This window comes from Cucumis melo, chromosome 8 (assembly GCF_025177605.1).
Source record: "Cucumis melo cultivar AY chromosome 8, USDA_Cmelo_AY_1.0, whole genome shotgun sequence".
Taxonomy (NCBI): domain Eukaryota; kingdom Viridiplantae; phylum Streptophyta; class Magnoliopsida; order Cucurbitales; family Cucurbitaceae; genus Cucumis; species Cucumis melo.
Window position 1 is genome coordinate 31,670,544 of NC_066864.1, and position 72,089 is coordinate 31,742,632.

General features: G+C 30.4%; 3 protein-coding genes, 1 long non-coding RNA gene and 5 other non-coding genes across 11 annotated transcripts; 8 read left to right on the forward strand and 1 right to left on the reverse strand.

Moving 5' to 3' along the window:
- Positions 1-8,815: 8,815 nt before the first annotated feature.
- Positions 8,816-8,888, forward strand: TRNAA-AGC (transfer RNA alanine (anticodon AGC)). The gene has a single exon. It is a non-coding gene; the product is annotated as a tRNA-Ala (tRNA).
- A 2,516-nt stretch (positions 8,889-11,404) lies between these two features.
- LOC103490685 (probable proteasome inhibitor) lies at positions 11,405-14,671 on the forward strand. 2 transcript variants are annotated; one of them, XM_008450317.3, is made up of 9 exons: positions 11,405-11,764; positions 11,847-12,024; positions 12,114-12,257; positions 12,687-12,821; positions 13,576-13,653; positions 13,764-13,798; positions 13,881-13,941; positions 14,014-14,091; positions 14,421-14,671. In XM_008450317.3, exons 1-9 carry the CDS (start codon positions 11,590-11,592, stop codon positions 14,491-14,493), a joined length of 957 nt encoding a protein of 318 aa, XP_008448539.2. In that variant the 5' UTR covers positions 11,405-11,589; the 3' UTR covers positions 14,494-14,671. The 2 variants fall into 2 exon arrangements, with proteins under 2 accessions (XP_008448539.2, XP_050945260.1); XM_051089303.1 differs by having other exon boundaries at positions 11,411-11,764; positions 12,687-12,845.
- Positions 14,672-15,441: 770 nt separating this feature from the next.
- Positions 15,442-15,514, forward strand: TRNAA-AGC (transfer RNA alanine (anticodon AGC)). The gene has a single exon. It is a non-coding gene; the product is annotated as a tRNA-Ala (tRNA).
- Positions 15,515-15,594: 80 nt separating this feature from the next.
- On the forward strand, positions 15,595-15,676 carry TRNAS-AGA (transfer RNA serine (anticodon AGA)). Its single transcript has one exon. It is a non-coding gene; the product is annotated as a tRNA-Ser (tRNA).
- Positions 15,677-23,522: 7,846 nt separating this feature from the next.
- Positions 23,523-23,595, forward strand: TRNAA-AGC (transfer RNA alanine (anticodon AGC)). The gene has a single exon. It is a non-coding gene; the product is annotated as a tRNA-Ala (tRNA).
- Positions 23,596-23,675: 80 nt separating this feature from the next.
- Positions 23,676-23,757, forward strand: TRNAS-AGA (transfer RNA serine (anticodon AGA)). Its single transcript has one exon. It is a non-coding gene; the product is annotated as a tRNA-Ser (tRNA).
- Positions 23,758-25,541: 1,784 nt separating this feature from the next.
- Positions 25,542-41,222, forward strand: LOC103490696 (uncharacterized). The gene is made up of 12 exons (XR_007823290.1): positions 25,542-25,875; positions 25,968-34,338; positions 34,545-34,655; positions 34,719-35,138; positions 35,223-35,279; positions 35,360-35,589; positions 35,661-35,899; positions 35,984-36,971; positions 37,123-37,190; positions 39,546-39,665; positions 39,940-40,052; positions 40,892-41,222. It is a non-coding gene; the product is annotated as an uncharacterized LOC103490696 (long non-coding RNA).
- Positions 41,223-57,214: 15,992 nt separating this feature from the next.
- LOC103490707 (uncharacterized) lies at positions 57,215-60,061 on the forward strand. Of its 2 annotated transcripts, XM_008450350.3 has the most exons (6): positions 57,215-57,773; positions 58,149-58,239; positions 58,842-59,017; positions 59,291-59,351; positions 59,443-59,501; positions 59,715-60,061. In XM_008450350.3, the coding sequence occupies exons 1-5, from the start codon at positions 57,642-57,644 to the stop codon at positions 59,457-59,459; spliced, it is 477 nt and encodes a 158-aa protein (XP_008448572.1). In that variant the 5' UTR covers positions 57,215-57,641; the 3' UTR covers positions 59,460-59,501; positions 59,715-60,061. The 2 variants fall into 2 exon arrangements, with proteins under 2 accessions (XP_008448572.1, XP_008448581.1); XM_008450359.3 differs by lacking the exon at positions 59,443-59,501.
- Positions 60,062-61,288: 1,227 nt separating this feature from the next.
- Positions 61,289-64,769, reverse strand: LOC103490720 (rop guanine nucleotide exchange factor 7-like). The gene is made up of 7 exons (XM_008450372.3): positions 63,831-64,769; positions 63,630-63,746; positions 63,370-63,524; positions 62,896-62,970; positions 62,516-62,806; positions 62,078-62,434; positions 61,289-61,987 (listed from the first exon to the last, which is right to left on the reverse strand). The coding sequence occupies exons 1-7, from the start codon at positions 64,138-64,140 to the stop codon at positions 61,496-61,498; spliced, it is 1,797 nt and encodes a 598-aa protein (XP_008448594.2). The 5' UTR covers positions 64,141-64,769; the 3' UTR covers positions 61,289-61,495.
- Positions 64,770-72,089: the final 7,320 nt, after the last annotated feature.

Below are 72,089 nucleotides of genomic sequence, written 5' to 3' on the forward strand. Positions count from 1 at the left end.
ATAATAATAATAACAAACTGTTCAAAACTTCATAGAAAGGAAAATCCATTTGATGGTAAATATTTTTTCCAATTAGTGGGATTTGAATGATAATTTACAAAAAAAATTACAGCAAGCACAATCTCGAAAATAAACTTTAAAATATAGATAATGACAAAGACTTTTTTAAAAAGATAAAAAATAAAATATCATAATAGCTATTGCTGATAACAATTTATTGAATTAAAAACTATCACCGATAAGTGATGACAACTATATCAACGGACCGATATAATCTATCACAGATAGCATATTTTTTAAATAATGACAACTAAAACAATTGATATCACTGATATCTTTTAATTTTGAGAGACCATAGAACTTTTAAAAGTGTAGCTAAGCGTTTAAAAGTGTAGCTAAGCATGAACTTTTTAGTCTTTTTATGTATATAATTATTTGCTTTGTGTTATATGTATATTTTTTTTAGCCATTTACAACTTTTGTATGTTAAGAAAATTACTATTCATAATTTTCAGTTTAAATCATGAATTCATAAATAAAACACAAAATCATGAATTCATAAATAAATGAATCTATAATTTATTAGATATATAATTAAAATGAACCTTCTCAAAAATAACAAATATTGAAATTATTTATAAAATATAGTAAAATTCGTTAAACTCTCTCTAATTTATTTAATTTTTGTTATATTTTATAAATAGTTTTATTTTTTACGTTATCCATACCAATTTTTCTAATTAAAAATTAAAAATTTATTAGAGGTTATTTAGAATAGAGCACTTCAAGATCTATTATCCATTGTATTAAAAATTTGTGAATATAATATAATTTTCTAAAAAAACTTACCAATATTGTAAATATAATGATATATTATAAATATAGACATCTATAACCTACGTACGTTACAATTTTCATATAACTCTCATTTAATTTCATATTATAACATTCATCCCATTGAATTTCATGTAACTTATATACCATGACATGTCCTATAAATAGAGATGTGTGATGTCTTTGTAATATACACCACAATTGAGATCAATTGTCCTCTACTTCCTCTCTTTTCTATTCTTCTTTGGGTTATTGCATTGTTCTTATTTAGTTTCTTAGTTATTTATTTCATAATACGTTGTCAGCATGAGTCTTTACAATTTTATCATTTGCAAAAGATAGGTTATAATATTAGTTTTTTTTTTTTGGTATCTGTGAATATTACAAGCAATAACCATGTATACATCATGCATAGTTCAAATATTTGAGAATGTAATATTTTATAACTATTACATGTTGTAGTTTTACATATTATGTTTACATGATTATTGTTTGTTAAAAATATTATTAATTCATAATAAGATTATGGTTTAATTCATCTTAATTTCTTATTGTACATTAACATGCACGTTTTGAATTATTATATATGGGTCCCATTGATTTTTGTATCATGTGCATAGTATGATATTTATCTAAGTTGTCTTAGAATGCATGTTTGACATATTTATTAAATTTCTAATATAAGTTAGTTTCTTTGTTCTTTGTTATAGTTTTACCATGTCAAGTCTTACCAAATTATAATTTCTAGCTCTTGATATCAATGGTGATTATTATTTATCATGGGTGCTTGATGCTGAAATTCATTTGGATACCATGAATCTTGGAGAAACGATTAAAGAAGGAAACACAACTTCAAGTCAAGAAAATGCGAAAGCCATGATTTTCCTTCGACATCATCTTCATGAGGGACTAAATATTGAATATCTTATGGTAAAAGATCCCTATGAACTATGAAAAAGTTTAAAAGAAAGGTACAATCATAAAAAAAGTGTGATTCTTCCTAGAGTTCGATATGATTGGATGCACTTTAAGTTTCAAGATTTTAAATCAGTAAGTGATTATAATTCCGCATTATTTAAAATTTGTTCAAAATAATTGTTATGCGGAGAAGAAGTTACTGATAAAGATATGTTAAAGAAAACTTTTTCAACATTTCACGTCTCGAATATGCTCATGTAGCAGCAATGTCGAGAAAGAGGTTTTAAATTAAAAAGTATTCTGAACTCATATCATGTCTTCTTGTGGCTGAACAAAAAAATGAGTTATTAATGAAAAACCATGAATCTCAACCAACTAGAGCAACACCATTCCCTGAAGCGAATGTTGTATTTTCAAATAATATTAATGGTCGAGATCGAGGTCGTGGTCGAAGTCGTGGCCGAGGTTGTGACCGTGGTAGAGGAAGAAGTAATTATACTTCACATGGTAATAATCATTTAGATTTGAAAAAAATCACAAATGATGATCATAGAAGGAAGACTCCACAAAATAAGAAAATTAAAAATGGTGAAAATCAATGCTTCCGTTGTGGTATGAATGGTCATTGGACTTGTACTTGTCGTACATCCAAGCACTTAGTCGATGTAACGCCCCAACAAATTTGATTTCCTTTTTATTATTATCTTAAGTGTGGATATGGAAATTTCGAATTTATTGGAGGAACTTGATCATTTTGACCTTGTGATTAATCAAGGTTTAGAATTATAATTATTTTGATTTGGATAATTAAATTGGTAAGGTTGTTTGTTGAAGATAAAATAATTGAGTTAAGCTAATGTGATATTTTATTTGGAAAAGAATATATATATATTTTTGAAATGGAATGTTGTGATTGGGTGATTTTGAAAATTTAAGATATTGGGGGTTTTAATTGGAGAGAGAGAAGGTTTGTTGGTTTTGAATTAATTGAAGGGAAAAGAAAAAGGGAATTTATTTTTGGGTTCTCCTTATAAATGAGCCTTGGGACCCGTGCACTAAAAAGTAAAACCTATTTTTTTAGGAAAAGAAAAAGAGAGAGCAACCTAAATTTTTGAAACCCTAGTCGTCGCCTTCGCCGCCGCCTCCCTTACGAAGTGCCGCAGCCACCGTCGTGACCGCACCGTGCGCTGCCGCAAATCAAGCGTCGCTCGCCGTCTCCAGCCGTCCGCAGCATCGAGTCGTCTCGCCAAGGGGAGCCGTCGCTCCACAGCCGACCTCTTCATCGCAGCCGAGTCGCGTCGCCATCTGCTCCAATTTGCTCCGCGTCGCTCCGCAGCCAACTCGCAAGCCCCGCCGCCACTCGTCCCGAGCGAGTCGATCCGCTCCGCGTCGCTCCACCCCAATCCGCTCCGCGTCCCCCTCCGCCACGAAACCAACCATCGCCCAGCCGCGACCGTCCGTCGGAGTCGAGCGTCGGCCGCTGAAACCGAGCACCGTTGATTGATGTCGCGAAGCCGAGTCGCGCCTGCTCCACGCCTTAAGCCGCACCTGCGTCGTGTTCGTGAGCCGAAATTCTTCAAGTCGAGCCGGTTCCTGCTTTTCTAGCCGAGCCGATCCGCTTGTCCTTGAGCCGCCAGCCTTCTCCGGTCCCTTTGCACCTATTTCGATAAGTCAAATGGGTTTCTTTGCATACCCAGCCGAGACTTGAATTTCAACCTAAATAATTTAATTTGGACTAAATTAAATTATTTCTCTTAAGGAACACCTTGGACCAATTGACTTGGAGCGTTGGATCTCTTCAGCAAGGGCTCAAGCATTGCAACCTTGACCTAGGGTAAGTTGTCTCAACTACATTTTTGGATCTTGGGTCATTTGGCGAGTTAATTATGAAATTTGGATTATTAAACATTTAGGACCTCGTTGCTTGGAAAGCACACTTTTCTTGCTGTTAGGACTAGTCGAGCAAATCTCCAAGTAAGAGATTTCTACTACTAGCTCTACGACTAGAACCATGAGACCGCATACACTTCCCGTTATGCATGTTAAGGACTAGACTGTATAACACATGTAAATTAATGAGAGCATGATGTGACTGATGATGTGGTTTTATATGATAGCATGGTAATGTGATGACGTGGCTTATTATGACTGTATGTTGGATATTGTGATGAGATGTGAGATGATGATTAGACTGATATGATTACATGATGATGTTATGTATATGTATGCTATGGTTAGGGTACCGTTAGCTTAGCCTATTAGAGTCGTACCTGCATGGGTGTCCTTCGGGATCGCCACCTATTTAGGACTGCGTAGTTCGACGGGACGCCAGTCTAGCATAGATATAGATATGATTCAAGTGATTCGACGGGATCCTCGCAGTCCGATTGTCTTAGTGTCCTCTGGGTTCACTACAGACCAGTATGTCCTAGGTGCTCCCCTGAGACACCGAAGACCAAATTTTCGTTCCTACGGGAGCGCATGTTGCACGTGTTCAGGAACGTGCCAGTTATTGGGTACCATTTTCAGGACTCTAATAGGAAGTTAACAGACACCTAGTGGGACTAGTAGTAGGTCCCTTACTGAGTATTTTATACTCACTCTCTCCATGTCATGTTTTTCAGGTAGAGGCCGAGGTAAGGGCAATGGCAAGCTGGCGAGCGACCAGAAGTGACCGTGGTGAGCCATAGGGATTTCTGCTTCTGCTTGCACCCCGTTTTAAACATTTAGTACTTGAGTTTTATTTTTCTTCTTTATTTACTACTTCATTTCTCTAAAAGTAGATAGGGCTCGAGTAGGATTTTAATATTTGTTTATATTTCGTACATTACCCTGATTTGATTTTTATAAATAAAATTCTGAGGTTTTATTCGTTTTAACTAAACTTTATGACTTAAATTATGGTATTTACATTTAGTAAGGACTTCAGCTCAGTATAAGGAGTTGGGTCGTTACAGTCGACCTCTATCAAGTCTCATTGAAGAAAAAAGGGAAGAATGTAGAAGTAAACTTTGCATATCAAGATGATGTATTTGACCCTTCCAACATGACCCATTTGGATGTGGCGGACTTCTTTGAGTCTTCTGAAGAGAAAAATGATGTTAATGAAGAAGTAGCAAATACTTCCTTTAATTATGATAATGTCCAAAACTATTATTTACATTATGTTTTAGTGTTTTCTCTATTTAACATTTACTAGTTTACTTACATTATTTACATTTCAAGTCAGATTTTTTCTTTTTACCACGAGATTTATTGTAATCGTTTTTTTAATGAAGAGTTATGGACATTTCTCATATTTTGGCTGACTAAAAAATGAATAATGAAGATTTATGTTTGGCAGATAGTGTAACTATGCATACAATATTTAGAAGTAAAAAATATTTTTCTACATTGACAATGCTTGAAGCAAGTGTCAATACAATATCAGGTTCTACAAACTTGATTGAAGGTTTTGGTAAAACAAACTTTATTTTTCCTAGAGGAACAAAATTCACAATTAATAATGCTTTGTTTTCTAGTAAGTAATTAAGAAACTTATTGAGTTATTGAGTTTCAAAGATATATGTAAAAATGGTTATCATGTTGAAACTAACAATAAAAATAATATAGAATATCTTTATATTACATTTATTGTTTCACATGAGAAGCGTATATTGGAAACATTGACTGCCTTTTCTTCTAGATTATATTATACTCATATACGAGTAATTGACACATATGCAACCATGAACCCGAAATTCATGAATTTAAATATGTTTATTGTTTGGCATGATCGATTGAGTCATCCTAGGTCAATAATGATGAAAAGAATTATTGAAAATTCTCATGGACATTCACTAAAGAACCAGAAGATTCTTCAATCCAATGAATTATCATGTATTGCTTACTCTCAAGGAAAATTATCATGTATTGTTTGCTCTCAAGGAAAATTAATTATTAGGCCATCACCAGCAAGTTGAGTCACCTACATTTTTGGAACGGATTCATGGTGACATATGTGGACCCATCAATCCACCAAGTGGACCATTTAGATACTTCATGGTTTTAATTGACGCATCAAGTAGATGATCATATGTGTGTTTATTATCAAGTCGAAACCTTGCATTTGCAAGATTACTTGCTCAAATAATCAAATTAAAAGCACAGTTTCCTGGTTATATAATAAAAAACATTCGACTTGATAATGCTGGTGAATTTACATCATAAGCATTTAATAATTATTGCATGTCAATTGGGATAAATATTGAACATCTTGTAGCTCATGTTCATACACAAAATGGTTTGGTAGAATCATTTATATATCAAGCGTTTACAATTGATTGTCAGACCATTACTTATGAGAGCAAAACTTCCATTATCTATATGGGGTCATGTTATTCTACATGTAGCGTCACTTATACGCATAAGACTAACATCTTATCATAAATATTCCCCAGTACAATTAGCTTATGGCTAGGAGCCAAATATTTCTCATTTGCGAATTTTTGGTTGTGCAGTATATGTTCCAATTTTTCCACCATAACGTACTAAAATGAGACTTCAAAGAAGATTAGGAATATATGTCGGATTTGAATCCCCATCAATTATTAGATATCTTGAACCCTTGACGGGAGATGTATTTACTGCATGATTCGTTGATTGTCATTTTAATGAGATAAATTTTTCAACATTATGGGGAGGAATTAAGAAGTAGGAAAATGATATTGCCTGGAATGTATCGTTATTGTCTCATTTAGATCATCGTACAAAGTAATGTGAATTAGAAGTTCAAAAGATAATTCATTTACAAAGTGTAGCAAACCAAATGCCAGATGCATTTATAGATGATACTAAGAAAGTGACCAAGTCATATATTTCAGCTGCAAATGCTCCATTTAGAATTGAAATCCCAACTTAGCAAGTTGATACAATTAATGAATCAGCGCTGCACCAAAAGCGTGGTAGACCGATAAGTTCAAAGGATAAAAATCCTCGAAAAAGAAAAGTGACCAATAGTCGAAATGACTTAATTGACAATAGAAATATTCAAGAAAAGGTTCTAGACGCGACTAATGGTAAAAATGTTGAAGAAACTCAAGTATATGAAGACAACAATAAGATCTCGATAAATTATACCATGATAGGAAAAAGATGGAATAGAATTAATGTAGTTGTGGACAACATTTTTGCGTATAATGTTGCACATAATATCATTCATGAAAATGAGAATTATGAACCTAAATCTGTTGACGAATATCGTAATAGAAAGGATTGGCCTAAGTGGAAAGAAGTCATCCAAGCAGAATTAAACTCACTCACGAAACGTGAAGTTTTTGGACCTGTAATTCATACACCTAAAGATGTAAAACCTGTGAGATTTAAATGGGTATTTGTGCGTAAATGAAATGAAAATAATGAGGTCACTAGATATAAAGTACGACTTATTGCACAAGGATTTTCTCAAAGACCATGCATTGATTATGAGAAAACATATTCTCATGTGGTGGATGCTATTATATTAAGATATTTAATTAGTCTGACTGTATGTGAAAAATGTTGATATGCATCTTATGGATGTAGTTACAGCATATTGTATCGATCTTTGGAAAATGAAATCTATATGAAAATCCATGAAGGATTTAAGATACCTAAATCATATAATTCAAACTCTTAGAGAATTATGTTTAATAAAATTACAAATATCATTATATGGATTGAAACGATCAGGAAGAATGTGGTACAATAGCTTGAGTGAATATTTATTGAAAGAAGGTTATCAAAATAATCTAATTTGTCCATGTGTTTTTATTAAGAAATCAAAATCGCTCAAGCGATGTATTCATAAGGGGGAGTAGAAATATTGCCCTTAAGGAATAGGAATACTGCACTCTTTTTCCCTTCACTATGACATTTTCCATCAGATTTTTCTAGCAAGGTTTTTAATGAGGCGGTTATCAATGTATAAAAATAATGTACTTTTTTTCATTCACTATGAATTTTTTTCCATCGGATTTTTTCCTAATAAGGTTTTAACGAGACATTTATTTTATATAATATTGATATCTAAGGGGGAGTATTATAAATATAATGATATATTATAAATATAGATATCCATAACCTACCTATGTTACAATTTTCATATAACTCTCATTCAATTTCATATTGTAACATTCATTCCATTGAATTCCATAATATAACATATACCATGATATGTCTTATAAATAGAGTTGTATGATGCATTTGTAATACACACCACAATTGAGATCAATTATCCTCTACTTCCTCTCTTATTTATTATTCTTTGTGTTGTTGCATTATTTTTATTTAGTTTCTTGGTTATTTATTTCATAACAACCAATACATTATATATATATAAAAGTTTTGATATTATTTAACACAAAATCGAAATTTATAAAATTTATAAAATTTCTAACAACCGACCCATACATTACTATATTTGATGGAAGTTTGACACCATTTACCTTCTTTAATCAGTTGATTCCGAACTTTTCAACAAACACTAATAAACATCTATTCTACTTCTAAATTTGTTTTGTTTCGTATTTTAGTCAATATTTAAAATAAGGTTAATGTAAAAATTTCAAAACTAAAGTAGGTTTTAATCTTCTTTTTGTTTTTTAAATTTAACTAATAATCCAACTAACACGGGTCATGAAAATGAAAGAATTATGTTTAACTTTGAAAAATCAACGACAAAAAAAAAAAAAAAAAAACAATTATCTCTGTTCTTTTTTTTTTCCAAAGACTTTTTATTTTTATTTATTTTAACTTGTAAATATTTAATAACACTTTTCCTGGATATTTTATTTTTCACAATATTATTTTGTCAATCTTACATGTTCTCACAAATAATTTGCAAAAGTGAGATAAACTTTCTTTGGTCGCTTTTATTTTCCCCTTTTGCTGCACAATTTTAAGAATGACATGTTTAGAGTAATTATTTTTAATCCTTAAAATTACTTTTTATCATTAAAAAAAAAAAAAAAAAGAATTATTAAACATGTTTTAAATTCTGTTAAATAAAAGGTTATATTAAATAAATTGTTGTTGGTCAAACGTCGGGGATGTAGCTCAGATGGTAGAGCGCTCGCTTAGCATGCGAGAGGTACGGGGATCGATACCCCGCATCTCCATTATATTTTGACGAATTAATTTATAATAGTAAATATGTTTGACGAAGGTTCGAATCCCGCCGATCAAGTTTTTTTCTTCTGAATTAAATTTAATTTTAATAATTTATTTTTCGTTCCTTTATCCTCTTTCTTCTAGTCCTGGATTCTTCTAGTATTTTGATCACTACTTTGGCAAAAAGTCACCTCAATATATTCCATAAAATAAAATCACACAAGTACTTTAATTCATTTTTAAAAGTTCAACCTTCAAATGGATGTAATGTCTGTCGGTTCATATGCCAAAATATGTACTTTTGTAAGTTTCTTCATATTTAGAGGATTTTTTATCCGCACATCAAAATTTTGAATAGAAAGTTTGTCGGTTTAAATATCAAAATCTATTTCATCTTCGTCTTTTGTTTTAAGTGTGGTGTTTCCTATTGGAATGAGATGCCTTGTGCGAGGTTTGAAGTTTGTGGTTAGTTTTGACTCTTATACCCTTTTGGCACAGTTTAGGGATTTAGATAAAACACTCTCGAGGCTATGATGATCTTCGTAAATCTCCAATAGGTAAATCCGTTGAGAGTTTGATTATTGTCAGTGTAAACTGTAATCAAAATGTTTTTCTCTTATAAAAATGGTGTATAATGAGTTAACGATTTGTGATAAATCTTTCACTCGGTGGTTAGACACTATTGCACTTTAGACTAATTTTTAATTTTTAAAATAGTTCTTTTTGCTCATATTTTGCTCGAGGTTAATTCAATGGTTCATGGGTGGCTTGTGTCAAAGCGACTTGCTTATGGTTATCTAATCTTTCTTAATAGTTTAAAAACATTTTTATCTTTGATTTGTTTTGTGAAACTAGTTTACCGATTGTGTAATTTTTCTTTCACGTGGTTCAAAAGAGAAAATGACAAAAATGCGAGAGATTTAGATTTCAACTTAAAAAAAATAGTAAATGTACATATTCGTATTTAAGTTAGATTTATCTCGACATAATATTAAATACAACAATTTAATTTATAAAAATAAAATGACAAATGTGTTATCTAGCTTATTCTCAATATAAATCATGCTCTTATAATTTTTTAATTAAAGAAAACCATACTAAGTGTTGATAAAGAGAACATAGTTCAAATAGAACATATTTTCTTTTTAATAAATTTATTTTAGAAAATTAGTGTTAACATAGAGAAGAAAATATTTAGTTAAGATTAACGTTAAAAGTGTGAAAAGATGTTTGTTATATACTCTACGGATCAAATTCAAATAAAACTTAACGAAATTTTTGAAAGATCTATAGAAAAATGAAGAAATTGATAAAATATATTTTGTCTAATATTTTGAAAGGAGTTTAAATAATTTTTTTCTTATTACTTTTTTTTAAAGATTTTGAGACAAAAACATATTTCCTTATAAATTACTTATAACTAAACTTCTCTTTCTCTGTTTTCTGTTTAAGAAACTTGGTAATGTTTATTATTTTCGTTTTTTAAAAAGTAGAAACGTTTTCCATTTTATAAAGAATTATTGAAAAAAAAATAGTCTCTTCCGTCCGTTCCTCAATTATTTATATTGGTTTTCTTTTATTTTTTCTCAATTTATTTCTATTTGTTTTATTTTTCAATTATTTTTATTAGTTTTCTTTTCCTTATTCTCAACTATTTTTATTGTTCCCTTCTTATTTTTTTTCAATTGTTTTTATTGGTTTCCTTTTCCTATTTCTCAATTATTTTTATTTATTTCCTTTTCATTTTTATCAATTATTTTTATTTGTTTTCTTTTCATTTTTCTCAATTATTTTTATTGGTTTCCTTCTCTTATTTTGACATTTTCCGCCCAAATAACTATCCTTTTCCTTTCACTTACTATCTTCCTCTTTGCCTCGTCTTCCTCTACAATCCAGACTTTTTCTTCTCGCCGAATCTATAGTTTTCGCCTGACTCTTCCTCTTCGTCGGATTCATAGTTTTCGTCTTCCTCTTTGCGTGGATCTGAATTTTCGTTGTGGGTTTTTCTTTCAAGCATTATATAATAGAGTTAAATGTTAAATTTTTTTTTTTTTTATAATTATGAATATTGAAGACATAATAACTTATTTTAAAATTAATATTACATTCTAGATGTCATAAAATATCGATAGGTTGTTGAAATTGATGGATTAAGAACTAAGTCGACATCATCTAAAAGAAATAAGTCGACATCATTAAGGGAAATGACGTGAGTGAGAGATGATATTGTCAACCAAATTTGGCAATATTTGAAGGATAGATACAATTTTATGTTTATGTTGTTATTTTTATTTGTACATCGCTACTTTTGTATTAAATTAATAAACTTTTGATAATTTTAATTTGTATGTTTAATTGATGCTATATATTTTTGTTTAATATTTAATTAAATTAAATGTAAATAAAATAAAAAATAAATCTCGAATAAAATCAAGAAACAACAAATATCAAACACATCTTCGATTCTATTTCTTATTTTCGTAAGAAAACAAAGATAGTTATCAAATACATTAGAAGCTTTACCAAACTTGCCATCATTTTGGGACTTAAAACTTTTCTTGCTACCAAAGTCATTCAGTGGTGTCCCCTTCGTAGAACGACGAAAACTTACAAGCTCGCTCGGACTCTCTCTCTCGTTTTGGTCCGTCGGAATTCAATTCAATTCAATTCAATTCTAGAACAACAGAGAATCTTCAAATCAACACAAAAATGGTGAACGAGCAATCGGTTATGGCCGTCATCAGGGCAACTAGGGCTAGCTTTCGCAACGATTACGACAAGGTCGCTTTTGCCGTTCACGCCACATTTCTCGCTTCCGGCTTTGTGCTGACTGCCACCGGACCTTCTGCTTTTACTGAGGCCGCCTTTTCTTCTCCTTCTACCGGTATGACTTATTTGTGCACTGTACAAAACACTTTAGTTTTCTTTCCATGCTTAGTATTTCTGAGTCTTCGATTGGGGTTTAGATGAAGTTAGTATCGAGGGCTGGAACGACTTAGAGGACGAATATGCATACATTTACGCCAACCTTGAAAAGGATTCTAATTGGAAGAAAGTGATTGTCAAGTGCTTGGTCATGAATGGGAAATTGCTTGTTGATGTCTTGACTGATAAGAATTCGGAGCCACTGCATCTTGAAATTGAGTACGCTCTCCGAGATCTCTGTGTATTTTGACAAATTAGTAAGTTTTTCCTGTTTCGATATTTACTTTTTCTTTTCTTTTCAATTATAGCGTTGAAGAAATCGTCAATCCGAATGGGGGAAGTAACTATACAACGCAGTACAGAAATTTGGATAAACTGGTGAAACGCTTGGACTTTGAAATATTGTCTAAATTAGATGGTTCTTCAAAAGCTTTGACAAGTAATCCTGGAAGGTAGCGATTAGTAATACGTAAGCTCATTTTAATTATTCATTTCTCCTGATGTTAGTGAGAGGTATTTTGGTGTGCCTATTATGGTTCCTCTTTTTGTGAGTGGCGTGTTATGTTATACCTAACTATGGATTGAATTTAAATTAGGATTTTGTTTCGAAAGCTACAAACAATTTGCTCATGCTGCTGAATTTCGAGTTCACGTTCTTGGGTTAATTCTTTAAAATAGTTTTAGGATGTTGCGATATCCTTAGTATCTTATGTTGAGTAAAGATTCAGTTTATTATAAGGATTTGATCTTGCTTATGGAACTCGAATGACAGTTTGTTGGCCCTATTTCTAGTATTCACATGAGATGATATCAGAAAAAAACTATGGGTTTGGCAATTGATTTTCAATTTGATTCTTTGTTTTGTACTTTGTGATTTGCAGGGCTGAGAGTAGTGAAAGATCATCTGGAGTTGTAAATGAGCCTTCTTCTGGAATCCCTGAGACTCATAGCCCTCCTTCAAATATGCCTCTTTATGGAATTCCTGAGCGTCCTGGTCCAATGATTCATCCTTCCGGGTCTCTATCTCTCTCTCCACACAAGTACACTCAGAAATATCATGATATAGTTTTAGAAATATGTCGGTTCTTGAATGGATATTTAGATTTATATTGGGTGCTAATGTCGCTGTCTTGTTCCCAACATTCAGATTTGCTAGTATTGAGTTTTGAACCGTAATTTGAATACCCTTTTTCTTTATGACATATTCTTCATGTTACGAAGCTTACCCCTTCATGGGTAGATCATGCCAGGGAGAGGAAAGATCTGTGTGATTTTAGCTTCTTGGTCGCCATGCTTGTGCTAAATATGATAGAGGTCATTGGTTATGCTTTCATTGCATGTGATGGTTTTTCTTCACCTTCAAAAGATTTAACTGATTAGTTCCTCCTTTTCTGTTAGCATGATATGGTTCCTTCCACTCTCGGGCCTGATTCCCCTAAGAAACTGCCTGCCAATTTGGCATAATTTGATCTTACTCTTATTTTTCTGTAGTATTTTTGCTCCTTCAAAACATAAACCCGTTCCTCTTGGGATTTTATATGCTGTAATTAATTTGACATGAGAAGATGGTGGTTTCCTTTGTGATGGTGGAATATTTATTAGCTAGGTTTTTGTGTCCTTTGTCTAATCCTTGCAGACGATGTTGTTATCTGTCAGTTTAGAAACTTGTCTAAGATTCTTTGCAAATAGTTTACTTGAGTTTTTATCACTATCGCATGAGTGAAATGACATAGTCTGGACGTGGCGTGGCTAATTTTGTTGTTTTCTCAGAGTTGTAATTCCTCCTATTAATCCCCTTGGTGGTGGTGATCTTTTCCCTGGACCTGGTGCTGGAATGTACCCTGCTAGGTAATTTGCTTCAAATTCCTTGATCATCTTTGTATATGCATTGCTGTCGGTGCAAAATGCCATGCTAATTTTGTTTTGTTTTGTTTTTTTTTTTCAATTAATGACTTCAGAGGTGGCTTTAGCGGCGATGGAAGCATGCTTTTAGGTTTGTGAATTGTAGTTCTCTTGTCTTGTATTAGATTGGAAGCAACTATAATTTTGCTCGTTTATAATTTTATATTATGCAGGACCTAATGATCCGAGATGGTTTGGAATTGGTAGAGGACCTGGTTTTCAAGGCGGGCAGCCGTGAGTCAATTAGCTCTCTTTCCCTTTACCTCTCTCTCATTTCGATTTTGCTAATTCTAAGTTTACCGACAGGGGTGTGCCTCCAGGTGCTCGTTTTGATCCATATGGTCCACCTGATGTTCCTGGATTTGAGCCAAATCGGTTTGTTAGGTATTTGGAACTATTCCTACATTGTCATTGCATATGGTTGCGCTCTTTGGTATTCCTGAGTTATAAACTTAAATATTAAATTGATAATCCACTATTACCTTTTATCATGTGCTGAGTTTTCAAACCATGTAACATTTTTAGCTTTCAAAAATAGGATTGGTTATCCATGGTTAAACAGGATAGGATCAGTAGCTATTATGTCATTCATAGAAAACAACTAGAGTTAAATAAGAGGAGACAACTTCCAACCAACAATTAGTTTTCTCGGAACATTTTGTATGGATCGGCAGACTAATTAACTTGGACGTTTCCTCTTCCGTTTCTTACAGAAATCCCAGAAGACCAGGAGGAGGGACTCATCCCGACCTGGAGCATTTTGGAGGTGGTTCCGATTTCATATAGTCAGCTGTAGTTATAAAGCATCTGAAAGTTAGAAGGTTTAGGGAAAGACAGTGACTCCTCCCTTTAAGTTATTTCTTCTTCTTCTTCTTCTTCTTCTTCTTTTTTTAATGTTTTTGGTGGCCTGTAATGACTGTATAGTACTATTGTGAATATGGGAATGGTGTTTACTGAGTTTAAAGATGTCCCTTTTTTTTTTTTTTTTTTTTTTTTTTTTTTTTTTTTTAATTGTTACGTCGGACTTAAATTAAATGTCTCAAATTCCTAGCTGTTTGTTCTCTTGATTAAGGCTTTTTCAATTTTGTAATTACATTTTGTAACTACCTCTTTCCGCTGTTGACTTGTTATTACAGAATAATAAACTATGAAATGCAAATCTGAAATGATCTCTCTAAACAAGAATTGCATATTTATTGGAGTTCGAATTATAGTTTACTTCTTAAAACTCAAAATTGTTTAATAGGTTAGTGAAATCTCATTTTTATTTGTTTAATTGATTCTAAACTTATGTTTAAAAAGTCTTTCAACTTTCTTTCTAATATAGCATTCAAAGATTTAAGAAATTATATTGGACAATCTTTTTAAAAACTGTTTTAGGCTCGTTTGATAATTTATTTTTCAATTTTTGTTATTAAAAATTTGAGCATATATTTTCTTCTAATTTCATATAATGATTTGTGTCTTTTTTTTAAATACTAAATTCGAAGAAAAAACAAATTTTTAAAAGTTATTTTTTATTTAGTTTTAAAACTTTTGCTTGATTGATTTTTTGAAGGTGAGAATAGTATCTAGTTAATTTTAAGAAAACAATCAAAATCGTTAACATGAGAAATCTTTTGTTTTCATTGTTGAGAGAAATAGATTCAGGGATTCCACGGTTTCGTTAGTTTAAACAAAGGGGCATGGCGATGAATGATTACTAAGAGAAAACGAATTGCCTAATCAAAAGTCGGGGATGTAGCTCAGATGGTAGAGCGCTCGCTTAGCATGCGAGAGGTACGGGGATCGATACCCCGCATCTCCACTTTTATTCTTTTCACTACCAAATTTAACAATGCAAAACAATATACTAATCCAATATGATTCACTCATTGTTTCATCCGTGTGGGCGTGCCGGAGTGGTTATCGGGCATGACTAGAAATCATGTGGGCTCTGCCCGCGCAGGTTCGAATCCTGCCGCTCACGATTTGTTTTATACATTTTTAAATTTACATTTGTTCAATTGCTATAACTAATTCTTTCACTTTTCTTCTTTCCATAGTCTGGACTTATATTTGTTTTACCTCGTTACAAAAACATACACAAATGATATATATTATATAACTCCTGTATCGTGCTAAACTTAGAAAATGGTGAAATTGCATTCTTGATTCTAGTTCGGTGTGTGAGTTGGACATATAGAAATTTGCATCTATTAGGGTCTCACACATTTTCAATGTGGTTTCACTACAAGAGACGGGGTACTCCCGACGCACAAATACGTCGGCGAAAATGAAAAGATCGTCGGGAAAAGATATCCCGATGTATAAAACGGCGTCGGGAAGAACGTCAGAAAAAAAATGCGTCGCGAGAGGCTTTCCCGACGCCATTCCAACACGGCATCAGGAAAGATTTTCCCGACGCCAAGATATGCGTTGCGTGGGGAATAAGGTATTCCCGACGCCGTTTATGCCGACGCATATCTCGGCATCGGAAAAACTGCTTTTGCCGATGTTTTTTTCCCGACGTAAAGAATGTCGGGAAATCCGTTTTATATGTTTTTTTAAATATTTTATTTCTACTTTTTCCTTATAATATTTTGCTCAAACATTCACAATGATGTTCGGATTGCTCAAAAAATTTTCGCGACGTTTTGGATTAAATTAAAACAAATTAAATATAAATTAAAATAAATTAATAAATATACAAACACAAATTAAAAAAATAGAATCAAAATTAATAATACGAATAAGTTGACTACAACAAAATATAGTTCTCAAAATAGAAAAAACATAAACATAATGAAAAGTCTCCCAACGAGGTGCGTATGCGCGTCATTCTACACCTTCGGTCCTAAAAATGGTATAAAAATAACTAAGTTTAGTACATAATCATATATTGCAAAAACTTAAGAATAATAGAGACATATACGTACCGCAGAGCTAGGGATCATGTGGTGGTCCCTGTTGTGCACGAGTTAGTTCTTCTATCATCTTTTTCATATTTTCCACTTGTGAAGCTAATGCTTGGTGATTTCTATCTTGTACCTCAATCCGTTCCAAAGCTTCATGAAGTTTAGCTTGTAATTCAATCTCTTTTTCTGTGGACGGCGAATAAGATGTCGACGAACTGCTTGCACTCGCCGTTCTGCGGGTCTTCGGCTTGGGTCCCCAACCAAGGCCTTTTGAGTAGCCTGGTCGTCTACCCAACACCTTATCGCATATCTCATCCTCAGAAAGTGGCTGACTACCCTCTGGGGTAGGCTGGGAGTGGAGTTCTAGCATTTGATTCTGTAACAAATTTAACAACTATGTTAGGTAACGTGCAAAAATATATAATTAAAGTGGATAATTAATAAGGGCATAACTTACATGCGCATCCTCGGCGGCTTGCGACACGAATGTCCCAGCTCGAACGTGTGTTTCCCGAAACAATTCCACACGATCGACCGGCTCCCCTGTTCTTTCAGCGAGCTCATACTGTCGTTGTAGAAACGACTTGGACCCGCTACTATGATTGTAAGGCTGCTTCTGTCTAGCAGCCTTGTTCGTCCGTGATTGCTCTTGCATTAAAACAATTATATTGTTTATTTCGTATACATATTAAAACTTGTTATCATAATTAATCATGACAAATACCTGGAATGCACGACTGATATAATAGTCGCAGAGGAAGTGCCAATCCTCATCACGTCTAACCAATGCGTTTGGTGGGTTGGCACGAGCCTCCTTCGGGTCGCTGTACTTTTTGAAATTTCTATGACAGTCGGCCCGGAACTCTTTAAAGGTCGTGAGCATCTGATGCTCAACAAACCTGTTCATCGATTGATCATTGAAATTAAACACAGACAATCGCTACACATTACAAACATAACACATTAGATTGGTTAAAGTTAGATATGTTTCAAATGAAATCATATATAAATGTGTAGTGCATTTAATTACCTGGAGGTCGCCCTTGACGACCTCAATGTATTCTCTCCCAACGTCTGCCCACTTAAGACAGCAGACGGGAAATGTCTTTCGCACGCACACGCCTATCGCCTGGCTGAAGCGAACGACGTGTGGAGAAATAGGCTTCTCCGCTCCAGGGGCGATCGTCATTGGAATGCGCCCATTTATTGCAACGTGGCGCTCTAACTCCAAGAGTCGAGACTGCGCACGTCTCCTAGGAGTCGGAGTCGCTTGTTGAGAAGAAGACTCTGCTCAATAAATTGATAATAACATATAAAGTTAGAAAAAAGAACATGAAATATTTGTAAGTTAAAATGAAGAAAATTCTTAGACTCACCCGTATTGTCGCCCACAGATGACGACCATCCCGCGATGTTATTATCTAAATCATCCTCAAACTGGAGGAACATATCGTCCGTCTCCATAAAATTTGATCCTCGATATGACATAATGGCTATGGACATAGAAAACAAACTACTACTTCAAAATATTAACAACATATCTTCGCATTCTACAAACCCCTCCAAACTACAGAGGCTACCATAACTGCAGGATAGCCAACACAACCTAATTATTAACAACAAAATACTTCAAATTATTGAACACAAACATGATAGCCAAAACAAATCTTAACACACATTTTACATTTTCAATTCAAAACATAAACTATAAATCCCCCCGGCTTCAATTTAACTATTAACCCCCCTCCCCTCCAATTTCAATTTTCAATTTAACTTAAACCTCCCTCTCCCCAATTCAATTTTCAATTTAACTATAAATCCCCCCCCCCCCTCCCCAATTCAATTTAACTATTAACCCTCCATTTTCAATTTTCAATTTAACTATAAATCTCTCTCTCTCTCTCTCTCTCCCCCCCCCTCCCAATTTAATTTTCAATTTAACAATAAACCCCCTCCCCCAATTCAACCCCCATTCAATTTTCATTTAACTATAAACTCTCCATTCAATTCAATTTTCTAAATAACCCTAAACCCTAAACCATTCAAATTTCAATTCAACCACAAATTACACACATTCTATACAAAAATACATTTAACAAACAAAAATCTATTCCAAAATAAAATCCTAAAATAATTTTCCTAAAAAAAACCCTAAAACATAAATTTAAACTAAATAAAATTTATTTTTTCACTTACCTAAAATGGCAGACGGCGGCTGAATGGCGGCAAGGACGACGGCAAGCGACGGTGGCGAAACACGGAACGTCGACGACGATTCTCTCTTCTCCCCTCTCGGCTTCTCCTCTCGTTTTCCCTCTCGGTTTCGGTTCTGTAAATTACAGAACTGAAACGATTAAAAAGGGGATTTTCCGACGCAGTGCCGCGGCGTCGGGATATCCCCCTAAAAGCGTCGGGAAAAGTGGCATTCTCGACGCTCATTAAAAGGTTTTCCCGATGCTTCATAATGCGTCGAGAAAAACTCCTTTTCCCGATGCCGTTTCCGACGCACTGTGCACGAAGTCGGGAATAGTTTGTTTTTTAAATTTAATTTACCCTTCTCCCGACGAATTCTTGCCGTCGCTTTCTTGGTGCGTCGGGAAAGAGTGTTTTCCCGACGCTTTGCCTGATGCGGTGTTCACAGCGTCGGGAAAACCCTTATTCCCGACGTTCCTTATGCCGACGTCGTGTTCTGCGTCAGAAATGATCCATTTTCTTGTAGTGTTTCTTAAGTTTGTTATTTTTTTTGTCGCTGCAATCGTGAAGCTTTTTGCGTGCTCAAAACTTGTTACAATTCAAAAGTGATGTTGAAAAAGTTGTTACACTAAGGTCCTTGGGATGCCTCCGGTAGCTGGTTGGATGATGAATTCTGATGCAACTTGGTTTGAAGATCAAGATGTTGGGAGAAGTGTGGTTGGATTATCTGTGACTAATGGTTCTTTGCTTGAGGTTGGGTTTCAAAAAATCCAAAAGATTTGGAAGATTAAAGTTTTAGAAATGAAAGCTATTGAGTTTAGAATGCTCTCGGTGTTATCTAAGTTTGGTGCTCTTATTGGCAAGGATGGTGACATTTCAAAATTAAAATTGTTTTTTTGTAATTTTCTTCATTTACCTAATTAGTGATCAATTTTTGAAATGCTTGCACTCTTGTAATTCTGCTACGCTACGCACTGGCTTGAGCGTGTTCCTTTAATCTTGTTTTTTTTTTGTTCTTTTATGAGTTCTCATGCTTCTTCCTCCTACTTGGAAGATCCTAGGTTTTTTTTGGAATTGATGTTCCCGTGAGATCTTCTTTGCTATAATTGAGGAGTGTGTAGTTTTTTTTTATGAATATATTCTAAAAAAAAATATATATTTTATATTCTCTAACATCAAAATATTGTAAATGATAAAATGGTCGAAAATACTTATAAAATATTGTAAAATTTTAGATTTCATCAATGATAAATATTGATAGTTTTTTTTATTTTTTTTTGTAAATATCGTGGTTTGTTTTGTTACGTTTGAAAATGCTCATTTCTAAAAATTACTTTTCTTTTTCTACACTATATCTAGCAATTGTTGCTGATTAACCTTGGGCCATTGTTTTTGCCCATCATCTCGATGGCCACTGTCGACTAATCTCTAGCCACTGTTTTTCAACGGATGTTGGTTGCCAATCGCTGGCCATTATTTTTCGACGATTTAATTTCCATCTGTAACGTCCTCTAGATTAAGATAATTTTTCAGTTAATTATCTTAGTTTTGTTTAATTAGATTTAATTTATTGGACATTATTTTTGAATTCATTTAATGAAAATTATTTGATTTTGTGGGAATTGAAATTAATTAAATAATTTTTGGGTGAATATTTAATTAATTTAGAGGTTTTGGCATATGATGTTGTTGAGATTGAATTAAATTAAATAATTATAGATGTTATTTAATTAATTTGTAGAGTATAAATTTTGTTGGAAATTTGATAATTACATGTATATGTGGAAATATATATATAATTATTTTGGGAAAATAATAAAGATTAATTATTGTAGAAGATAATTAATTATTTTGGAAAAAGATAAATATTGATTCTGGAGAGAAGTTGTTGTGATTGGGTAAATAAGAAAAGAGAATAAATTGAATTTATTTAAAAGAAAAATTGATAATTATATATTAGAATATAATTGTTGAGAAAAGGAATGTAACATCCCAAATCTTGAGTTTTTATTAATTATGTTAAATTATTTGGGTGTTACGTTAAAGATTGAAGCTAAAATTTAATTGTTGTGATTTATGGGAGAAGATTTGGTTGATTAAAAGAATTGGGGATTTAATTTTAGATCTTCGAGGGAAAAGTTGATTTTGGTGGAATTGGATTTGATTGAGTATATATATATATATATGAATATATATATTTAATTAATAATTTGAATTTTTGGTGAAATATAATATTAATTATTTGGTTTTGCATAAATAATTAATATGGAAAAATAAAGTTAATTATATGACGGAATATAATTATAATTGTTTGAAAAAGAAGATAATCCAAGAGAGATAGTTGATTTGATTGAACGAGTAAAGATGATATATTTATTTAGAAGAGAGAATAATAATTTAAATAAATATATTTGTTTATTATAAATTTTGGTGAGAGAATAATAATAAATAAGAATTATTATTATTTATTATTATTATTAATGGTTAAAAATACCTAAAATTTGATGTATTTAAGGAATTTATTGAAGAAAGATAATATGAATAAAAATATATGTATATTTTGGTACAATATATATAATCCTAAAAGGAAAAGAAAATAATAAAAATAAATATTATTGTTATTTTTTGGGTTTATAATAGCATTGGAATGCTTAAGTTGAAAAAAAAAGAAAAAGAGAAAGATTCTTCAACTTTTTCATTAAGATAACTTTCCTCCGCCTCACCGGGTCCTTTTGGCAAAACTTGAAGATTTAAGTGATGAATTTTCTCATCAAGGTTTAGATGATTTTTCAACCTCCATTTGGTTAAGTTTGGTAAGTTAAGGTAGTTAGATTAGTAATTTGTTGGTAAAAATTGTTAATTTAATTTTGGATAGTGAGGTTTCTTTAAAGGTTAAATTGACTAATTTTTCTTGAATTTAATCTTGATTTTTTTCAATCAAGGTTGAATTGGTTTCAACCTTAAATTTTAGATAAGTTAAATTGGGAAATTTTAGATACTAGCGAGTGGTAAATTTTATTAATTAAGTTATTGATTTTTCCTTACTGTTTAGGATATGTTTAATTCGAAATTACTGTCAACAAAGAAATATTTTTAGCTAATCTCCAGATAAGAGATTTTACTATTGAACCTTCGAACTTAATTTAAGAGACTAAATTTATTTTTGATTATGCATTGAGGGTAGCTAAGATGCATAATGTGATGCTATAGATGATGACTAATATTATAATTGATGATGATGACTGATATTATGATTGATAATGATGACTGATATTATGATTGATAATGATGACTGATATGTTTATGATACATGATATATTAATCACATGAATAAGGACGTTATGATTAATATTAATGTCATGTTATGATGTTTATGATGATGTTACAAGCTTTGGATTGTGATGTGTTTGTTAACTTTGTCTGTTGAGCTTTTTACTCCACTTGTATTGTGATCCTATCTATGGGATCACTCGCACGACTAGGGGTGTTCCTACGGAATCACTCGCATGGTTTAGGGGTGTACCTACAAATGACATGCACGATTAAGGGACAATTATATTGTGTATATGGGATCACTCGCACGACTAGGGGTGTTCTGACGGGATCACTTGCACGATTAGGGTTGTACCTACGTATTACATATATGTTTATGGAGTGTGTACCTACGATCACTCGCATGACTAGGAGTGTTCCCACGGGATCACTTGGACGATTTAGGGATGTTCTTACGATCTCACTCACTTAGGTATGCTCGATCCATTAGACATACGATGTTATGATTATGTTTCTAACGGAAAGTTAACAGATTACCTAGCAAGACTAGTAGTGGGTCCCTTACCGAGTATATTTATATACTCACTCTTTCCTATGTTTAAAAATATTTATATACAAACAAACTTTTAGATAAAAATATTTTTGAAAACGAGTCATCAAACTCATAAATGTTTTTATTATAAAGAGATTATATCAAAAAAATTTAAATGAAGATGTATTTTTCAAAAGCAATTTTTCCTAACAAATTCCAAAGAAGTCCTTTAAAACTAATATAAATTTTGTTATCATAATTTATGAACGATCTTTTGGGCAAGTGAGTATTTTATTCCACTCGGCCTAGAAAAAGACGGTATCTACACTTAAAAGATCATACTTTAATGGATTTCCAAGGTTAATTAATTCAATATTAGAGTTTTCAACACAGTGGATTATATTCTCAAATCAAACGAAAATTAATATTAATTATATAAAAAAACATTATAAGAGTTCCAAAACATGATAAAAATTGAAGTTTGTGAATTGATTCTAACAAATCTTTATTAAATCATATAAAAATAAAAACACATGATACGTCCAACATTATTATAGGATGAATCAGTAATTGTTTGAAAGTTTCATGTAATTTATTGGTACCAGGATTCCATTATGTACGACAATTTTATGCTAAACTCCTCCTTTTGCTTCTAGATTGGATATTATATCGTGATGCAACTTGGTTGGAGGAACACATACAAAGAGAATCTCAAGTGGGTGTTGAGGGACCAATGTGGTGACATCATCATGTAAATGGGTAGATGGACGACAATTATCACTCAATATTTTCTTGTTGAAAAAGGGAAGCTATTGTGGAATCTAATTGCCGCATTACGCAATCTCAAATTGTTGTTGCAAACAATCTTTACTTGTACATAAAGATTATAATTATAGATAAGAAACTTGGTATCAAAGTTCGGGGATGTAGCTCAGATGGTAGAGCGCTCGCTTAGCATGCGAGAGGTACGGGGATCGATACCCCGCATCTCCACTTTTATTCTTTTCACTACCAAATTTAACAATGCAAAAATATATACTAATACGATATGGTTCACTCGTAGTTTCATCCTTGTGGGCGTGCCGGAGTGGTTATCGGGCATGACTAGAAATCATGTGGGCTCTGCCCGCGCAGGTTCGAATCCTGCCGCTCACGATCTTTTTTAATATTTTATGTATGTTTAAACAAATTTTCATATTTATTTGTTTTTATTTTTCTTTTTTAATGTTCGAGTTTTTAGTTCAAATTAAAATAAAAAAGAAAAGGAAAAAGAAGAACAAAATTTGTTATTTTTTCATAATATTTATTTTTAAAAATTGGTTTGAAATTTGAAATTTTTTCACACAAATTTAGAAAAGTAAATAACAATACACATAATAATCGGTGTGTTTTGTTTACCTTTTTCAAGTATTTTTTTGGAAATATTTTTAAATATAGTAAAATAATTAAAATACTTATAAAATATTATAAAATTTTAGATTTTATTAATGATAGACACTAATAAACTTTTATTACTGTCTATCAACGTCACTGGTTACTATCTATTAATGTCACTGACAGAAGCATATTAGTGTCTATCATTGATAAAATATGAAATTTTGCTATATTTTGTACATATTTTGTCAAAAATGATTTCTCCTATTTTTTAAAATGATCTTCTTGTATGTCTAACAAAATAAGTTTAAAAAGTTAGTTATATAATACATGCTTATTTACTTTTGCAGAAATGACAAAATACAAGTTTAACTCATGTGATACACCTAATACATCTAAGACACTTTATATGTACTCGATACACTAGTGATATACATTCGATACATTACTGATATCCATTTTGATACACTTCATATCATTCTAATAGACACTTGATATACCAAATATTTGAATTTGAGATAAAATATTTTGAATTTCTATTAAAAGGATTTGAAAAAGAAAAATATATATTTATTATAAAAATTTAAATCACAAACACATATTATTATAATACAAACTAAAATAACCTGTATCATAAATAAAAACTATTATAATCCATCTATAATAACCTAAGATTATTATAATTCACTATTTGTCCCAAATGCCCTAAAAAAAGTGTTTCACATTTTTTTTCATCCTAAAGTTGATAAAAAATCAACTAATTTACAAAAATTTCACAATGCTTTATTCACCCAAATATCATTAGACATATTTACTTAATTATTATTAGCAAAAAAAACTTTTAATATTATGCTATTTTCAACATTTATGTATGTCAAATACATCAAGTATATTTAAGGTGATATCAAGTATATATCAGGTATATGTATCATTTTGGTTGGTTTTGCTTTTTGTCATATCTATAAAATGAAAAAAAAAAAGTGTGACAAATTCTTAAACTCAAATTACCATTCAATACAATTTTCTTTTCTTAAATTCAACCAATTTTAAATAGTAATAAAATGTAAGCCTATTAATATTTATTTGATGTTTGAACTTTAATTTGAAACTTATGTGATATGTACAAAGTATTGTTTATAAAATGACTCTTCAAAATCAAAACACATAACAATATATTAATTAGTTTCCTTAAAAAGAAAAAAAGGGAAAGTATCCAGAGTAGTTCTTCTTCTTGCCAACTTAGTTTTGATTTTGACCCTAAATTCAATCTGACCAAGAAAAATAAATAAGAAAAGACTTATGGAAGAAAAAATATGGTAAGAACACTATAACTTCCTAAAGTAAAAAAAACAAAACAAAACAATTATAAAACAAACGTAAACCGGAACCCAACACTAAGAAGACCCCAAGTCTCCCCCAAAATCTAAAAGAGATAAATAAAATATATAGAACATATGTAAAACACACAAAGCCAAAATAAAGAGTAGCCATCAAAATGATGTTAGAGTTTCGTCTATAAATTTTCCACAACAAAAAAAAGACAAAGAGAAAGGAAATTTCCTTGACATTTCCAACCAACCCTCAATGAAAAGCCATTGCAATTATTTTTTAAAAACAAGAAAACGTGTTGTATATTCCCACCTTCCTCCCTACCTCTTTCACAATATATAATAAAAACACCATATTATTCATCTCATTATCGTTCCTTTTAAGTTTCCTTCTTACTTATTTAAGTTCAAAACTATTTCTTTTTAGGTTTTACTGAGATGGGTTTTTTGAATTTGAAGTGTTTGTTTCTGGGTTTTCTTCTAACGTTTGTTTCTTTTAGAAAAGGAGTTATTATAGTAGAAGGTAGCAGTAGGCCCTTTTCAATTTCCCCAATACTCGAGCTTCGGAAAGGTATATATATAACTTATATACAAATATAAAAGTTTTCTCTTGTGATTTATATATAAAATTTGATTAATTTATGGGGTTTTTTTCTATGACAGGTTTTGAGGGATATTATGATTCAAAGATTTTTGCAACAATGGGAATTGAATGTAAGTGTTGTGATGAGATTGGAGGTAAATGCTCTACTGAGTTTACTTCTTCTTGCTCTAATCTCCATTGTTCCCCTTGGAAACAATATTAATATTAAATCCAATAATCCCTCAGCTCTTTCCTTAATTTCTAGCAAACATCATTATTTTGAATACAAGAGTAGTTTAATTAATTTGGTCATGACTTTGGATACTATTTGGGTGTATGAACGGTGTGGGAGTGCATCCACTAATTTACAACTCATTCAATCTCTCATCAGAAAAAGCTCAATAATATTTTTTAAAAAGAAAAAAAAAAAAAAAGAAAAAAGAAACGAAGAAAAGTTTGTGTTGTCATGTTACCAATTATTATAGTTGGACAACACTAAACTGGACTACTAAGTGTAGGTGAAGCTCATGATATTTGTAAGTATTTCTTGGTATTATATATATCGCTATATATATCTTTGTTAACTTTAATCAATTATACAAATGATCTAAATTGGTTTAGGCATATATAACTTTAACTAACCTTAACTTCTTGACACTATAGATAGAAGTTCAAAATTTCAACTTTTTGTTTTTTTTTAAAAGTCAAGAGGGTATATTTAATTTACTTGAACTATATGGTGGTTGGCATAGATGGACAATTATAGTATTTGAATGCCTTAAAATTAGATATCTCACCTCAAAGGATCAAGTATATATATGGGGTCTAGCTAGGAGGTGTTGTTACCGAAACCGTATAATTGTATTTGTGTTATTTTCTTTATTTACGATTTTGACTCTAAAGTTTAATAAAAAAAGTTTTTGAAAGAAAGAAAGAAAGCCTCAAGCAAAGATTTTGAAAAGATAGGTGTTTTTTCAATCTATAAGTTCATGATTTGTTTCCCTATTTGAATGTCCTACTTTGGAATGAGGTGGTAGAAAGAAAGGTGTTACGATTGATGCAAACCAAAATAAGTGTAATTATGATATACCGATCACGGTTAAGAAGTAAAATATTTTATTAGGATTATTTTCTTTTTAGATTAACAATTTAGCTAAAATGAAATATATCTCGTAACTAATAGATATTAAAAATGATTGTCTACGTACAATTTGATAATCAATAATTCTATGTTAAACGAAAGTGATATTGGCTTGACAGTATTAACTTAATTGACTTTTGTTTTTAGAAGTCAGATATTAAATCTTTTATCCCATAGTTGATATTATTAAAAGAAGTTATTAGAAAAATAGGTATTGAATACTTGGATTGAACCATTTTCTCTCCATGTTCAATATGTCCTGCCTATTTAGGAGAGTTACTTGTTCTAATTAGGCATATTAGTTTATTGTTGTTGTTGAAAAGTTTATTTCTTATCCAAATATTTGAATGGGTATTTTCAAATTTTTTTTTCTTTTTCTTTTCAAATTTGTCTTAGTAACACAACACAAGACTTGGGCTGGAAAATGAATAAGGGCTTTAGTGATTCAAACCCAATGACATAAGTTGGGATTTCATAGGGCAATAACCTTCACATATATAAATACTTTCAAGACAATAATATCATTAAAATAATTTCACAACAATGATTAGTATTTTATTAGGTAATCGTTATTGTTGATATGATAGGGACAAAGTTTGTCTTTGTTATGTTATATCCTAAAAAATATATAAAAAAAAGTATTAGGTGAAGTAAACTTTTGGGTTATGAGGTAAGAAAAGGTGAGCAAATCGAAGAAGGGAAGTGATAAAATTAAATGAATGAAGAATAATAAAAGAAAAAAAGTACACACTTCACCTAATGGCCAATTTCAACAAATTTTCTTTTCAAATCTCATGAAATCTCCAGAAAGGAAAAATGTAGGAGACATTATGCATTACTTGGAAAAATATTTACTAAATATAGTAAAATTTTAAATTATTTTAGTTAGTGTTTGTAATTAATACATTGATAGATATAAAAAAAAATCTAGAATTTTGATATGTTTTTAAATATTATAATTCATTTCCCTATATTCGAAAGTTTCCAAAAAAAAAAAAAAAGTAACAAATCTATTTTATTTTCTAACATTTTAAGAAAATTTAATTATAAATATATATTCTCATTTTGAATTTAAATTTATACAGTATTACCCATTAATAATGAGTTTTAAAAAAAGGTCGAGTAATATAGGCTAAAAGTAATACCATGTGTACTAATTAAAAAATGAAAAGAAAAAAAAAAAGAATCAGAGATACCATCTGAGCAAAAAAGAAAATTATTATATTTGTCATATATTCTATTTGAATAAATTAAATTTCTATTTTTTAAATATAGTAAAATGAATATATATATATATATATATATATATTTATTTATATATTTATAAAATATCAAGATGGACTACTATTTGTGTCTATCTAGACACAAATAGTAGACAAATAGATTATGATATTTCGTTATGATTATAAATATTTTCAGAAGACTTTTTATTTAAAATAATGTTCCTAAATTAAACCTACATGAGACTATTTTTTCTTTTTTATCAATTAAATTCCATTTTTTAATATTTGTGATTGTCCTGACTAGCTTGATTCTACAACATTTGTATATTAACAAAACTTGTAGAATATTAGATAAATCATAGATAGGTGGTAACCATTTTATTGAATCTATGATATTTCAATCCTTTATCAAGGTCATGCCTTTCTATTTACCATTGGCCAATCTACGACAGTTTTAGTCAATTAATCAAATTAGGCTCTCAATTGATTCACTTACGATAGTTTAGTAGTTTAACTGAAACAAGCATATGTTTTGTATGATGTTCTTGAACCAAGTATAAAGAAGAGTGTGTTAATCGATGTACATTTACGATATTCAAAGTTTAAATCGAGGCCGTAAATGAGAAGAAGGTAGAAAAGAATAGAGGCATGCATTATTATTGCTCATTTATCTATACAATGAAAAATAAAGTTTATGGAACTTGTATTAATTATATATATTATATATTCCAATATAAATGAAAGATAAAGATGATTTGATGTTGTTCCTTGTGACCTTATTGGCATTCCATGGAGAAGGGCCATTTTAGTTTGATCAATGCTAGAAAAGGGCATATCCCATCAATTTCATCGGCCAAATATAAGAAATTGGGATCCCCTTTGCCTTTTCTTTTATGGAAAGCATTCTGTATAAATGGATAGAAATTTAAGTTCCCCATCCTATTAATTCTATCACTTAAAATGGACAATAATAATTTTGTTGACTCAACATATCTTAATTATTCCAATATTCTAAAATCTGGAAACATCATAAATTGATAAACATTGTTATTGTTAGATAGTATTCACACCCAACACACATACTCTTAAACTTGGTAAACATCATAAATTAAATACTGCTTCGTAAGCTACATTTTGGATCTTCCCATGTTGATTTTTCTTTTCAGTATATCAAATTCAAGAATACAATATGTATATTGAATCCACCACCCAATATTAATTATATATGATTTATTTAATTATTTCTGGATTATTTTATTCTTTTTTCTCTATAGAGAACAAAATCAATATTAGATCATCTCAATTTTTTACTTTATATATTTTAATTTCTTCCTTTTTTTTTTTTGAATTCTTAAATTTAAATAAGTGTGACAACTTTTAAAACCCAAATAAAAATTGTCTTCCAAAATTTTAATATTCAAATAATCAATCAAAATATTGAAGTACCAAATATGCATGTTGATTCGAATGTTGTAATATATTCATAATAAAAATGTAATTTTTTTAATCAAATTTCTTATAAAGCCAATGGTACATATTATGTGTAATCAATTCATTGTTCTTAATTATTTTGAGTTTTTAAAAAAATCACTTTTCCACTGTTGTTGCGGGTAAAATTGATCGATTATATTTCAAAGAAGTACGATAGGTAACAATTTTAGAAATAGAATTAATAATTAAGTGTATTTCAATATATTATATCTTGAAAAATCTTATAGCTAATGACTCGTAATAGACTTGATGACATAAGAAAATTGTAAATATTACAATTACATTCAAAGTATATTGACGTATATCAAAATGTTTAGTATAAATTGCAAATATACTAAAGTTTTCCGAAGTCTATCAGTTATAGACTCAATAGACTAAACCATATTACAAATATCGATATATTTTTAATAGACTATAAAAGAATCTATTAGCGATAAAAAAATTATCGATAGACTTTATTGCATTTTCAAATTTTTTTAAAAAATTATTACTGTACTCTTGATTATTATCCATAAAATTGCTATCCATTAAATTACAATTAAGACATGGATCTAAATATTTATTATATGTACATTTTTTTTTCATTATACTATATCTACTAATACTTTTGAATATGATTGTTATAGATTTTAACTGCATGTTTCTATATCTGCTAAGACTCTAAACTTGATAGAAGGATAATTTTATTTAGATGATTTTGAGTTAGGCTTTAGTTATACTTGCATAAAAAATAGTTATGGATTCATAATCGATGACCTAATCATAAATTATACAAGTTTAAGATTTTTTTAGTACAATAGTATGACAGAATAGTACATGTCAATTACTACTTAATTAATTATATATGCTCCATTTGGTTTAAAGTTTAAATTTAAATTAATAAAATGACTTTTATGATTTATTACATATAGACACACAAGTACACACAACTTCAGACTAAAGAAATATAAATTGAATTTTCGTTCATTAGAAACGTTGTTGTACTTTTTTAAAAGCAAAATTCATAAAAAAAAGAAAAAAGACTCGCCATCCTCAAAATCCTCAACAAGAATATAGAACAACTCAACGTTCCAATAAAACCTTATGCATTTCTTAAACGAAAGAAGAAAGAGTAATAAAAATGACACATCATAAACAACATGTGCAAACAAATAATGAACCACAAAATTACAAGCACTACAAGAAAAGTGACCTTCTATGATACTTCATTACAAGAAAAATTGAGAGGAGAGAAGAAACAATTGTCATAATATGTCAAAATGCGCTTTTTTGGCGAGAAAAAACGTTTTTGGAAATTATTTTTCGTGACATTTATTTGTTGTCATAAAAGGGTTTAGGATTTATTAAAATAAAAAAATCCCCAAATTTATTAAAATAATTGATTAAAATAGAAAATCCCTAATTTCTCAACCCCTCCCATTTGTGCCTGTTGCCATTCGTAAATACCTCATTCGTCTTCTTCTCCGTCCGACGACCATTCGACGTCTAGTGACCGTTCGACTTCTGCCCAGGTTCGAGTTCGGCCGATGTTCAATTTTTTCCCAGGTACGACTTTCCCCCAATTCGTCTTCCGCCCACGGTCTAACTTTCACCGATCGTTCGTCTTTCGCCCACGGTTCGACGTCGGCCCACTATTCCACCTCTGCCCACGCTTCAACGTCTGCCCAATCTTCTGGCAGCAGTTCGTCATTGGAGTTCGCCGCCGGTGAGTTCTCAACCCTTCCCACTCCACCTCATAAATCTGGAATGTTTTCTTATAAGTGAGGCACTCTTAACATGATAAGAAGCTTCTTATAACTTAAGTGACAACCAGAAAAATATTTTGTGACATAAACAAAGAATTACTTGTCATAAACTTTTAAAATCAAGTCATTCAACGTTAGTATATTTAGAAATGGTCACTGATCATGTCAAAGTGTGTAGCTTGTATACAATATTTGACCATTGAGATGCAAAAAGACATTATGATTGCTTAACATTGATAGGTTGAAATAACCATCCTTATGATGAGAGAAAGGGGAGTTGGTATTTAGGTATATTTGCTTCTTTACTATAAATTGTCAATGTCCTTTAATTGTTGGTGCATTTATTTTTCGTCCTACCTTTTCTTTTTAAGTACAATTGATTTCACATCTTTGGTTCCTCCCTCCCTATGCACAGTCCCACATGATTAAAATCCCACAAACCACCGAGTGGAGGATAAATTTTGTTCGAATGACTTTACTAACTTACCTTGCTCTAAACAACCAAGCACGGGTCTCATTATCTCTATCATTTATTATATTTACGAATTTGGTCAGAAGATTTAAGCGTCCAATATCATTTTTATGTAAGTTGTAGGCCATTTTTCTACTAGTGAGAATAGTTTATATATGGGGTGTTTTGGTTAAGAATAGGATTATCATTTTTACAATTGGCTTAAATGAAAATAATTCTAAGTACAATCATTGTGTCCTTATTCAAATTAAATTTAGTTTAGAATATATACAATTTACATTAATTTGATATGTTGCTTATTAGAAAAACGTCACATATATGATGTAAAAGGAAATAGTATGTGTTATATTGGTTTAGTTTTTGAATAGGTTTGATTTTTTATTGCTATATAAATAGGAAAACTTTCATAAATGTAACAAAACATCAAATTATTTACAGCCCGTGTAACAAAACCAATAAAATTAGCCATTTTTTAAATATTCCAGGTTTGCCCTTCCATCTTTCTTCTCTTCGTCCTCACGATTTCTTTCATCGTCTTTCTCCTGTGATTTCTTTCATCGTCTTTCTCCTGTGATTTCTTTCATCGTTTTTTTTCTTTTTCTTCTTTTTTTCTGCTACGATTTCTTTCCATTGTCTTTCTTCTTTTCCTTTTTTTTTTCTGTTGCGATTTCTTTCCATCGTCTTTCTTTATTTTTTTATTATTTAATCTTTCCATCGTATTTTTTTCTTTTCCTTTTTTTTTCGCTGTAATTTCTTTCCATTGTCTTTCTTCTTTTCCTTTTTTTTTTACGTCGTTTAAATTTGGGTAACCAAATCTAAACGACTGTATACAAAAAATAGCAAAATCTAAAAGATCATATATAAAGAATTTTGAAAAAAAATTATTTAGATCGGAGTAGTCAAATGTAAACGATAGTGTAAACAAAAAAAAGATCATGTATAAAGAATCTTGAAAAAAATCATTTAGATTGAAATAGCAAAATGTAAATGATCGTGTAAAAAAAGTAAACAATCGTGTAAAAAAAACAAAAGATTGTGTACAAAGAATCTTGAAAAAAATCATTTAGATTGAAGTAGCAAAATGTGAACGATCATGTAAAAAAAGTAAACGATCGTGTAGAAAAAATAAAAGATCGTATAAAGAATCTTGAAAAAAATAATTTAGATTGGAGTAGCCAAATGTAAATGATCGTGTAAAAAAGGTAAATGATCGTGTAAAAAGTATAAATTATCGTTTAGAGAAATCTAAACGATTGTGTACAAAAGAATTAAAAAAATCGTATACCAAATTTTGAGAAAAAAATGTTTAGATTTGGGTCTTCAAATCTAAATGATCAAATCTACACGATCATGTAACCAAATTTAAACTTAGCCAAATTAAACGATCGTGTAACAAAATTAAACGATAGAATTGAAAAGATAAATTGTAGCCATATCTAAACGATCGCGTACCAAACAATAACCAAATCTAAACGATCACAAATATATTACGCACGTGTTGTTGACGACGTGGTTGACGGGGCATTTTTGGTATTTTACACGGTGGGCCTCTGGGCTTTTTCCATTTTCAAAATGGGTAATTATAATGGGTAGCAATTTTTAGAATAATTATTAAGTATGTAGCAATATTTTTAAAAAATTGCAAATTTAGCAAAGTCTATCGGTGATAGATTTCTATCATTGATAGACTCTTATGGTTTATCAGTGATAGACCAACATCTGCTACATGGTCTATTAGTGATATACTCTTGTCATTGATAGATTTTGACAGATTTTGCTATATTTGCAATTTCTTTTAAATGTTGCTATATACTTTATTATTTTGAATAAAATTGTTATATTTGCAACTATCCTTTTCAAAATTGGTCTATACAGTGTAAATACTTTGCCTCTTTATTATATTTTTGAAAAGACCCCATATAAATAGGTGTTTTGGAGTTATATTTCAGTATACAATTTATGTTACAAAACCGAGAAATAAATAATACAAAAATGTAAAATATACAATTTGCCCTTGTTTTAAATGTTTCAATTTGATCCTTGTTTAAATAGAATGGGTATTACTTTACCACGCTTATATTTTCTTTGAAAAGTCACTAAATTCCTTTTAATGCAACCTCATTATTAATGCAATCATTATTCGGCGTGTTCTTCTATTTTGGACTGAGTTTGTTGCTTCTTGGTTGAAGGAATACTTCAAAGTAAGTGTCACGATTCCGATCCTTTTTGAAATTTGAATTGCAGCTCCATATGATAATTGATTAAATATGTATAATGAAATGTAAAGAAAAAGAGTGAAAAAGGAAGGAGAAGCGGAAGCAATATAAGTACAACCACAGAACCTTTAGGAAGGGGTTTACGAATCTTATGGAGGAGTTGGTAAGCTGATTTTCTTTATATATTTTTCTTCTTCTATAAGCTATTGTAGGATTATATGGAGTTGGTAAACTAAGAGTATTTGGTAGTGTTGTTATTCATTTAAAAGGATGGCTATAGATTTTTATGTAATTATAAAATCTTATTGTGTTATACTTACTCTTCTGCCTCATTCTTTAACGTTTGCTTCGTGTTTGAACTATAAATAGAAAGCATCATCATGAAATCAAATTGATCGATCCATAGTTTGGAAATAAGCTCGAATGGATTGTAAGGGACAAATTTCATATGAAGAGACGAAGGAAGTGGTGAATCTTATAGTAAGTACTTGCATTTTTTTTTGTATAAGCAACTACTAATTTTCATTCTTCCCACTTTTGTAGGATGAACTCGTAGCCACTCAAAAGACAACTAATGCTTTCGATGAAGAGGATATTCTAACAATGGCTTTGGGTGGGAAGGATTGTTCTGGAATAGTTCGCGATGTGGGGAAGTATCTCACAAAGAAAAAGTACTTCCATACTGCAACACAACAAAAAACAAATGAAAAAGAGGATGAGAAGGCCTCTTCTAAAGAACACGATCAAATGGCGAAAAGAATAAAAGAGTTGGAGGACGAATTGTTGAAAATGAAAGAAAATGATGATTGCCTAGGCGAATTAAAAGAAAAACCAGGTATAGGTTGTAAAGAAAAATCATCCATGGAAGGGGCTGGAAATCTAAATGAATTTGAAGATCTATCAAATGATTTAGAATCACAGAAAGACGTAGAGGATGTTGTTGAATTGAATGAAGAAATAAATGTATGTTTTTCGAAAGACCCTTAATCCATAAGGTTACATGTTCTATGTGTATACTGTTTTTATCATTGACTTGGATTCGTAAAGGTGAACATAGCGAAGGATGATGAGCAGGTGGAAGGTGTGACGTTAGAGAAAATGAAGGTTAGTGAATCGAAAGTTTAACTTCATTTAGTAATTAAACTTTTGTGAGGTATACATATTTGACAAAGTCTTCTAAATAGGTTGGAACCCCTTGCAAGTTGGCGTTTGAAATGAAAGATCATGTCGTTACATGGGGACCATATTTGATTTAGATGTAGAATGTGATAATGTTAAAGTCGCAGTAGATGTCGTGGTGGATGGAGATTGTGCAATTCCCATTCCATCGAAGCAAGGGATGTACAAAATGTTCCAGGAAGTTGGTTCACACATATTATGGCCATGACATCTTGTCATTATTGACAATATAAAGGTAATGCATTTTCCATTCAACGATATACATGTCGCAGTTTATATTAACTCTAATTGCAATATCTTTTATAGATGGACTATGGGGAATTTACTAAGGATATGACCACATTCGCACCCACACCAATTCAAAATGCTCCAGTTACACTACGATTCTTACTACGAATGGTTAAACATATGAGGCCAGCAATTCAAATCACCACACCATATGACGTATTTGGGATCCAAAGAAAATGTTGCATAATGATTGAGTCGTTGAAGGATTTCTCTTCTATGCGACCAATAGCTATCGCTTACCTTGATGCGTACATAATGTAAGATATGTTATTACAGTGTTACTCTTTAGTAAATATGTTTGAAATTTATTTTCTTTCAATGTCTTTGTAATGCACTTGTAGGTATCTATACACACGTATGGAATCATTGAGAACTTTGAATCTATACAAGTTCGTTGACGTTGGGTCGATTAGTTGTGGGAGTTCTAAAGAAGAGCGTGCCCAATTGTTGACTATTTGATTACTTGGAACAGATTATGATCAACTCTTACTGATTCCTTACAATTTTGGGTATGTCGATGACCTAAAGTAAAGGATTCGAATTGTGCTTGCAGTAGTCTAAGATGTAGTCTTATTGTTTCACACATATATTTAGGAATCATTGGACTTTGGTTGTAATAAACTGATCGAAGGGTGCTACCTTTTGGATAGACCCTTTGAAAAACCGTATTGACCCAGATGTATCCGAAGTAGCTGAAATGTATGTCATACTTACTTTTACCTTTACTTCCTTTTTTCTTAATGAGACAGTAGTTTAAGTAGGTCAAACTCCGATATTCTTTTGTAGGTCGTTGTTCAACATAATGAAGAAGAAAAAACAAAATTAGATGGTCGTGAAGGTATGAGAATATCTATGTTGGTATGGGTTGTAAATTAATCTCTATTTCTAACATAGGTCAAGTCATTTGTATGTGTATCCTTAGTGTGTCCTAAGCAATCGGGAGTAGTAGAATGTGGTTATTACGTGATGTGGTTCATGAGTGACGTCATATTATCAAAGAGTACTTCTGTCATAGACATATTAAACATACAGTTATAAAACTATCGTGCATGTATACTTTTTTATGAATGAAATTCATTTAGAACCACTTTATTGTCTACAGATCAAAGATTCACCCCGTACTTACACATAGGAAGACATTGATTGTATAAGGTCTGAGTGGGCTGAGTTTGTAGGGAAGCACATAGGATAAGATATTTTGTCACACATTTTGTCACATATTTTGTGATTTATTTTTTCACATATTTTGTCACATATTTTTATGTTCGAGCTGCCATGGAAAATACAATGCTGGAGGAAAATACAGCTGCTATATTCAATATCAACGAGGTAGGATTATCTTAGAGCTTAGTAAAATGCAGTTTTTAAGTTGATCTGATTATATACTTGCATATGTTGTTGATTAACATCTCCATTGATTTAGTATATGTACCTTGAATACACTTTTTGCTGAGATGAGACGCTCTGTTTTACTTGCCAGGCACTAAAAGTTCTTCTCAGCCTTCTACTACAAATCCCAGCACTTCAGAATCCATTTTCATTCAAAATGTTGTTTTTCTCTCCTTTTGTACTTTGTGCTAGTGCATCGTTTGATCAAATTTTTTTGCTTTTAGCCATTGATATGCTTGTAGGTGTTTTAACTTTGAGCTTTGTTATTCGCTGTTGGTTTTGGACTTCTTGTGAAGTTCTGTAATGAATTTACACTACTAGAAAACTGACAATACTTGACGCTTGTTGTTTTGAAATACTTGACAGTTTTAATAAAATCTGTCAAGTAAAATGTAAAAATGTCAAGAATAACAAAAAATAAAAAAAATGTTTATTTTTTGTATTTTTTATTTTAATACTTGACAAATTAAAAGTGTCAAGATTAGTTTTATTTACTTAACATTTTTTAAATGTCAAATAATATTTTTTAAATGTCAAATAATAATATTAAAAATGGTTAAATATTTTCTTTTATCCATTTTTTTAAAAAACAAAAGTTCTAATTTTACTTTTTTTTTCCAATTTAATTCATACAAAAACCCAAGGGGTGTTTCTTCCTCCCGTACATTCTTTTCTTTTTCCCATTCTTCTTCCTGTCGTTCCTCCACCCAAGCTCGTCGACCACCAATTTCACGCACAGATGACGTTACCCACAAGCTTCGACTGACGTTCTACCACCAAACGTTAACGCACAGACGACGTTCGCCCATCACAGACGACGTTCACGCACAAGCTTCGGTCGTGCCACCACAGGGATATCAATCGACTTGTCGGCACCACCACATATGACGTTCCCTCCCCTGACGTCCATAGCAAACTTTCGCGTAGTAGATCCCCCACGAATGGCCGCCCCAACTTCGCTCCACCACATACGTTCCCGCACTTATTTGATCTCTTTTTGTTTGATTAATTAATAAGCTAATCTCAACTGCCATTTTATTTAATTAGAATTTAACTCATTATTTTGGATGAGTGATAATGGCTTCCTATGGTTGAACGCAAAGTAAGGAGACATTCTTTCTCTATACTTATTTTTTTAGCAATTGCCTACCATGGTTGAAAGCAAAGTATTGTGTTATTTTGTTTTGTTTTCTTGGTTTTTTTTTCCACCCCTCTATTTATGTCAGGATTCTTTACCTGATATTGTTTATTCTAAATTGGTGGAAGCTTTGTATGATATATATGTCAAACCAGGGGGTTTGCTCTTTCCCAAGGCCTTTATGCAGTTTGGGGCTTGTTGGTTTGGATACATATCTCTGTTTATTTTTCATAAGATGCATAAACTTTTCAATGATATTTTGGTAAGTTAATTTTCAGTTATTTAAGTTTAATTCCAAGTAAAACTTGTTATCATAGATCCTTTTGTTCCTCTCATACCATTCACTCAAAGGCTCAAATAGTAGACTGAATATCGTTGATCCAAGTAATTTTTGGTGTTACTCTAAAGTCATAGTTGCTATAAAGGCCGAAGACATTACTTTTAGGCTTGAAATTATAAAGCTCATAAGTTTTTGTGTAGCTTAATGGAAGCTCATAAGCACTAGCTATACAAACAAGGGAAAAAATGATAAATGTGGGTATCTTTTAAATTAGTTCCTTAGCCCCCTACCCGCTGTTGGTTCTTACCTTTTTGTGGCTTATATACTTATTGTTGTTTCTTATATAAAAAAACATAAAAATATATAATACAGGGAATTTGTTCCAACAAGGAAGTTGGAACTTTAGGAAGTTTGTAGATTTTTTTATAGATGAAATTAGGAAGTTTGAAGATGGTAGGAATAGTACCGAAATGTTTATGTTTATGTTTATGATATAGATGCTTTGTTTGTATATAAATGCAATGTGCTTGTTGTAACTGCTAATTATGTTGTGGTATATTTTCTTCTTTATCATGTTTTATCAGTTATCATATGGTATATAACTAGCGAGATGATATTTTCTCTTAGTTGTTAGTTAGCTTTGAAGTTGCTAAATAGCTAGGGGGTTTAGGGATAAGTTTCTAACTCTTTTTAACTATCCTGCTCTAATATACTATCAACGTTTAAGATGAAGTAATGGAATTCTAAGATTATACTAGTGTTGATGGCTTTTTTTCCAGCACATAGAGTGGGTCGAAGTTTATGGGTTACTTTTTGCTTTTCTTTGGTTTGGTTTAATTTTTTAGAACCTGATGGTTTTGTTATTTTTGAAAAATAAGAGTCGAACCATCTGGTATGTAATAATTAATTGGTTTGGTTGAACTTGCATGCTACAAAATGTGTTCTATTCATTTTTATGTAATAATTAATTGGATTTTCCTTTACATATTGCAGGTAGACTAGAAAAATTTTGCAAATATTTCCATCATGAGAGTGTTGGTGATCTGATGGTGCTTAAGGATTACGTAATTAACCAATTTAAGTTTTCTACATGTAGATCCAGGAGTTCAATGATGTTAACAGCAACTACAAAATATTTATTCTAAGTACACATGCTGGTGGTCTGGGTATCAACCTTACTACAACAGATACTTATTAACTCTATAGTAGCAATTAGGTACTTTTCTCGACATACACTACATGTATTTTTTTCTTTGCCAGTTTCTGCATTGTAGTTGATTCACCATGTACACTACAATTATACACTAGAACCCACAAATGGATTTGTAGGCCATGGATAGGTGTCACAGAATAGGTCAATTGAAATCTGTACATGTTTGCAAACTTGCAACAACTAATCAATCTATAGAGGTAGCTTGTTGATGGTCTTAATCTTTTGTGGGTATATTCATGATGGTATTCATCAGTATTCTATGGAATTGACTTAACAGGTCGTATTTTGAAGAGGGCTTTTAGTAAGTTGAAGCTTGAGCACCACGTGGTCATCGAAAAAGGCCAACTCCACCAGGAGCGAACAAAACCCAATGCTGCAGATATTGATCAGGTTTGTTAAACACATTTCAATTCGTTTTATCTAATTCTTCACTGACTACATTTTACTTTTGAGTAGTTGAGTAGGGTCGTGATGTTTGGAATTTGTAAAAATTTTGGTAGAGAGCCAAGGAGTGTATTGAATTGGTTCATTTGGCCATGGGTAGCCCTGGTTTTCAGACTCTTGGATTCTAAATTAATGTGTTTGAATTTGTCATTGGAAATCGCCTCCAGTATGAACCTTTTATTTGTTTTCACTCTATTGTTACGAAAGTGGCTCTTTCGCCTAGGAGGTTTGTTTATTTTTTTCACTCTAGGAGGTTTGATTTTTTCACTCTTTTTTCACTATATTGTCATGACGTCAAGCTTGTCCATTTCATTGAGAAGTTACAGGATTAAGGGTATCATTTTGGCTCTGCATATTTCTGATTATGATTTTTATTCGTTCATATTACAAAATAATCGAGATAAATTATCTTTATTGTTTTTTTCCTTTTAATATGTTCTTCATATGTTCACTATCCAAAATATAACTTGAGATTGAGAAAGGTTGAGAATGTGATTTCGGCTTTGAATTTGTTTGTATGTTAACAAATGCACTTTAATGTGGTATTTTTACTTCGTTTGTGCCTTTTCTTTTTGTTGTTCTTGTTTATCTTTAGAAAGTCCCAAGTTTTTTTACTTGTTGGTTTAATCTATCTTGAACACTAACTTAAGCTAAAAAAGTATGATATTGCATTATTCTTCTCTTCTTGCAAGTTTAGAATATGAATTAGGTTTAGCTTATTGGAGGAATTATTTGATTTAGACTTAAAGTTCTTAGTTTTAATGCTATTCTCATTTTGTTTGTAGATTTCAAGGAGTTAAGAATAACAATCGGTGAGACCTTAAGCTTGGAGTTATCTAAGAGTGTTGTGGTGCTTGGAGGAGGGTGATGTCTCTGTTTCTTATTATTACATATACTTTGTGTTTTATGATTAAGAACGATGATCATAGCTCGTTTTGTAATATGAATGATATTTCTTCTTGTTATATATACTTTGTGTTATATGCAATTTGTTAAAATATATTTAGTTCGTTGATTGAAAGTTTGGGTTGATTTCAATTTTTCAATTGATGTGTATTTTAATATTGTTGGACATCAAAACATGTGAATGATAAAATATATGGATATTTTAAAATATATAATTTTTTATTTGAACAAACCTTATATACTTGATACCTACAAACTGCCAAGTATAATTTCACTTGAAGTGTAAAACCTATCAAAAATAAAACCTCATTATTCTTGACACTGGATTAGTTGACGCATAAAAACTGTCAAGTATAATTATACTTGACACTTAGAAACTGTCAAGTAAACCTCCCTTATTCTTGACACTGGATTAGTTGACACATTGAAAAGCGTCAAGTAAACCAATACTTGACAGTTAAAAAACGTCAAGTAAACACAGTTTTGTAGTAGTGTTAGCTGAGTTTGTGGGCTGAATTTGGTGTTTGCGATTCTGTTTTTCTTCTTTTTCATATGGATGAATTTTGTGCATTGTGTACTTAAACAGTAGCATAATTTTGTGACGCGTATATGTACGACTTTCCATTTGAATACCCTCTACATTTCCAATACCAAGCTTAGAAGTTATAGAAAAGAATAATTCACTGTCAAGCTTAGAAGTTACTATTGTTGAAGTTTGTATGTGTTGCGTTGTTGAAGTGTGTTATTGAAGTGAATGTGCTGTCTTGTTGAATCAATTTTTTTTTATCTTTTCTTTTCTTACTAGATTTTGCCAAAATCTATTGGAGCAGTGAAGCCATATTTGCGCCAATTCATTAATGTATAGACATTTTTGTACGCTTGGTAGGAAATTTTTTGGTTTAAATGTAGTTATTTAAATAGCTTGTTCGTACAAAAAACATATATGTACCAACAATTAAAGCGATCACTAGAACAAATATAGGCTTTAATGTCGCTTGGGAAAAATGAAAAAAGACCATTGGTGTCGGTTTTGAAAAAGCGGATCTTTAATGTCGGTTTTCCACCGACATTAAAGACAAAGCTTTAATGTCGGTTTTAAAACGACATTAAAGGTCCGCCATTTTGAGAACCGACATTAAAGGTCCATTTAAATTTTAATTTTTAATATTTTTATTTTGTGAAAAAATAGACACTTTAATGTCGGTTTTCCACCGACATTAAAGGTCCATTTAATTTTTTTTTAATAATTTTTTTCGTGAATTCTCTCTCTTACTTTACCTTTTCGACCTAGCTATTCGATTCCAAATCTCGACCCTCGTCTTCTCCGAACTTCCTTCATTTCTTCTCCATTTCTTCTCCGATCGACGCCACAATTTTAATCGACGCCGCCATTTTATCGCCGCCACCATTTCTATCGCCTCCACCATTTCTATCGCCGCCACCATTCCGATCGATTGTTGTTCTGTTCGCCCACCTTGGAATCAAATTCGGCCGCATTTCTCTCCTTCTAAAGAAATTCGTCCGGTCGTCCCCGTTCACAGCAATCGTGTTCACAGCAACCGCGTTCACAGCAACCAGGTTTTTTGAAACTCATCCGCTCGTCCGCGTTCACATCAACCAGCAACCAGGTTCGCCCACCCTTGGAATCAAATTCGTCCGCGTTCACAAAATACATCTTCTCACGGTAAAATTTCCATCTTCTTTCATTTGGGGTTTTTAGCATGTTTTTTGATTTTGATTTAGATTATGGATTCTTAGACAAGGGAAAGTTGTCAAGGCATATAGAATACGAGTAGTTTTCTGTTCATGCATATATTTTACTATTTTGGCATATGATGCGGTCACACATCAATTCTGCTGCAAAACCCAAAAAATTGGAACATAATTGTATTGATGCTTTGATTAAAATTCAACCTCAAAATCACTTATTATTCTGCTGCAAAACCCAAAAAATTGCACATTATTATTGGATGCAGTCGGTGCAGCGAACTGCACCCAAGTATTTTTCTTCAAACAGTTACGAGGGGAAGTAAAAGGTATTCCTGTGATCCTGATGTTAGTTGTTTGTGTCGAATTCTGATTAGTCAGTGATGCTTGAAACGCGTTCACAAAAATTCTGTTTGTGTATGAGTGTGTGTGGGGTAAGTAGATTTGAAAGGCGCGAGACAGAAATTAATTTAATTAATTTCACTGTCTTCTAGTTTTATTAACTTAACACATCAGGTATATACAACATAGAGTTGAAGTCGGTCGCTATATACAAATCCTAGGAATGATGGATTGTTATGAAAAGAAAGGGAAAAAAATAATAGAATCTGTTGGAATGGCTAGATTAGAAACTAGGAAGAGAGTCTAAATTTTGTCTGGTTGCATTGGAAGATTTGTGTTGCGGGCTTTATTGGCGTCGACGAATCTTGAAAAGCATAAATTACAATAATGCTGTAAATAAGGATGAAATGGCTGGAGTTGCGTTTAGTATAAGCTTCTTGTATTTGGTAGATGAGGTGTATTGAAAGGTACAGGTTAGAGATGTTGTGCTATGTTGAAATGTTGGTCAAACTGGAAGTTTGTATTTGGTAGATGAGGTGTAGTGACAGGTACAGGTTAGAGATGTTGTGCTATGTTAAAATGTTGGTCAAACTGGAAGTTCTTACTTTCTACTGGGTTCATAGAAAGGAATCAAAAAACTATTCTCTTTAGAATTAGCTTAACTTGGGCAGGAAAATGAATGGAGAAAATAAAGCTATATCATTGTTGTAGTTGCAAGAAGTTCTTATAATATCGGCAATAAAGTAGGAATGTAGAGACTTTTATTCTATTCATATGTGTTGTTAGGTCATTGGCTTGATTTTAAGAAAAATTCTTAAGAGTGGCATCTAGTTAGAATGGTTAAGACTTTGGTGCAGAAAGTATTTATGACCTCTTGCGATAGTTAGCATTGAGAAGAGTAATGATAGCAGGAATGTAAACATATCCCCATTTAGGAACTTCAACATCTTGTACTACCAATGTGGCTGGTAATACAAGACAGTAGAATATGAAGGTGTTTATATGGGCTGCCACTTTTCTCACAAAGAATAAACTGTATATCACGTGCACTTTCTTCCACGTTGTTACTCTCTGCAAATCAACCCCACGCACACACGCAAATATTTTATCTTCTATGTGTTCTCTCCTTCATTTTTTGAAGGGCAGGTGGTCCCGTACTAATTGTTGTTTGTTAGATAGTTTGTACCTATACTTTAGTTAGTGAAGGAACCTTCTATTGTGTTTATAAATCACGATCTTATATATTATCTTTAATGGCGTTAGTGTGCTTGTATTTTAGTGTTGGATCTTATGCATTGTAGGTGTTTACTATTGGTTTGCCATGGATGGTAGGATGTGTTGTTTGATATGTGTGATTATGTATATATTGGAGGATTTGGAGTAGTTGGACTTATAGTGTTGAATATAGTTGTGTTTATAATATGTAAGTGTTGGATGATGTGTATTTGTTGTAGTTCTATATGGAAGTATGGAAAAGTGTGCTTGTATTTTAGTGTTGGATCTTATGCATTTTAGGTGTTTACTATTGGTTTGCCATGGATGGTAGGATGTGTTGTTTGATATGTGTGATTATATATAAGTGTATATATTGGAGGATTTGGAGTAGTTGGACTTATAGTGTTGAATATAGTTGTGTTTATTGATATGTGATTATATGTAAGTGTTGGATGATGTGTATTTGTTGTAGTTCTATATGGAAGTGTGGAAAAGTGTGCTTGTATTTTAGTGTTGGATCTTATGCATTGTAGGTGTTTACTATTGGTTTGCCATGGATGGTAGGATGTGTTGTTTGATATGTGTGATTATATATAAGTGTACATATTGGAGGATTTGGAGTAGTTGGACTTATAGTATTGAATATAGTTGTGTTTATTGATATGTGACTATATGTAAGTGTTGGAAGTGTGCTGGAATTTTAGGTATTATTGTGTGCATTGCAGGTGAATTAGGTATTATTGTGTGCATTGAGTAGTAGGCATTATAGCTAGTGTGCAAGCAATTTTTTTATTTTTTACAATATACGATGACGAACATTTCCGGACGTAGTTCGACTCAAATAATATCGGTTTTGCCGTCATAAAAACTATTATAAATACGACATGAAATGAATCTTTAATGTCGGTTTAAAAAACGACATAAAATGTGTCTTTAATGTCGGTGGAAAAACGACATTAAATGTGTCTTTAATGTCGGTGGAAAAACGACATTAAAGATGTGCACTAAGCAACATTAATGTCGGTTATAAACCGACATTAAAGACAGCTTTAATGTCGGTTATAAACCGACATTAAAGATGAACCGACATTAAAGACCTTCAATAACACCTTCAAAGATGTCGGTTTATAACCGACATCAAAGTTCTTTAATGTCGGTTTATAACCGACATTAAAGACACCTTTAATGTCGGTTATAAACCGACATTAAAGCCCAACCGACATTAAAGGCCTTTAATAACGCTTACAAAGATGTCGGTCGCCAAGTGACATTAAAGGCCTTTAATGTCGGTTTTAAACCGACATTAAAGGCCAAATTTCTTGTAGTGGATATTAGAAAGTGTATGTTTCTTTCTATTAAAGCATTCATCGTTTCTTTCCATATGTGATTGTATTGGTCTGTGTAATGGCAAAATGGCAAGACGAAAAGAAAAACAAGATTCAATAAAAAATTAGGACAAGAAAAACAGTGACTAAAAACACAATTATGACATTTAAATGTAAAAAAAAAAAACTGTTATCGAAAAAGTTTTATTGACAGTTAATTAAAGTCATGGTATCTGAAATGGTGACAGTTAATAAAGTGTCATAAATGATAAATAATGACATTTAATATTTGTCATACAATATTAGCAATGATAGTTATTCGTTGTCATAAAATGTAAACAATGACAATTATTTGATGTCATAAAATATAAACAATGATAGTTATTAACTGTCATAAAAAATAAATAATGACAATTATAATCTGTCATAAAATATTTAATTTGTGACATTTATTCTATGTCATGAAAACCACATTTCGTGACATTTTATATAACTGTCATAAAATATTTTCCATGACTGCCGCATCAATGACTACAAATAACTGTCACAAAAACTTTTAATGACAACATTTAACTGTCATCGTAGGTCCTTTTCCTACTAGGGTTAAGCACGATTATACTTAGTACAAAAGAAAAAAAAGACCCGTGTGTGCAAGCTAGGATCAACTACTTTTGTTTCAATTATGTTTCTTTTCCTTTTTGGGTAATTGAATGTTGTTTGATATGGAGAATTGTTAAAAAATACAAAATATACAAACTATTTCTACTTCATGCCAGAATTAAATTCATTATTTTACTATAAAATATAAATAGTTGTAGTGTTTTAGTTTTTTATTATTGTGAGAAAGAACCCTTTTATAAAAGTATATAGTAACACGAAACGTGGCAGAAACAAAAAGTTGAAAAGAAAGTATAGAAGAATCCCTTCTTTACAAGTTACATTGATAATTGCATAAGCAAAGAGAAAAGGCGTAGGAAAAAGAAAGGGGGATTAAGCTTTCAATTTTCACCACTTCCATTTCCATCCGAAGTTGGAAACCCCAAATTTTGTATTTTGTAAAGAAAAAATAAAACCCAATTTACAGAATAATAAAATCCACCTGTTGCAATATATATATATATATATATATATATATATATATATATATATATATATATATATATATATTATGCATCCCTAAAGCTTTGTGTTTGTTAATTATTGTAGTTTTTAGTTTTTAAAATTAAGTTTATAAATATCTTCTCTATCTTTGATATATACATTTATATCTAACTAACAGATATGATAAATAAGTGTTTTTATCAATTATTTTTTTCATTTATTTTATTGTTGATTTTTTATATGCATGGTTTATATTTTGAGTAATAATAGACGTGGAAAAAAAATTAAAAACATATATCTCGTTTAATTTAGTCATTAAAAAGCATGTTTTGCAAGACAAATAATGTCTATCATCAATCAATTAATGTTCTGAATATAAAAACAATTTCAAATATAGATAAACACTTTAGTCCAATCAATCACTTCAACAGAAAATCACCCATAATTAATTCTTTCAAGATCAATTTAAAACGATTTTAGATTTTTTTATATAAAAAAAAAATCAACTTTATTCAATGCTAATTAACATCATCAAATTAAAAGGAAAATAATTTTAACAAAATTCGACTGTTTCAAAAATCATTCTCAAAATATATCCTTAAGATGATAAACTTGGAATGTAACGTTTGATTTGAATCACTTATAAATTACCCTAAAAAAGAACTTAGGAAGAAGGAAAAACAAAAGAAGTTGGGTCTTAGAAGGCATATTGTAATTGGCATCTCAATGGGATGAAGCCTTCAACTAAGTGGGTCTTTTTTCTTTCTTTCTTTCTTTCTTTCTTTCGTTTCTTTTGGTTTTGGGCCCTCTTGAGTCACACAGCAGATAGATTCAACTTACACAAATTGAATATGTAACAAAAGAAATATGTAAATTTTCGTCTTTGTTCAATAATTATTTGACTTTTTCTAAAATAAAAATTCACAAACACTACTTTTACCTAAGGGGAGAATATCCCACCTCTACAAGTTACCTTGATATTATGTTGTTGATAAGCAAAGAAAGTAAGAAAAAGAAAGGGAATCTTTGGCACATGGTTTGTGCAGCCTAAAGTAGCCATGAAACCCAAATTTAAATTCCACAAGAAAAAAAAAAAAAAAGATGGAACTAAAAAAGGTTAAATTGGTAGGGTCGTTTCTAATTTGTATTTGTAGTCTCTAAACTTTTCCAATGTATTCTATTTTAGTTGATTGTATATTTTATATCCTTTAAACCTTTTTAAGAAAAATTACTTAATCTTCCTTATTTTTTTGGTACTCCTTGACTAAACGACGTATATATCAATATAAATATAACTCAATTTAATTACGTAAATTTTTTTACTTTATTGATTTGAAGTTTACGATTCGATCATTCTGCTACGATAAATAAAGAAACCAATAGAGATAATAAAATCAATTGATTTGGGCTAAAATAAATGTGATAGGAATTGTAGGGTAAAAAAAAAAGTGAAATATATTTATAAGAAGTTTAGTCATCAATATAAAATTATATTAGGTACTAAAATGAAAATAGTTCTAAAATATTAAGATCTACAAGTAAATATATTTGCTATAGCAAGAAATCCCCTAATTACTATTGTAAGGATAAAAAAGAAAACCTAATAGAAAACGAACAAAACAAGGAAACACAAACATTTATATGAAAAACTCTAAAACTTAAGAAAACTCACGATCTGCTAGGAAGAAATAATTCACTAAGTGAAAAAATATTGCTACAATCATAAGATGTTATACTAAAACTCTCACTTCCATAACATTTTGTATACGAGAAACTATGTTCTTCCCAAAACTATATAGAATTTCTACTAATTAAAGTGTTATCGTCGTTAACAAAGTTGAAATACAAAGTTAGAAAACATATCGATTAATAGCCAAAATTTAATTAGTATATAATCTAAGAATTAATAATTGACATATATTTGTTTGGTGTTTTGTTAAGATAAAAGGTTTAAATTGATACAGTACAGGTACAGAAGACTGACCAGAGGAGATTGTAGTACATTTTTGTAGGATGGAATTTGGTAGTTAGAAGTGATATAAGTAGTGAGTGATTAGGATATAAAGTGGGAAAGTTTGACATCTTTTTGGCAAAGGGTATTATGATATGAATATGTGGAAAGGCAGCAAAGGATGTGGCAAAACATCACTCACATACCCCCACCCCCATGCGGCGACCCTCAGTGGCAAAATCCAACGTCCTTAGCGGGCCCTCCCTTGTCCCCCCCAGCTTTTTTTTTTTTTTCCTTTTTTTCTTTTTTCTTTTTACATTACTTATATTATTAAATTAATTCTCATTTTAATCTCGCTCTAATTTCTTTTTTAACTTTATCTTATGCACACTTTTAATCTCATTCACAAATTATTTGTGTGAAGGAGATTGCAATAATGTCTTATTGATTCAATCCACTTTAATTTATAAATTCTAATTCATTTACCCTCTCTCCTTCTTCTCCTTTTAGTACTTATCCATTTGTATTTTCATTAATACATGGTTCAACATTAGGTTCAATCTATTAATTGTTTGTCTTGTTTTTTTTAATGGATTTGGACTCATTTCTATATATATATATTGATGAGTTTGATTCATTTAATATTCAACAAAATTGTGAATTGGAATTACGGGGATCTTATTAAATCTCAATCTCTTATAGATGAAATTATTAATTTAGTTCTCTTGTAAATGTGATCTCTGTCACTTATTATTGTAGATCTAGTAATGTTTTTATTCGTAAATTATCAAGAGGTTGTTTATAATAGTAATTTTGAGTTTTTTTTTAATTCTTGTAGAAATTCAATACTAATTTTTCTTTAGAAGCCCCCTTCAAAATTCTAGGTTTTAGAGGCTCGATATGGCTCTAGTAATTTATCATCGGTCTTTTGATGTATCTATTCCTTTTATGAAGTTTTAGTTCATATGCATACATATATATACTTACAAATATGTGTGTACATAAGTGTATATATGTATACATAGTTGGAGTCTTATTGTGGTATTAACTTTGAAATCTATTTTTTTTTTTAAGTTTGTAAACTCGTAATAATGCTTTCCTTAAAAACTAAAAAATTTACTTGGTTTCAAAACATTTTTCGACATTTTAATTTAGCCATTTAATTAATACATACACATATATGTATATATATCTAAAGTTAGGTCTGTTATCTTTAAAAACAGTAATAAATGACCAAGTCTCTATTAATTCATGAACTATAAAGATTATCTTTACAGTGAAGAAAACTACAATACTTAATTATGACTTGGTCATTTATTAAGAAGCAAATATCATATTATATTACAAATTCATAGACATCAGGAGAGTTAAAGAATTTACATATATATAACGTCTTTTTCTAAATTTTAGCATCAACACCGTATTCATAGACATCAGGAGAATTTCTTAATATGATATTTTCTTCTTAATATAATATAACACATGTTAGATAAAAAGTTTATGAAACTTCTACTATGAAAATACTTTGAGACTATTTTTTTAAATGTATTATGTAAAAATTTGAAATGAGTGAACTAATATGCATGAGTTTTTAAGTGGATCCATTTGAGTTTGAATGGTAGGAGATCTATTTATATACACCCACTTCATTTAATATTTGTTTGAAAGGGTGATAATTAAGTTTTTTTTTTTTATCGTTTTAAAAAATAAAAGGACATAGACATTAGAAACACATATTAGCCCCAACCCAATTCATATAGAAAAAATTAGGACGGTTAATTTGCAAAATATTATTGAATAATATTGAAATTCAATTTGGAATACAAAGAATAACAAAATAAGCAGGCCTCACTCGACATCATGTTGTGGAAATAGATTTAATTTCGTGGATACATTTCTCTTAATAAAAATATGTATTAATAAATATACAAATCCTTATAGTTAATATTTACTAATAAACTGATAAGGAGATATATTTATATTTTCCAAAAGATCCTAGAAGATCCAATCTTTTTCGAGATCCTAGCAGATTTGGTTGTTTCATTGGTCGTGTGGTACGTGTGTATGCGTGTGTGATTCACCACTTCGTAGAAAAAATGTGTGCAAGTTAATTAGGGAGAGAGCCTAACATTGAAAGTTATTATGAGGAGTCTCTTGAGAGAGGAAGGGGGGAGGGAGCCTGGACATTAAGACGCAAGGTTGAAACATGAAGCATACAATTTAGGGGAGCTTAATTCGAATCCCTTGTTCACACATCAAGTGGTTTAAAGGAGCCTAAACGTTTATCTTGTAAAAGATGTGTAATTCAAGATAGTTAATTCTTGATAAATTATACATTTGTGAACATTTTGAATCTTAGTAAATGATTTTTTTAATTGGGCTTAAAGCCTCCCACATGTAGGCATGATTCCACCAAATTAGGTTTCCAACTTGGTTGCGTTTTGTTTTTTTTTTTTACTATTGTTTATGCTATTCGCTTTGTCAATAGCTTTGATGCAAACATAATCCATCGTAATTAACTTCGTGTTTTCAACTCCAACAAACTGAATAAAGAAAAAATATAAAAATAAAAAATATTTAACATGAATAAGCCAAACACAATAAACCTTAATTAGTTTTAACAAAGGACAGTGACAAATATCACCATCAATGTTAAAGTATTAAAAAATATAATTTGATAATGCAAACAAACCGTAGATATAACAAAATTTGGATACGTTTCTCGAAGTCTATCAATGATAAATCATATCGTTGATAGCTATTAGTGATATGGTGTATCATTAATTGGAGCCCACCAACAATAGATTCTATATATTTGTAATTCTTTTAAAATTTTGATATTGACTTAATTATTTTTCTAAGAATGTTACGGCCAATATAATTATTCATATTGCTCAAGTTGAAAATTACAATTGTTTTAACCCATAATTAGCTACAACAAATAATAGTTAAAAACTTTTTTTTTTTTAAACTAAGTAAACATATTGATTGGAGACCCTCTCTATAGCTACAGTACTGAACCCAAAATTAGCTACAATGCATATAAGTATAATGTATATTTTTTGCATGATGGACACGATTGTCTGATTCTTGTTTGATTTTTGTATGTTCAAGTACACATATAGAAATATGTTCACATAATTTTGAATGGTTTTAATTATAAAATAATGTTTTCTTAAATTAAATTATAAAAAATTAATTAAAAACTTGCAAGAGTTTTAACTTTTCCTTTTTTTAAAAAAAAAAATGTTTTAGTATAGTTATAAAAGAAAAAGAAAGAAAAGTCAACTTTTGACGATTTTTAGAGTTTTAAATATATATATTGTGAAGCAGAAAAAATGTAATAATATTGCAAAAAGTTTCAACTTTGAATTAAAGTATAAAAATTATATAACTTATAAAATAGAGTAAATTTAACAAAATATTTACAAAAATAGTATTCAAACTTTTATTATATATTATAAATATTTTAATTTATTTTATCATATTTAAAAATATCTAAAAAAATATTAATAAAACTTAAACATAGATCCTAAATATTACCAGCAATGTATTATAATTTAAACTAAAAATTTTACATTTAAAACAAAAATTAAATATTAAATTATACTAACTAAATATCAAATTAAAGTATAATTTAAATATCAAAACTCAAAATGTTAAATCGGTAGTTATTTTTTATAGGAAAAAGAGAGAGAGAGAGAGAGAAGAAAAAGAAAAGTTGTGGTTTGGGAATTTGGATGCATTGGAAATGGTCAAAGAGAGAAAAGAAATGGTGAACTCGAAAATGAAATGTGGCGTTTTCCATTAGAACTCTTCAATCCTCTAACTTGTAGTCTCTGCAACTTCAACTTTTTTGCTGTTCTCTCACATGAGAGAGAGACAGAAACAAAATGATATTATTTGTTTCATTGATATGAGAGACATTGGAGAAGACGATGAACAAAAAAAGACTTCAACTTTTTTGGGCCCGACAAGATCAAAAAGATTAACCTCATCACTCGTCACACAAATGTTTTTTCTTTATTAGGTAGAATTTAAACTACCTATCTTTTCAATCTCACCACCTATTCAAGTCTTGCGTTAAATAAAATTATTGTCAATCGGATTTGATTAAGTTGATGAGGTTAAAAGGTTGATACTTGATCACCTCCTATATTTGCACTACTTTTTTGACTGATTTTTTAAAGTATAAATAAGGACAGAGATTGAACCCTAACACATTTTAAAATAACAAACTACAAAGTAAAGAAACCATAATATAAAAATAGAGATAGTACCTGTAGCCCTAATTTTTCAAAATCTAAAAAGAAATGTTAAATGAAAAATTTTGGTAAGCAAAATATTTATTATTAATTATTTTATTCTAAATATGCATTCCTACATTATTAGATAGCTAGCAACTTAGAAGTCTCTTTATAAACTCATACATTCATTCATGTGTTTAGGTCTAAAGGTAGACTTGCCAATATCTCCATGCACCACCGTTGAGTGGGCATGGCGATGAGAGGAATAATAATATATACTTTTGCTAAGAATTTATTTTCAACCGTTTTTTATATTAAAACGTTTTCAACTGTTGAGTTTATCACAAATCGTATTCGTTGAGCTGTTACATTTTGACGATCATAAAATCTGGACCGTTAGTCGATTTTTCTTCGTCACAAAAACTCTTTGGACCGTTGGTTTTCTTAGGGGTGTAAGAATAACTCGACAACCCGAACTACTCAACCCATATTATATGAGTTGGGTTGGGTTGGGTTATTTTGGGTTGGGTTGGAAACTTAATTTGGGTTGTTCAGGTTGCCAACCCAACCAACCCGAAAATATGGATTTCCCAACCCAACTCAACTCATTTACACCTCTAGGTCTCCCCATCCACTATATATACATTCTACCTCCATTCATATTTGAATAACAAAGATTTCCACCTCTCAAATTCTCCTAAAGTCTCTCCACGTACTCTCTCTTTATCAACGGAAAAATCTTGTTCTTTGTTTTCCGAGCATTAGAATGTCTATTTGAGTGTTGGAATTTTAATCAGTTTCTGTGCAATTATGATTGAACAACAAGAATGTTTTATCCTGGGACAACGGAGAGATCACATCTGTTTGCACAAAAGAGCAAAGTTGTGAAACGTCTTAAAGAAAGCGAGATCCACAACTCCGCCATTTTCTAACTTGTTTATGTTTTACAGTAGACGTTTTGGCCAGGCGGTTTGATCAAGCGTTTACATCATTAGACATTTTGACGAATAGAAGATTTCACAAGTACGCGAGCTTACTAGAGAAGACGTACTGAGCAGGCGAGATACCAGTACACTAAGCGAGAAAGCACGTGTTTTGTCTAGACATTCTATCTAAGCATTAAAGCTTCTCAACTCACTTTTCCTTTCGGGTGACTTGCAACAACAAGAAATACAATCAAATTGTGATTACATAGAACTTGAAAGAAAAATTGATCATTTACAAATATTTCTTTCGTTTTTGCTTTACTAGATTTGCTTATTGGTCCTCATTTTGTTTTCATTTAGTTATATTTGGTAACCATTTCACTTTTTGTTTTTGTTTTCCAAAATCAAGTCTATTTCCTTTTCATATCTTATAATGATTTGTATCTTTCTTAAATACAATGAATGAATTTTTAGTCAAAATAAAAAAAAAAAAGAAATTTTTTTTTTAGTTTTCATATTTTGGTTTTGTTTTTTAAACAATCGGTAGAATGCATATAACAAATAAAGAAACTTGGAGGTAAAAATAGTGTCCATAGGTTTAATCTTAAAAAAAAAAAAGGTTAATTACCAAACAAAACAATAGTTATTCAAAATCAAGCTAATAAATATTTCTTCTCACTTTTATTTTTTTATTTTCTATTTATTTTTTACGACTGTTTAAAAAAAAAAAACAAGTCAACTTTGAAAACTAAAAAATTATCTAGTATTATATTGTTAGGGACATTTTCAAATATAGTATAATAAACCAAAATATAACAAATTTAATGTCTATGTCGATAAAATAGAAATTCTTTTTTTATATATATTTTGTAAACGATTTTAGCAGTTTTGTCTTTTACAATATATTTTCTTATTACTATAATGAAATTATTAATAACTATTATTATTGAAATTTGGCTTAGAATTAAATTTTGTATTTCACAAAGATGCAAATTTCTCTTAATTTAATTGAGGTTTTTCCCAAAGAAAAATGACAAATTATTTACATTCATAGAATTCAAATAATTTGTCAACACTTGATTTTTTTTATAAAGGGTAAATATTTTATCAAATGTTCTATTTTTGACAATTTTTCTTTAAACATTTGGTTTTTAGGTTTTGTTTTTAAAAAGTATGTCCAATAGATACTACCTTCACTTTTAAGTTTTTTATTTTATTTTTTTTTTTTACTGACGATTTACAAAATCAAGTCAAATTTTAAAAACTAAAGAATTTAAAGTGGGAGGAAATAATTGGAAGGAAATAATCTTAATTAAAAAAAAAGATAAAAAACTAAAAATAAAATGATTATCAAACTAAATCAAAAGATTATAAAATAGTACTTACGTAATAAACATAATTAGATAGGCAATAAATGTTTAGACAAAAAAGTGGTTTAAATTGACCCATTTCCCATATGAAGCATACAAGACTGTGGAATATGAGAGATTTCTGTTTCATATGTTCATTTAAAAACAATTGAGAAAATAGCTATTATTATTGATATTTTTAATTTTATATTAACAAAAGTTGAGTCATGAAGATATTATTTTTGTCATCTTGCTAAAGGGAATTGATAATAATTAAATGGATATGATTTCTTTGTGTATGGACATAATTTGGTTTAAACCTCAATTATATAAAATTAGTAAACAAAAAACAATTAAATAAATAAAAAGGGTTAATTCTGTGATGATCAATTTTTGCCATATGTAAAATATATATCAACCTTCATCGTGGTTGTTGTGTCGTGATCATAATTAGCTATCATAGATCATTTATTTTCTTAATACAATAAAGTATACAAATATCATACATATACTTCTTCATGATTCTGGCTCAAACGTAAACATTTACTTTTATAAACTAAGATAAATATAATAAAGTAAAAGCAATAATTATATCCAAAGCTTAAAAAGAAACACTACTTTTGCAACAATATATAGTTGGAAGGGTTGAGATTATTGTAGAATCTATATAGGTCATTAGAGGCATACTTTATGATATTACAATTGTCAAACCATGATATTGTTCTTTATTGAAACTTCTATTCCTTTTCTTTGGGAGAGAAGGTAGAGCTTGACTCATATTTGTAGATTTTTATTCATGCAATATTGATATTTTCACTCCATACTCTCCACCATGACAAGATGTGTTTCCACTATAGTTTGGGAGTTGCCAAATTTAAGTATAATGGATACAAGTAGGACAGAATTCACTATACACCATAAGAGGATATAGATAAAAAGAAAACCCTAAAAAAACGAAAACAATTAAAAAGTAGAAAAGGAAATAATTAAAAATGATCATAAATTGTGGTTGAAATAAAATATAAAGTTAATAGGTAATATAATAAATGGTCATAAATGATTGATGATTATAGTTAGATGATTAAGAAACAATGAAACAGCTTTGATTTGGACGAGTGATTAAGAAGCATAAGAGGGATGGATGAATTAATTTTTATATAAACTAAACTCTATTAAATTAATTAATTAATTTATTTATAAGTTCCAAAAATAATTACAAAAACCACAGCCTAAATGCCTCTCATTTCCATATTCAAAATCAAGTAAGAGATGATTCAATAGAAGCAAAACCTATCACAATTCTAAAGTGAGAAAATGTTTTCAAATTTGAAATGGAAGAACTAGAACAGTATTTAAAAAAGGAAAAAACTTTGGGTATATTCTTAATTGTTCAGTATAATATTGTTTCTAATTTAACTAATTTGTTAAAACATTTTTTTTTAAATTTAATTTCAATGATAGTCCAACCAAAATATTTGTTTGAAAAGGAAATTTGTAAAAAAAATAGCAAATTTGATAAAATATTTATTAACATATAGAAAAATTTCAAATTTTATCGATAATAAATATTGACAGATATTGGTATGCACTTTTTAATAATATTGATAAACAATGATAAAAATCTATCGACATTTATAAATAATAGATCTAAATTTTTACTCTAACTCGTAAATATTTTAATTTATTTTAGTTAAAAACTATGTAGTTTAGAAACATGTATTTTCTTTTAATTTTATAATTCGACCTGTTATTATCATCATCATTATTATTATTATTATTGTATATAAGTCATAAGGCAAAAGCATGTTGTGGGAAAGTCAAAAATGACATTTTATAAATAAGAGAGAGAGAGAGAAAGAGATTAAGGTATGGAAAAAGAAAATTGTCGTTATCCAGTCTCGGATAAAGCGTGGCGACAAATGATTGGTAGCAATTGTGTGTCCCACAAAGAGGACTTACGCTCCACGTGTCATTATTCCAATTAATTCATTTGACAGGTTGAAATACCGTAAAAAAGAAAATCAAAAATTAAAAAAGAAAAAAAAAAAAAAAGAGAGAGAGAGAGAGAGAGAAAGAGCGAGAGATCGAAGCAAAGCAAATGAGAAATTCTTGAGATTTTTGAGAGAGGTTTTAGTTTTTTTGATTCTGTTTTTCCTCCATTCTCACAAAACCACCTTTTCTGCCTTATAAATTGGTGCAACGAAGTGGCAGTTTCATCATCATTTCATCTCTGCAATCTCCCCAGCATTCACGTGTTCTTTCCTTCTTTCTTTTTTTTCTTTTCTTTTTTCTTCCTTCCTTTTTCTTCTTCTTCTCCACCACCTCTGTTTTCTTCCCATTTCCATACCTCCATTAACAACTCTACTCAAACCCATTAAGCTCCCTTCCTCCATTAAAACTTAAGGGCTTCTTCATAACTCAGCTTTAATTGAAGGGTAACTCTGTTTTTCACTCATTAAGATCATAATGGAAGGAAAAAAGCATGTGGGTCTTGGATCCTCTTCTTCTTCTCTCACTACTGACCTCTTCGGCTCCAATGAAACTTCCTACTCTTCCACCACTGGGATTTTTGGCTCTATTTTTGCTCCTTCTTCCAAGGTACAAACCATTCTCCTCGTTCCTTTCTGATTCTATACGACGATCATTCGTTTTTTTTTTTTCCTGCTTGTGTTTTTTGTTCGTTTTGTTTCTTTTTCGGTCCTCTCCCATGAATTGTGATTCTTCTTCTTTTTCTTCTTTCTAAATTCTAATCCTCTTTTTCCCTCTTTTTCTCTTATGGGTTTTGATTATATTAATGAATTGAAGCAAATTAATGATGATTTCTCAATTTAGAGCGTTTATTGACTCATGCTTTAATGCATTGTTTCCCCATTCTCTTAATGTTTAAGTAATCGAACTTGTCAATTTGTATCTTAATTTATTGATGCATTAATTAAGAATATTAAACAATTTATATATGTGTTACTTGTTCAGGTGTTAGGGAGAGAATCTCTGCTCTCTCAGACCAAAGAGAGAGAAAGGAATTCTGTAAATGAGCCATGGAACCCCAACGCCGAAGCTCAAGGTTTGTTTATTGTTTTGATTATATTATATTCAAGGAGAAGCTTCAGCGTTTGGCTTCTTCTCTTAATTCCACTTTGAGGTTCCAACTCCAAGATTGCTTATTCTACCTCTTGTTTTCTTATGGTGTTGAATTGATATATTGTATTTAAACTGGTTTCTTCTTTCTCAGATGACTTCTTAAAGAAAAAAGGAAAAAGATAAACAGCTGATAGCGTTAAAGGATTATGATTTTGAAGCTTTTTCGATTGTTTATAATGTTTTAAGTATTCCTTATGGCATATTCAAGTTATACATAAAGATTTTTAAATGCTTTGTGATTGAGATTTCTGGAAGGTGTTTTTACATAACGATGCTTTTAAATTATGGAGAAAATATATAAATAGTTTCTTAGAGAGAAATCTTCCTACGAGCAATTTTAGGAAACAATTCACAACCAAGGCTTGATACTTTCAAAATCCAGCGACTCTGAGGCGGTTTTTGATTGCTTATACGTGAAATTGGCTCTTCAAAGGACATCCATCTCAATAAGCAAATCATTGAGATACAAATTTTGTTATAAGAAATCCTCCTCATTGATATCTTTGTTTTTTTTAATCTTTGCAGATGATAATGCTAATCATACACAAAAGGAGAGTCAGGAGATGAAGAACAAAGATATGAGTTCCATTTATCAGGATCAAAGTGCACAACCATGTCATCTTAGCTCATCAATCTATTATGGGGGCCAAGATGTTTATACTCATCCTCAGAATTCATACAATTCCGGGGCGAACTCTGCTGTGAGTATATTAGACACATCAGTTTATAGTTTAATATCCTTCATCATGCAAACCTAGTTTCGTAACGTTTCTCTTTTTGTTTTATTCACACATCGTTTTCTTTTGTAAGTTGACTATTTTAAAGCACTAAGCATGTTAGTACTAGTTTGAAAAGTACTTGGAATTGTTTTCCCCTGTTCAAACAATTATAACATATAGCTGGATGGACACTAAAATTGAGCATTCTCATGCCCACAATGACCTGCTTTTACTTATTCTTGTGACATGTTTCAGTACAAGAAGGAAGGGGGAGAAGATGATTCTGGGAGTGCTTCAAGAGGAAATTGGTGGCAAGGTATGAAATAGAGGCGCTTCTTATGAGAGAAATATTCAACATTATCTTTCTTTCAAATACCCATTTTACTCCCAATCCTTGTTGTTTGCAGGATCTCTCTATTATTAGTACTAGATCGCATGCCAAGGGTTTATATATATAATTATTAAGGTACACTTTTAGTTTTAAAATGTTACTAACTAAGTTCTTATTATACTATCTCAAAAGAAACATGGCTGTTAATCAAAATTGTTGATTCCAATCACCATCGAACACCACTGGCTTTCCTTTAGAATTTCAAAGCTTCTTATCAATTCATTATTCAAATTTGTCTAATATGTTGAGATTGAGTTGTAGATTTATCTGGGACGATTTAACGTGCAGGTACATAGTATCATAGAGCTGCAGCACTACTTCTACTTCACTTCTTATTGTATGAAGGTAGATCATAGCGAGATCGTTGTGACACAAAAGGCTGGTTGATGATCCAATTTCCAGCAAGAAAACAACAGAATCTCTTTGAAGTTAAATTATTAATAGTTTTATAAGCATCTTTCTCAATTTTACTGTAAAGAATGCTGCTGCTGCTGCTGCTTTCTGTTTGTTTGTTTGTTTAAAGCTTGGTGTTTTTAGCATAAAGGAAACCTGGTTGTTGTTGTTGACGTTTGCTTATTAGTATCATATTAGAACATGAATCAAAATCTTGAATACAATATATATCTCAGAGTGAACATGAATTGTTGTTTGGTTAGGCAAGTTCACAAAACATCTCTCATTTTCTCTACTTGTTTTCCTTAGAAGGCCGAAGTAATGGGAAAAGTCAAGGTAGTTGGAAGTGTCATTTTCCCATCCTTATCCAAGAGAGTTAAGGATATCATGACAGAGTTTGGATGGCTAAAGCAGTCATTTTCTTTCGAGGAGTTTTAATGGTTCTTGCTGCTTTTCCAAGGTCGTTAAGTTTGGCCGTTAAAAGGGAAAATAATTGAAAAGATGGTCGGATGGTGACAGAGATTCTGCAGCCACAATTCTTGGTGTTTTCCTTTTTTTCTTTCTTTTAAAAAATAAAAAGAATTACTTTTTGGTTCTGTTATATCTTGTCCATACCACTCATAATTTAGATAGTAATTAATGTGCTAACCAACAAACATCAATGTTGCGTTTAAGTGAATCTTATGTTAATTTTTAGTTTTATATATTTTATTGCCTTCTGGTTTGATGTGTTAGTTTTAAAAGATGACTTTGTCTTTCAACTTTCTTAATAAACACTTCAAATCTAAATTTTAAAATAAACATATATATCATTACTAACCGGTAATTCACTTTATACTCCAAAACATTTTTGCTCAAATAAAATAAACAAAGAATTAACGATGAGAATAACTCTTCAACTTCTTTGATACGTATTGATTTAATTTAATTCGTGTTCTTTTTAACTTAAACAACTTTTTAACTTTTCAATCTTTCAATGTGTACTACATTTTCTTATTACAATTGAAATACAAATTTAGTTTTACTTTGAAACTAGTTATATTCTAGTCTGCATTATTTTAGTTCTGTTTATTTCGTATAGGACCAAAAGGAACCAAAAAAAACTAAAAGTATAGGTACCATGGTATTTAAAGCTACTTTTAAATGTTGAGATTGCTTTTATCTGTACAAATTTTGGAAAGATATGAAACGTGTCTTATATCCATTTTGTTGAACTACATTTAGAAAATTAAGACGTGTTGAAATATTTGTGGATAAAAGTGAGCTGAGCCTTAAAAAATTAATATGTAAAGACTATTTGAGCTTATTAGTATGAATTCTAATAGATTTTGTCTCTACAATTTTTTAAATCTATGTTGAATTAAGGGCTGTTTGTCATAACAAAAATATTTAATGAAAGATATTTATTATTTACTATTGTATACGAAAAATATACTTCCTTTATACATTCACAGTCGAAGCATAGGTCAGTCAAGAAGAAGATGAAGCATTTGATTTCTCATATTGACAGTCAACCACACCTCATCAACACAAATACAGCCCAATCTGAACATAAACCTTCCCAAATTTTAAATATACAATCCTATGCCTACAAAAAGAAATCCAGAAAAGTGACAATTCAAGTGGAAAAACATACACCTATTAACCTCAACTTCCTCAAAATCAACCTTGGATTTTCACTCTCCCACAACCGATCTTTGTTTGGGCGAGCTTGCTACTCCCCCCCTGTACTGAGATGTTTGCCTCTCGAGTTTCGAATTTGTGATTGGCTCAGCCTTTTCAATTTTATTGCTCAATTCTTTTCCTCCTCTTGCTTCCACACTAAGATAGTCGGTCAAAACCTTTTTGACTCCAAACCCGCGCTGGGGAATCTTGGTGCCAGGAATGAACGGTGACCTCTCTCCCTTTGCAGGACTGGCTGTTTGTGCAGGTGAAAAGCTTGGAGTGGCAAAGGGTGTTTTATATGGAGTGCCAGAGATGGGCACTGGAAAATGCAACGGGCTGTTCTTGTGAGAAATCACACCAAGTTTGGATATAGATGAGAGTTGATGATCAGAATGCTTTGTGAGATCGTCCACGTAAAGCAAATCATCAATACGTGCAACGACATTGAAGGCTAGGCTCTCTAAAACTCGAGAGTAGCTCTCTAAGATGGATTTCCCAACGTCCTAAATGAAAAAAAAAGAACAAGAGTTAACTACTCAAGTTACTATGGGTTAATTTAGTGGAAAGCTTATAAAAATCTGGTAGGGACGAACCTTATTGTACTGGATCTTGCTCATATCCAGTGTTGTCTGTGGAAGACCAGGAAACCGTTGCTTTAAGCAGAGTAGTAGAGTCTCTGCTCTCTCTGCAAGCAACTCCCTTTTCTCCGAGTCAACCATCAGCTCCTTGACCATTTCCCATGACGATTTTGAACTTTGTTTTGTTGTGTTAGTGGCAGGTTTCGAGTTAGTTCTTTTCCGCCAAACGTAGATTGAAGCCTCAACCCGGTTGGCAATCTCTGTAGCTTGATGTTCAGAAGACATTTCAAGGCAGTCGAGCAAACATTCGGGAGAGAAGTGATCCGAGGAAATATATCGATATATAAGATCTCCCAAACAGGCTCTACCATTCTGCAATAAAGTAGGATCAGAGATAAGAAAAAATCATAATGCTTTAGATATCAGAATCATAGCAATTTTTGCATCTCATACCTTCGGTAAGGCTTCAAGATATGGTTCGGGAATTTCCAGATCAGCCAGAGTTGTACTGTTAATTGCCATTGCAGCTTTTAGTATCTGGTTTGTGCTTTCGCGCTTGTGTTGCAATTGCCTTCTCGAGTCTTCTTGGAGGCCACCAGGAGGAACTCGAGGAACAGGAAGCCACCATTTTTCTTCCTGACGCTGTAGCATTCTTTCTAAAGAGGAAGACCCATCAGTCTCAGGGGCAAGTATCCCTTGATCAACATACCAGAACTCGCAATCTTCAAAGCTATCTAATATTTCCTGCAAATAGTTTGTTTTACCAAATTAGAATAGATCTCACAATTGATTGTATTAGAACAAAGAGACTAGTGAATGTTGGTGTATCATACAAGAAGCATATTGTCTAGTTTCCGAAGAGCAGGAAGATTTACATAAAGATCTGAGCGTGGTCTGCACGTCATAACCTGCAGGATCATAATACACCATCAGAAAATCGACGCTTTGCAAATACACAAACATTTAAATTATCCCATTTCACATTCTAGTTGCAGGTTTGGACAATAGAACCAGAAATCTTATGATGACATTGAACAAAAAATTCCAACTCTAATAGAGAATCAAAACAAGAGAACTGATAACTAAAGGATTTGGCCTGTGTTTCTACAGATTTTGCTTACAATAAATGAAACCAAAGATTCAGCGTATGATATACACATACATTTACATTATATACTTCTATGTTCAAAAGCTAAAAAGGCAACTACATGAAAGGCAAGATCAATGAAACAGACAATTCAAACAGATAAAAACTTAATTTCCAGAAAACAAAAGCCATCGGATGCTCATTCGAAGTCATTCTGTACCTCAAGCTTGCTTCCATCAGGAAACGTTTGCCAAGTAGGAGTCAATTCGACAATGTGATCACTAACACAAAGAAGCCAATCCATCTCCCTTCTCCACATAAATTTCTTCTCTGATGGAAGAGGTTCTAATCTCCATAGTTGCCCAAACAAAGTGGCTATAACAAAACAATGAAAAAGGGAATCAGCACTATAGAATCTGAAAGCAAGGTCAATCTCACATAAAGTTCAGGCAATGAGTAAGACAGAGACAAAAAACATACCACAAAGATTTGTAATGGCATTGGATATAGCCAATGCTGTACAAACCCCATTTCCACAGCCTGACATATCTTCGCCAAGCAACAGTTTTGAAAATCTTTCCTTCATCATCTCAATCTCTATAATTCCATACACCATAAACAAATCAATACAGATTCTATGGAGAAACCCCAGAAAGAAAAAAAGGGTTTAATCTAAATTACCTGATGAAGAGGATACTTTCTTCTCCAGCTTCCTATTATCAACATGGTTTTTACCTCCATTAACAACACCATTAGCTTTAATACAATCGGGTGCCTCAGCTTTTCGAGTAGACCAACTCGATGAAGAAGGGGATGACGAATCCTCAGAACCACTATGACTGTGCTCCTCAAGCCCTGTGGTTTCTGATGTAAGAAAATCAGAGCTGGAACTACTCTCACGCCCATGTTCTTCAATCAAATGACCAAGCGTCTCATTTTCAAGCACAATGTGGCCAATAGTTTGGCTTTTTTCAATCAAACTCTCCGCCATTACAATTTCCCTTCCTGGATCACAACCATAGCACAAAATCAGAGAAACCCACTTCGAATCCACCCAGTTGAAGCCTTCTCAAGCAAAACCCACCTCCCAAACACAAATTGGTAAGGAGGTTCCAAAACCCAGATAGCAAAATCAAAGAAAATGGGGTTTGAAGTGATTTGGGGCCACTCTTCGAAGGGTCGATTTCGCTCTATCCAAAACCAAAAGGGTTCACCTCAAATCAAGCAAGGATGATAATGAAAAGGGAATGTGTATGTATAAACGGTTAAAACACAGAAAGGAAAGGGGTGGGGTGAATTTAAATGGAGGTGGTACTCATGATTACTGTGAGTGGATGAACACACATGAAGTGGGAGAGACAAGAAGAAGCGGTGTCCGCCATTGATATTTATGAGAGGTGGACAGAACATCCATGGTCCCAAAACTTTAAGCAGACACTAAGATGGCGGTGAGGCTGTGTGTGTCCTCCAAACACTGTAAAGGCCTTTGCTTTGCTTTCCTTAAACGAGGGTTCTTGAATCATAGATGTGGGAAGGGGAAGTGGGAATCATAGTGATTAAAATAACTTTTGGGGTTTCAAAATTTATTTTCAATTTTAAAATTTGTGCTATGGGAATCGTGAAACAGATGATACCCCCCATTTAATCTATGCAAAATTAACATAATCCTTGGATCCCCTTCAAGTTCTTTTTTTTTTTTCTCCGTTCATAGATTATTTTAGTTTTGCACCAACTGAAATTTTATAATTTTGTAATTATTTTTCTTTTTCTATGTTTTGTATATTACCTATTAGAACATATGAATCTCAAACCCCCCGTTCATTAAACTATAAGAAAATGTCTTTTATTGAAAAAAAAATGACAAAAATAGACACTTTCAGGTCTCGCTTACCTAAAATACAAAAAGACAATATAAATTTCACTGAGAATTGGTTGCATCACATTTTTCTAATAAGTTAAAATATGATTACAATAGATTTGCAAATTTCGTACTTATGATTTAGAAAAAATAAGGATTTAATCCCTTGTAGTCATAAATTCCCTTATCATAGGGACGATTATTTGAGAATTATATATCAAGAGATTATTTATTTACGAAGTCTTATTCTGATTTTTAAAAAAATAGCAACTAATTTTTAACTTTTTTTTAATTCAATTGTATTATAAACCTAAGAACATTGATGGTTAAAAAAATTGAGTTTTTAAAAGTTAAAGAATAAAGACAAATATAAAAGAAAAAAAAAATATATATTTATATATATATATATATATATATATATATATATATATCAAAAAATAAAGGTCATAAAACCACGATGATATTTTGAAAAGAAAAAAAAACTAGAAATGAAGAAAAGAATATAGTTAAAATCTTAAATATAAAGCAACCAAATAATTTGGTAAGTACAATAGATATCAAGCAAAACCCAAAAAGAGTAAGAAACACAAAAAGAGAGAGAGAGAGAGAGAGAGAGAGAGATAGAAGTAGTAGTTGTTAGTGTTGTTGATGAAGTTGAAATTTGAAAGTATAGTTTTTGTAGTATATTAATTTGGTACCTCTCTTTTTTTGTTAACTTTCCTTAGAAGACTTGTTTGGCTTGAAAATAATCAAACAATAAATAAAAAAACTCATTACTTCCTATATCTTAAACCAAAAATGAATTATATTTGTTTGGTTATGATGATGATGATGATTTTGGTGGTTGTTATTCTAACTTCTAACCAAAACACTTTTAACTTTCTTTCTCATCCTTCATTTCTTTCTTTCTTTCACCAACGGCTATCACTTGTTTGTTTGTGTTTGATTTTTGAAGGCCATAAGAGGGGAACACACATCCAAAAGATACCTTAAACTTCTTCCTCAAGCTATCAACTTCCCTCCATGCTCTTGCTTTTGCTTTTATTAATTATTCTTTTGCTTTTGATTTATTGATTCTAAATTCCATTCCATTCACCAAAATTTGAATTCATATCATTTGACTCGTATCATGAAGTATGTATACTTTTTTGTGAGTTGTCAGATTTGGATGTATTATGTTAGGACGGTTCACAAAAATGAGTTGGGATAAATAATTCGTCCAAAATCCAAACCTAATTTTTTCTAGTTTTATTTTGTATATTATAAATTTATTGTAATTAATGATTATATTTTGTAATGAAAACTTATTATAAATAATAAAACTGTTGAAACTATTTTGAAATTTAATAGCAAAAATTTCAAAATCTATCAATGTGATAAACATTAGTATCTATCAATCATTGTGAAATCTAAATACGGATAGAAGTTATATATCAATCATTGATTGACATTAATAGAAGTCTATCAATGCTTATCATTAGTAGTTTTTGAAATTTGGTTATAATTTGTAAATACTTTGATTTATTTTACTATATTTGAAAACAAATAACAATTTATAGGAGAAAAATATTATTTAAATGATTATTGTATTCTATTCAATGGCATGCTTTGAATAATTATTGAAAATTATATCATTGAGCAAATCATCAACTTATCTAATCATTATCATATTCTCATAAATTTGATTATAATACTTTTTAAAATAAAATATATATTACTTTATGTAAGAATTTAAAAACTCTAATTTAATGAATAAAAAACCACAATATAGATGGATACTTTTTCGCTCAAAAGAAAATTAAAATAAAAAAAAAAAAGGATACCTTTTGAGTTTTTTATGTTATTTTTTTCTTAAATTAAATATTCAATGGAAGAAGATCCTTAAAGTGTTGTATGATTGTATCAACATATGTAGACTCTTTCAATGTGAATGGAACACATCCAAAGATTAGATCAATTTCGTAGATAATCTAAGAATAAGTAATTCAATATTGAAAACATACTTATATTTCATATATTTTTATACGTTTTTTTTAGCTATGGACTCCTAAATTAAACTCCAATTTGAATGATCAAAACGTGTTTTTGATAATATAATTATAAACCATAGACTATTTCAGTGATGAGTATAAACAATTATTTGTTAATTTATGTTAAAATTTTCAATAATTATTATTTTGTAAATCACATAATATATAATACATTTTATAAATTTCACAAAAATAATTGGTTTTATCACACGTTTAATACTATATTTATTTTTTATATATTTTTTTCAATATATTTATGTACTTCAAATTTTCAATTTCAAAACTTTTGAATATACTAAAAAGTTGTTTTTTCAAAATTTGCACCGTTTGATTTAAGAATTTAAAATTATATTTTAAAAAGAGAATTAGATTATCTATATATACCAAATATGTATTTGTTGAACTATAAAAATCTAAGAATGTGAGTTTTGACAAAGGCATAGTTGAGATGGTAATAATTATTTGTAGATAATAATTATTTGTGTTTGGACATTGGACCATATATAATTGAACTGAGTTTGATAATAATTGTGTTAATTTCATTCCATCCTTCACTACACAAACGTTTTCCCAAAATTTTAACACATGAACTCAACGACTTAAAATATATTTTACAATTTCATACATATATATATTTTTATCCTATGTATTTGATATAGACAAAATACTATTTCTTATATAATCAACAACACCTTACATCATATTTATCTACGAAATTAGTTCATTAAATAATAACCATTCTTTTATTTAAGAAAAAAAAAATACTATTATGTGAAAAAGAACACTTTCTCACAGCATTATTTTACTCATATCAACTAATTAAACTACTATATATCAATCAAGCTTAAAGAATTTTAAATTAGAATAAATACATAGAAACCAAAAACATATATAACTTTGTCGTTTAACCTTTCAGACATGAGATAACCACTTTTCTAATATTCTGTCAAACTCCAACATTAAGTTGGTGAACTAAATATTGAATTAATTTTTTCTCAATCAAACTCTGGTTGGTATTTATGGAGTGTAACTGTAATTTGCATACTCTTAATTAAGTTACAATTAATAGGACATAATGACCAAAATTTTTTATTACAATTATTAATAAAGTCTACTAGTAGGTATTGCTATACATAATATAATAAAATAAACTAAAATGTTGGTAAAATACATTAAAATTTTAGATTTATCAATGTCTAGTTATATATCTATCACTTATAGAATATAAATATTTGCTATATTTTATAAATATTTTTAGTAGTTTTGACATTTATAATAATTTTCATATATACGACATTATAATAATTTTCTTAGTTATTAATTTATCAGTGGAGTATTGAAATTTTGATTTTTTGGTTGAAGCCATGCAAGGACCATACTTTTTAATCTTTTTAACAATGTGTAAGATGAGAGAAGGGATCCTCTAACATGTAAGTTGATATTATAAATGTGTCATGTTAATAAATTATTAAGTGTTTGAAAATTTGTATGAGTTTATTGAATTAATAATATTTAATTAAAATTGAGAAAAAAAAAAGTTTATTTGTTATTTTTTACTCCTTTTTATATATATAGCAAAATGATTAATTTATTTATAAATATATGAAAATGTCAAAACCTTTTATATCCTACTTTTGTTATATTTGAAAATATCAATTTCATCCCCTTCTCAATTTTAAAGAGTTTCTTTTAATTTCAATATATTTACTTTTTTTTTAAAAGTATCCAATCTCTTATTGCTATTTAATAATTTTTCGATGACGTTTTGTGGATTATGATATTTTAAATTTTGGTTGTAAACTTGTAACCATAAATTGTAGAAAAGTTTGTTTATATCACTATGATTATAATTAACTCTCATAATTTTAATTTCAAACTCAATCATTAGAAATAAAAGAATAGAGGAAATTTATTTTAAATGATATTTTTTAAAACATATTTACAAATACAATAAAATATTAGAATAATGAGACATCGAAATAAATTACAATCATGATATAGATGACATATAATAGTTTATTTTGGTCTATCGTAATCTATATCATAAATAGTCTATAAATATTTTGGTTTATTTTACTATATTAAAAAATATCATAACAATGTATTATCTTCCTAAAATGAAACTAAAAAAAAGATTCATTATAAAATATATAAGTCAAATTAATTAGACGATAAAGAAGTTAGATTTCAAATTAGGGGCATGAAAGTAATTAAGTTCATTTAGATGTTTAGTGTAAGAAAAGTGAGGTTGATGAATATTAATTGACATATGCTTCTCTATTTTAGGGGTAGGCACAATGGTTGTAAGAAAGAAAAATTAAAAATTAAGATTTCCTCCTTATTACTAACCATTATTATCACTAATATATGGTGATGGGTAGACTACAACTTTTTCTAATTAACAGGCAGAACAACTTCTTTTTCTATTGAGCTAGACACGGTTGAATCAGAAATTTCATCAATTAAATTTTAGGATCAACGAGAAGAATGACAAAATTAGAAGTTTACTATAGATAATGATAAACTTATTTTTAATCTGACAAAATAGCAAAAAAAAAATAAATAAATAAAAATTGGAAGAGCAACGCTTAAATGTCTCTAGCTAAGTGACAAAGGGGATTCAAACTCCTCAAATTCCTCAAATAGTATCTTCAACGTTTTCTGTCGTTCACCATTTCCTCCAAAGGGGATTCAAACTCCTCAAAGTTTTTTTGATTTCTTCAAATTTTCTTTAAAAAAAATACAGTGAGTTCGTCCCATATCTTCAAACCTTCGGTGAGTGAAAATAATTGGCAAAATTATTCAAAATGTGTAAAAATAATTAATTAAAAAATATTATACTAAAATATTATTAAATTGACAAGATTTAATTTTCAGCATAGTTGTAGGATAATTGCATAATCAATTTGAATCATCTTAGCATTATCTTAAATTATTGTTTCATAAATAATACAAAATAATGCTTAAAATTTGAATTAAAACTAACGCAGTAGGGTTCGAATTTGGATTTAAAAATAATGTTAAAATTTTGAATTAAAATCAAGATGGGATATATATCAAATAGTATATTTGCATAATTTGTGGGATTCAAACTAACCATCTAAAATTAATGTGTCAATTTTGGATTTAAAAATAATTTTAAAAATTTGAATTAAAACTAACTTGAAAAATTAGGGTTGATATATATCAATATTATATTTGTCATAATTTGAAGGATTCAAACTAACAATCTAAAATTAACATGTAAAATTTGGATTTAAAAATAATGTTAAATTTTTGAATTAAAACTAATCATTTAGGGTGGAAAATAATGTTAAAAATAATGTTAAAATATCAAATATATATTATGTATTATTTATGTCTATTTTTTGATAAATAATTTCAAGAATAAAAAATGCAAAATAGTTAGAATTTATCTTTGAAGTTATTTTAGGGATACGAGTTAAAATTTAAATTCACATTGACGATTTTAGAGATGATATAAAATGTAGACTGAAATTGTTATTAAAAATTTGTAATATGTATTATTTAATATATTTTTTTATAAATAATATGAAGTATAAAAAATTGTGAATTACTTGATTTAAATCTCAATAATTAGTAGATATTGAATCTAAAGCCATGTTAGGGATGTTGGTTAAATATTCTTAAGCAATAGAATAATTTTTTATTTAATTAAGATTTACCAAAGGTGTTTACAAATATACTAGATCGCAATATTTTGTTTGATTTTTTGATCTCAACAAATATACTGTATTTGTATGTGAACAATTGTCATTCGTAGAGAGGATATAATCGGGCCAAAAAAATTAGAAAAAATAATATGGTAGGTATAAAATCAAAATAATTTTGGGATTTGCTATTTTTCTTTTTTCTATCCAAGATTTTACTCTTTTGACGGTTTTCTCTAACGTTATCACATCATCATAACGAAAGTCAAGTGCATCGTGGACATTATACATGGATTAGATTGAACAACTAAGACTATTCGAGCTCAACTCAAACTAAGGTATATCTAGGCCGAAGAAGATATTGAGCCTGAGCCCAAGCCCAAGTCCATGTCTAACAAGTAACAATTGGGTCCAAGTTCATGCCCATAGAAAATCTCTATAGATAGAACTCTTTCCCATTCAATTTCTAGGGAAGAAGGAGAGGAGGTTGGAAAAAGAATCGAAGCCAAATGCTCTTTGAAATTATGGTGTTCTAAAATATTGAAGCTTTGAAGCTTTGAAGAATAGAATAGCTCCTCTCAAAGCTTTGAAAATTTGAAGAATATAGTATCTCTCCAAATCTGAAGTTTATATATAATCAAAGCTCTGAAGCTTGAACATTACTTCTCTCAAACTATGAAGATCGAAGTTCTGATGCTCTCTCAAATTCTAAAAAAAGTTATAAAGCTCTCAAATTTTAAGGATTGAAGCTCTTGAGCTCTCAAGATTCGAAGAGTATAACTAATCTCCTGAAATTTTAAACTCGATTCAACACGATAATCAACAAATTAAAGGTTGATCCAAGTTATTCATCAAAATCAACAAATCCAAAGGTCAATCCTCCGAGAAGATCAACAAATCCAAAAGTCAATCTCCGAGAAGATCAACAAATCCAAAGACTAATTATATCAAGAAAAATCAACAAAGCTTGAAGATTAAAATGTATGATCTTTCGACAAAAAGTATCATTCTCACAAATACATTGTTCAGATTGTGGATTCTAGTGGAAGTTAAGTAGAAACTTTCCTCAAATATGTGCATCATTGCCACTGTCCAAGATGGCCATGTTAATTGGGTATTGCCTTCTCACGATATAATATTATTCCTTTGTTCTTATTTGTCACAAATTCTATTCTAGGTTCCATTCCTTTCATTTCTCCAACAAGTGTTCGTACTAGAGTAACATTAAATTTTGATTTCAAAACAAGAATACAACCACCATATAATATTTTTTGGAAACTATATTTATGTATATATGATTAAATTTATAACTATTAACTCGAATTTCTTGTAATATCTATTTCTTTACCAATTAATATTAATTTCCCTGGCAAAATAGTAG

Excerpts from the sequence above, each read along its gene's own strand:
- LOC103490685 (XM_051089303.1), top strand. The coding sequence starts at position 11,590 with ATGGTGAACGAGCAATCGGTTATGGCCGTCATCAGGGCAACTAGGGCT. Across the intron at positions 12,846-13,575 it reads CTATCTCTCTCTCCACACAA|AGTTGTAATTCCTCCTATTA; the intron begins GTACACTCAGAA and ends TTGTTTTCTCAG. Across the intron at positions 13,654-13,763 it reads GCTGGAATGTACCCTGCTAG|AGGTGGCTTTAGCGGCGATG; the intron begins GTAATTTGCTTC and ends TAATGACTTCAG.
- LOC103490707 (XM_008450350.3), top strand. The coding sequence starts at position 57,642 with ATGGAAGGAAAAAAGCATGTGGGTCTTGGATCCTCTTCTTCTTCTCTC. Across the intron at positions 57,774-58,148 it reads TTTTTGCTCCTTCTTCCAAG|GTGTTAGGGAGAGAATCTCT; the intron begins GTACAAACCATT and ends TTACTTGTTCAG. Across the intron at positions 59,018-59,290 it reads ATTCCGGGGCGAACTCTGCT|TACAAGAAGGAAGGGGGAGA; the intron begins GTGAGTATATTA and ends GACATGTTTCAG.
- LOC103490720 (XM_008450372.3), bottom strand. The coding sequence starts at position 64,140 with ATGGCGGAGAGTTTGATTGAAAAAAGCCAAACTATTGGCCACATTGTG. Across the intron at positions 63,525-63,629 it reads TGCCATTACAAATCTTTGTG|CCACTTTGTTTGGGCAACTA; the intron begins GTATGTTTTTTG and ends GTTTTGTTATAG. Across the intron at positions 61,988-62,077 it reads GCAAGATCCAGTACAATAAG|GACGTTGGGAAATCCATCTT; the intron begins GTTCGTCCCTAC and ends TTTTTCATTTAG.